Source organism: Cannabis sativa, chromosome 2 (assembly GCF_029168945.1).
Source record: "Cannabis sativa cultivar Pink pepper isolate KNU-18-1 chromosome 2, ASM2916894v1, whole genome shotgun sequence".
NCBI lineage: Eukaryota > Viridiplantae > Streptophyta > Magnoliopsida > Rosales > Cannabaceae > Cannabis > Cannabis sativa.
In genome coordinates this window covers 34,598,779-34,670,867 of record NC_083602.1, presented here as the reverse complement: position 1 = coordinate 34,670,867, position 72,089 = coordinate 34,598,779, and the positions used below count along the sequence as shown (strand labels likewise).

General features: G+C 36.3%; 2 protein-coding genes, 2 long non-coding RNA genes and 1 other non-coding gene across 5 annotated transcripts; all 5 read left to right on the top strand.

The window, feature by feature from the left end:
• The first annotated feature begins 39,992 nt into the window (after positions 1–39,992).
• On the top strand, positions 39,993–40,850 carry LOC133034945 (uncharacterized). The gene is made up of 3 exons (XR_009686246.1): positions 39,993–40,088; positions 40,179–40,237; positions 40,609–40,850. It is a non-coding gene; the product is annotated as an uncharacterized LOC133034945 (long non-coding RNA).
• A 1,300-nt stretch (positions 40,851–42,150) lies between these two features.
• On the top strand, positions 42,151–44,150 carry LOC133034943 (uncharacterized). Its single transcript, XM_061110504.1, has 3 exons — positions 42,151–43,112; positions 43,201–43,306; positions 43,386–44,150. Exons 1-3 carry the CDS (start codon positions 42,247–42,249, stop codon positions 44,028–44,030), a joined length of 1,617 nt encoding a protein of 538 aa, XP_060966487.1. The 5' UTR covers positions 42,151–42,246; the 3' UTR covers positions 44,031–44,150.
• An 864-nt stretch (positions 44,151–45,014) lies between these two features.
• LOC133033963 (uncharacterized) lies at positions 45,015–46,692 on the top strand. Its single transcript, XM_061109005.1, has 4 exons — positions 45,015–45,604; positions 45,688–45,975; positions 46,059–46,390; positions 46,464–46,692. Exons 1-4 carry the CDS (start codon positions 45,167–45,169, stop codon positions 46,645–46,647), a joined length of 1,242 nt encoding a protein of 413 aa, XP_060964988.1. The 5' UTR covers positions 45,015–45,166; the 3' UTR covers positions 46,648–46,692.
• Positions 46,693–46,789: 97 nt separating this feature from the next.
• On the top strand, positions 46,790–47,841 carry LOC133034944 (uncharacterized). The gene is made up of 2 exons (XR_009686245.1): positions 46,790–47,422; positions 47,597–47,841. It is a non-coding gene; the product is annotated as an uncharacterized LOC133034944 (long non-coding RNA).
• Positions 47,842–48,062: 221 nt separating this feature from the next.
• LOC133035315 (small nucleolar RNA ACA64) lies at positions 48,063–48,198 on the top strand. Its single transcript, XR_009686586.1, has one exon. It is a non-coding gene; the product is annotated as a small nucleolar RNA ACA64 (small nucleolar RNA).
• The last annotated feature ends 23,891 nt before the right edge of the window (positions 48,199–72,089 follow it).

Here is a 72,089-nt window from a genome sequence, read left to right as displayed (position 1 = left end):
CATAATAATTACAAGTTTCATTTTTATATACACGAATAATATAATTATATTATTCTGCAAAACATATACACTCTTCAGGAGTCACTATTATGTTTATCAAACTTTATATTTCTTCAGGAATCACTATCATCAATTCAATGATTTGTATAATTTAAAAGATACATGACAACTTCATCATGTTATTATAATGGTCAAATAGATATAACCATAATATATCATTCATTTTTCCTGGTATCTTTCTAACAAGTCGTCTAGTTTATTAATAGACTATTCATTAGTCTAATTATCATGACTTGATATATTATATATTTAAATGTACAACCAGTACATATAATAAGTTATTTCTTATTACTTTCATAACTAGATAAAAGTTATACATCTAAGTACATACAAATATATTTTACTACTCCAAGCAGCAATTGTATGTAAGATTTCTTCAGGAAGCTTTTTAAATAATCATTTTGTGATTCTTTATCACTTTGATTATATTAGATCACTAATAAATATTAGTAAGTTATATATTCACTTTTGGGAATATGCAAACTGAATTAAATAGTAACTAGATATATACATATCTTGTACCAACAATAGTTTAAAACTATTGATTTCAAGAAATAATAAAATATGTATATATTAATTTGCTTTTGGCATTATCAATATATGTAAAATCTATATTCTTTTAAATAAAATTTCATGTCTATTCATTCTCTTCAGGGAATGATATTTAAATATTCTAAATGTACAATAAATTTGTACAATTCACATTCTATTCAATAATCAAATATACTTTTATCTTGATTATAAGTGTGTCCGTACTACAGGTACGCGACTACTATTATTCAATTCCACACATGATATATAGATTTCATGCAATTTGATTGTGTGTGGTATTTCACCTTTTGGTTGTTTCCTCTTCCTTCTAGAAATATTTGAGTAGTAAATAATGCAATCGATTATCTAAAATCATTACATTCACTTCGGGGAATGACGTTGAACAAGTAGAACATTATTATAAATTTCTTAAAAATTTATTACTTGTTCATCCGTAAAAATATAAGAAATTATTCAGAAATTTCTTTTACGATATTTCAAAGATTATATGAATACAGTTTTTGCATAATCTCCAAGATGTATGCAAAATTTGATCTTTAATGTATGTCACATGCAATAATTTCTAATATAAATATCGCAAGTAATAACAATGTATAATAACATGACTAATTTATAGAATACGAACAATCTTTAAAAGTAATTGAATTCAATTCGTATCATTCCCTGAATGATGAACAATAAATACATACCTCATGTATTTAAATAACATTAGTCATGCTCATTGTTATTTTTATACTTTGATGTTTCAATGCAATTTCTTAACATTCTTTTTGGGTATTCAAAACCCACTATAAAATTGCATCAATAATAATCATTTTTAACGATCCTTTAGTTGTATTCACATAAATATAATAATTTTTTTTCGACAAATATAAAACATTTACTTCAGGAAATGTTTGTCAAAATATATATCCATATTAGATTACTTTTCATTGTCCTCAAAGAATACAATAACATGTATATAAATATGTATTCATCTCTTTCATTATATATCCATCAACTATATAATGAATATTATGTTTGCATAATATTCAGGATATATGCAAGATTTTATTGAGGATGCATAACAATCAGGATATATGCAATATTTTATCGAGGATGCATAATCTTAAGGATATATGCAATATTTTATCGAGGATGCATAATCTTTAGGATATATGCAATATTTTATCGAGGATACATAATCTTCTGGATATATGTATAATTTATATAGATTTTCTATATCATATCATAGGCACAGATATATTGTAAATATTATGAATGATAAGAACATAATATATATACATATGAAATCAATAATAAATATATAAAAACATATACATACATAAATAATATATAGATATATAGATAAAAAGAAAAAGGAAACTAAATGATTCTTGAAATTGTTTCAGTGAGATGAGTATATATATAAATATATATTTAGTGTATTTTGACTTTGAAACAATTCAAGAACTTTAACAAGATACTTACATTGGGACTTGGGCAGAGACTCATGCTTGAAGCTTGGGCAGAGACTCGTGCTGATAACGTATTATAAAATATATAAAGTAGATAAGAAGAAAGAAGAAGAAGATGAAGAGAGAAAGAGAAAGTGAATATTTCTTAGTTGTTTATTCCAATGGGGTGAACCCCTATTTATACAAATACAAGAGTCAAATATTAAAAAACTAAGAAAAAGGGAAACTAAGAAAAAAAGAATGTTGATTACAATTAATGGTAATAAATAAAAGATTTGGACATCCATATAATTATTAATATTTATAACAATAGTCTAATTTTAGAAATATAATTGATTAGCTAAAATCAATTAATTGAGTCTGCAAACAGTATTATCTCAACTAGTGAGGGGACCATGGGCCTATATAACTGAGCTTTCAATAAGTAGATCTAGAATTCACCAAGTAAATTCTCTAACTTATTAATTCTGCCTTGTGCCACTATAGATTTGGAATTGAATAGCAGTCTCAATTATATAGAACGCTCTATATGTACAACAATATAGATACGTTATGATTATCCATTGCTACAATCCTAATAGCCAAAGATCCTCTATAGATAATCCACATTGAATAGGGACAAATTTACCGTTCTATGCTTCAATGTATTTTATCATTTAAACACTTTAGCTACCTATAAATGATATTTCAGTAAAGTAATATAATTTCTGAAATGAGATCTCAATCATTTATCTCTATTGTGCCAAGCTCGAAGGAAATCATCGTTTCACTTCTAAAGAATTATAGAAGTAATAGATTCCATATCTATGATCAGTGCTCCCACTAAATTGAACTACCATGTTCTTAAGATGTAAGTATTGGGCCTATTCAATTGGTCAGCTTTAACAAAAAACTCTAAGAACATAAATAACACAGTTGAGATCAAACCTAACCATATCAAGATTAAGATCTACTCACCTAATATCAACTAAGTGATATTGACTTAGATAGATATAACAATAAGTTTATGATATCTTATCAAATGTCAATATCATCTAGTCCGATGTATACTCCATACATCCAATCCTAGCATACTTTTCCAATGTCGTGGAAAGGACATAACATCCAAGGTGTAAGTAACCTTTATCGCTGATTATCTTGTCAATATAAATCCAGTGTACAAAGTGTTATCCCATTTTTCGTATTATGACCTAGCAGTACATACTTGTGACATGTGTCAGTTATTCTATAAACACTACAACAAATTTTATATTTACCGACAAATCCAATACCGGTGAGCCCGCCCCTAATAATGGGATTAATACTGGTTAACCAGATATGAGCCTAACAGTGACAAAACTAGCATAGAAAAACTAAAAACAGTAAAGAAAAAAGTATGAACACAAAGGAGTTTTTGCGTGGTTTTGTAGTTAAAAATTCTGCATATTCCACAAGTTAATCTTATTAGATTTCTGATATTGCTCAAGGCCTATTCTCTTATGAATTTTCGTCCCTTTTTCAGTCTATCTTGCCTTTATTTATAGTCACATAGTAGGCAGTTAATTACAGAGTTGACTGATATGTTTACAACAATTATCCCCTGAAATTATGGGGTCTAGTTTCATATCACATAAATTAAATGCGGTTATGATTGGAATATCACACAGCTGTGATTAGTCTGCTTTTACTGGGTCAAAATAAACGTGTATTAAATATGTTGCAAACTTTATCGTTTTGGGATGTCTCGCTGGGAATAGAGCAACAGTAACCTTGATAGTGAGCTGGAGCTTTTCCAATTTCTTTCCAAGGTTGAAAATGTAAATCTCATCACTTTTACTCTGGAAACAGAACACCCTATCTGACAATCTCAGTTTTTGGTGACGAGGTGATCTTTAACTGTGAAGATCATTTGAATGTCAGCCTTTATCTGAAAGAACTGGCTCATCGGAGCTGTGAATCTCATTGAAAGGTGAAGATATCATGAGCATGTCTTCCTATGGCGAGGTGGACGCCTCGCTATAACTTTCTTTGGTTCATCCGTCTATTATACTTAGTTTGTATAATGTACATTATACGCTAAGTGTCTTCACAGTTATTATATCTCATCCACGTAACAAGATTAGTGCCTCGTCCACCTGAAGTTACATGGTTTCTTGTTGATGCACAAGGCAATAGTTTGTATATCTTTATCTCGCATAAGACTATCCAGTCAGTAAATATACTCTGTCAATTATGCTTTAAACAAGTTATTCCACCTCAAATGTAATTATAATTACCTGCCTTGGTTCATTTTCTTGTTAGCTTGACACGTGTATTCCTCTGATGTGTTAGCAAAATCTCGGGTATGACAATTGCCCCTTAAAAAGTTCTTGTTGATAAAAAGTGCTTTTTAATGATTACAAAGAGTATATTTGTCATAATTCATTTTGAAAAAACGCATGTCCTCTGATTTCAGCGGTGTTGTAGTTTTGAGGTACATCAACATTAAATGACCATCTTTTGCACTTCCATTTCAAATCCTGTTTGTAGGATCAAGCATCTCTCTAATCCAACGAAACTGATTTGGAGAGTATAAAATAAGAAAAAGAAACCACCTTTGTATTATTTCTTCCATTTTAGGAATTTTGGAAAACTTTTAAGCTCCATTGCTGAAACACCAACACCGAGTTTGCTTGAGAATTTGCATGCCATCTCTGTCCTTGAAATTTTTTCTGCTAGTTTCCTCCGACTTCACAATCTCAAAGAGACTCTCACTGTATTCAAAGATTCACAGGTCGAAGAGCTGTCTATCGCCCCAAACCCTAACTTCAAACATTAAGTAGCTTTTTTTTTTCTTGATATCTTACATGCTTGTTACGTTGCATTTCTCGGTTTAATTACTGCATCATTTGTTTGTATCATTTCCATCTCATTTGGTTTTAGTAATTTTTAAGGTTGAACTGTATGTGGGTCAACATTAGCGTTCATGCAATACGTAAGTTTTTTTTAGAATCTTCAACTCACCACTTCAGATTTTATAAAATTCTTTCCTTGGACTAGGATTGCTTTCTTCTTGCAGCAATGTCACAATCTGGTTCGGAAATTTATCCTCTAGAAGATTTAGATCTTGAATTTCCTACAGAATCACTCCTCCCTTACAAACCCAACCCTTGAAAACCCACATCTAAATTAGAGTTAAACGATGCTAGGGTTAGGGAACATTTAGTGAGACCCTATTAGGACGATAATGCTAGTCACCACAAGCACTTCTTGCAAGAAATCATCGAAGGCAAATGTTGTTTCGTACGAGATGCAGCTTGTCCAGAACCTCCCAGTGTGTCCTTTATTCCTTTGGCTAAGCCTTTATTTTTACCCAAAGTCACGATTGCTTTTGAACCAGGTGACTTGGACTTTGTAATAATGTCTCCCAAGCCACATACATCAAAGACTCCCCAGGATCCTAGCATCACGTTTGAGGCAGAGTTAATAGAATCGAAGGTGTGAACTATCTCAGGCTACACAGGTGATATACTGAGGACCTGTGGAATCAAACTTGGGCAAGTATGCCAAGTTAGGTCAGTACGAGCTGGTGAGTTTGGTTGTTACCCCCCTACGCGCATTACAGTTGAGACCCTTGAGGGAGCCAGTGGTGAGACCAGTACCAGTAGCTCGATTGGCATAGGTGCTTAGAGTCTTGAACACATTAGTGCAGAGGCCATAATTCCCCTCCGTGACTTATTCAAGGATTACATAAACCACTTCGGGCTTGCACCATTCCAACTAAATCCCGTCTCCTACAGAATCCATGCCAGTTTGATGGTCTTGTATAAAATTCTGGAGTGGGAGTGCCCTACGGCTGTGGAAATCGAGTATGTTTACTCTATTAAGGCTATTCCAGCGAGGAAGAATGTCGCAGGGGGTTTCTATTATCTTGGTACTCACTCTAGTGAGCCTAAAATTATTGTAGACTTGCCAAACAAAATATCTTTCAAAGATAACTTCTTTTGGACAACTGGCCTCTCCTCAATCAGCACAACCACCTTCCGCAAAATTTGTAAGTGATTGTTTTCATTAGGCTCGGTTAGATTAATCCTTATCTTTTCATTCTAAGTTTTTTGACTAAGGTTTTGTTTTTTACAGCCCTTTTGAAAAGACTCGTCCTTACTCCCGAGATGGTCAACTGACACAGGCTCTTGCTGACTCTTCACCACGGCCTTAGGTGGTGCGACTTACTTCTAAACGAGGCCAATCTGAGATATGCTGACCTCCTTACTGACAAATAGTTTACTTATGAATATAAATCTCCCAAGTATTCTTCTTAGCAGTAGGTTCCCATTCCAGAGGGGGATAAGGCTTGGGATCGCGTGACTCGGGCACAAAACCTTCAAAACACTTTCCCTCGGGAAGCCGGTGAAGGAGCATCCCGAGGTAATCAATGTGGTTGGTCACCGACAATACTTAGGGCTGAACGTAACACATTAATTACTTTTCGAGATAGCCGCCTTAATTTTTATATTAGGAATTCCCTTCTCGTAGACCGAATTTCTCATAGGTTTGATAGTTGGTACCCTAGATTTCACGTCGAGATTAACTATAACGAGTTGTATGATGGTATAGCCGAGCAATATGGCACCGTGATAGATAGGGCAAGTCATGTAGATGCAAGCTAGGATTTAGAACCAATCGACCCATTTAATATATTCAAGATTACAGCTTGTAGGAATTTTAGTTGATACTACGGTCTTTTTACCTCCTCTTCTAGTGATATCTCGCCTTCTAGTTGTTTTGGTAAATTTCATAAGTAGAAGATTACACTCCACACTTCCCTTTCATTGGTCTTTAAATAATTTTAACACTTTATTTTGCCTCGCAGACATGCATTTTGAGGATGTTATGCACCGGAAAGGGAAGAAAAGGGGAACCAACTCAGGGCTTCCTACAGATACTGAGGTGGAGCCTTCTAAAAGTCAAAAGAAAACCACTGCCCACAAAAAGAAGAAAGTGTTTGAGCCTATTGACCTCGAGGTCTCTGAAACTGCGACCCATGAACAGACTACTCCTCCTCCAGTTGATCCCAACACCAAAGCACCTCCTCTTGATACAACTCATGCCTCTGCCTCCTCGAGCCAGGCCATTGAAACATTGTCTGCTGCAACAAGGAAGGCTGGTTCAGAATTTGCCAAAGTGTTTGGAACTGCCTGCTAGCACTAACTCAAGGCTCTCCTTCCCTACGATTGGGATCTAATCAATCTTGGGAGTTCAGAAGAGATGCTTTCGAGGAACTTGCATTATGCCCTCATGGTAAATTTTTTGTATTAATCCATATTATTTTTTCTTTCTTCTTACTGCCTGTTTCTTAAATTCATTTGCTTGTAATTATCCAGACTTCTTTCCTCTCTTTTTCCTCCCATCGGTGATCCTGGAGCGGCTCAAATACCTGGAAGGCGAGGTCCAAAAGTCACTAGCCCAATGTGAGGTCGTGATTAAACAAGGGAATGATGCTCAGCAGGAAATCACCCGTCTCAAACAGGAAGCCGAGAGGTCAAAGAAAAGCCTTGAAGATGTCAAGAAGGCCACAAAGACCAAGACTGATGAATGCAATGAACATCAGAAGATTCTCATGGGGAAAGAGGCCGAAACCACGGAGCAATGCAACTAGGTGAGCCTTCGTACCGTTTATCGAGCCTTGATGGCGAATCCAAATATGGACACAAGCCTGTTTGGGGAGGATGAAGAGGAAACTTTGGCTTATTGTGAAAAGGCCAGCAAGGAGGAGGAAGAGGCCGAGGCAACAGAAGAAGAAGATCCATCCAAGTCTACCACAATGTAGGCTTGGTTTTTATTTATCTTTTTTTGTAAGGAAATGGCCTTAGAGCTGAGAGAATGGTATACCCCTTGTGGTTCTTTTTGTAAAGACAAATTTGCAAAGTTGGATGGCCAGCTTTGCTTTTTATTTTATCCTTTAATGCCTTGTACTTATATGTTTGAACTTTGACATGTACTTGTTTACTTGGTTTTATCCACAATTTAAATAATCATATTTTGATCATACCCAAAGTATTTTAGGGGTTTCCATTGCACATAAATCCCTTTGAAATTAAGTAGTTAATTGCCTACTTTTCGCGTGAGCAGTTTATCATCTGCCATGCACTCAATTTGCTAGCAGTCATTGATTTTGCGTCGCAATAATCGGTGGTAATTGATTTCAAGCAAACTTGAATATATTTTTAATGACCTTGTCACTTTGTATATATTTTTATTGCTTACATGAGTAGTTAGTCTTCTACCCACGCGTTAGGTTTAAGTACCTTTTTCAAGGCACATTGTTGTCTCGTTTAATACTTTCCTTTAGTGTGAGTCGTTAGTATTCAGCTTTACACGCGAGTTATGAGTTAGATCTCATTTATAACTTTTGATTTTCCTTTCTGGTTAGATAGGTTTTTAATCAAAAAATTATAATTGTTTGATCCCTTTCTCGTCAAAACAGTTTGATCAAGAAGTTATAATAATTCGACCCATCTCTCATCAAAAGGTTTGGTGAGAAGTTATAACGGTTTGACCCCTTTCTCATCAAAAAGGCTTGGTCGAAAACCTTTTAAAAAATTTTAAAATTTTTTAAAGTGGCGGGTTTGCATTATACCATATATTTCCAAATAAATTCGGTTAATCATACACATATGCCCCTGAAGTAATTTTAAAGGGTCACACTTTATAATTACTTGTCAAAAGAAATGATTAAATGTATTCATGACTGAAGTATAAATTATTACATCAGTGATGTTATTTACAATCATTAATTTATTATCGATTTAATCACGTATGAGCTTTCCTAGTTCTATTGCTTATTTTATCAATCTTCTAGAAGCATCTGGTTTTAATAAAGTGGATTTTAATATTTAGGGTCAATCCCTATCATATTCCCACAGGGGTTTTGATGCTCAGGGTCAATCACTGCCATATCCCCACAGCTCCAAGTGAACTAATCTTGGTTATTTGTTGTTCTGCTCCAACCGCCATTGGTCGACGACTGGCCTTTCTGTGACGCAGCTCTATACGACAGCTTGCGAGCTGGTATTTGATTACTTCGAATACTTTTACGTAATTGCTTGACAAGACTAATTGCCCCTTGTCAAACTTTTCTTGCAATATATTATCCTCCTGAGATAACCGAGGTATCCTTTCCTCCTACAAAGGAAGGTTATGGTCCCTGCCCCCTTTGGTTACTAGGTAAATCGGGCTGGTCGTGGATGTCCTGCCCCTTTATAAATTGCTAGAAGTGTCCTTGCGCTATGAGGCCTTCTATCTCATCTTTCAACTGACGACACTCTTTCGTTGTATGCCCAATATCTCCATGGTATTGACATCGTCTAGTTGGGTCCCTTTTACGTCTCGCGTGTTTCATGGGCTTTGTTTTATTGAAAGCGACCTTTTGTTCATGCGCAAGTTAGATACTCTGCCGAGTTTCATTAAGCTCGGTATAGATAGTATAAATGGGTACGTACTTGTCGTGTTTCTTATCACTAGACGACCTCTTTGAGTCGTCTTTCCTCTGTGACCCTGAAGCTTTCGACTCAAATTCTTCAACAGAATCAGATCCTGATTGCTTTCTTGGCTCCACGACTTGATGTCTCCTGAACGTATTCTCCAACTCGGCTATTCACAATGGATTGAATCCCCTTGCTTTGGACCAAGTTTTTGGCGAAGATCAGGTTTTTTCTGGTTCAAGCCTTCTCGTAGGTCTGATTGGCCATGATGGGTGGCGGATCTTTTTCCACCCATAGATCGTATTCTGCTTTCTTGATCATCGTTGCGATCAGTATTCTGTCCTCCTCGCATTAATCGACTATGAGTTATCGTGCGCCTTGTGGTAATACTCGCCTGTTCACGCCCTGCTCTTCTCCTTTGGGTTTGATTCGTCTCGTTCCCTCTATTGAGATTTGTGAGAGCTCCTTTCCTATGGGCTTGGAAAGAATGTTGGCGATCCCCTAACAATGATGCATGTACCCTAGGTTGTGTCCCAAGATTTGCCTTATTCCTACGGAGAATTTCTTGTTCCCTGGTTCCTGGTTGATCATATGGCATCTCGCCTTCAAGGTATCCCCCAGTTTTCCCAGGTTGTCTTTCCTGAGCATTCTAAGGGTTCCTTTGGGCTACCTCCTGCCCCCTGGTTTGCAAGTCTCGAGGTTTGCCTCGTGGTTCTCTTTCTCCAAGGTTAGGTTGATTTTGGGAGCTATTCCCTTATGCCGCCCTAGCTGTAGCTACCTCATGCTTTAATTCAGCATTACGACGATTTGCTTCCTCCAATCGATCCTTGAGATGGCAGTTTTCTAATTCGACGATTTGTATGTACTTTGTTGGATCATAGGCGTCGTCCTCATCAACTAGATTGGGAAGAGATCGGCCAATTCTCATTTGAGGCCCTTCAAGTTTGGTTCCCAGATTTTGTGTTTTTATTGAACATGTAGGATGTTCAAATGATAAGTCGATAGTTCCCTGGGGACTCATTGGCTATTTTCAAGGACAATGAGGGGTTTCTCTGTGAGGATTATTTTCTTCGTTGTCAAACATAAAGAAAATTATTATCTTATTTATTTTTTTAATGTCAGGAGGATTTTTTCTAAGCTTTTTCATGAAGGCTCTCAATGAAATCACCAAACTATTAGCGCAGATTTTCGTTAACCAGATATGAGCCTAACAGTGACAAACTTCCACAGAAAATCTAAAAACTGTAAATAAAAATTTATGAAAACAAAGGTTTTTTTACGGGCTTTTGCAGTTAAAATTCTACATAGTCCACGAGTCAATTTTATTAGATTTCTGATATTCTTCTACGGTCTTTTCTCTTATGAATTTTTTGTCCCTTTTTCAGTCTATCTTGCCTCTATTTATAATCACATAGTAGGCAGTTAATTACTTAGTTGACTGATATCTTTACAACGATTATCCCTGAAATCGTTGGGTTTTCTTACATATCACGTAAAATAAAATACGGTTATTATTTGAATATCACATAGCTGTGATTAGTCCGCTTTTATTGGATCAAAATAAACGTGTATTAAAGACGTTGCAAACTGTGTCATTTTGGGATGTCTCGCTGGGAATAGAGTAGCGGTAACCTTGATAGCGACCTTGTGTTGTTCCTATTTCTTTCCAAGGTTGATAATGTAAATCTCATCGCTTTTACTTTAGATACATAACACCCTATCTAACAATCAAAATTTTTTGTGATAAGGGGATCTTTAACTGTCAATATCATTTGAATGTCAGCCATTATCTGAAAGAACTGGGTCGTCAAAGTTGTGAATCTCATTGAAAGGTGAAGATACCGTTGGCATGTCTTCCTATGGTGAGGTGGACGCCTTGCTATCACTTGCTTTTGTTAATCCATCTATTATACTTAGTTTGTATATTGTATATTATGCGCTAAGTGTCTTCACATTCATTATATATAATCCACGTAACGAGGTTAGTGCCTTGTCTTATACACCTAAAGTTACATGGTTGCTCGTTGATGCACAAGGCAACAATTTATATATCTTTATCTCCCATAAGACTACTGAGCTTGTCAAGTTGTAAATATATTCTCTCAATTATGCTTTTAACGAGTTATTCCACCTCAAATGTAATTATAATTACGTGCCTTGGTTCATATTCTTCCCAGCTTGATACGTGTTTCCTCTATTGTGTTAGCTGAATCTCGGGTATAACAATAATAATTTTAAGAAATGAATAAATATAAACTAGAATAGCGACGGGCTTAGGTTAATACCAGCGGATAGCTGGCCACTATTATTGAAGGGGTAATAAGCGCGGGAAAACTCCTGCTTTCTGCATTTAAAAGCTATTAGTGGCGGACCAATACTTGCAGGGGTCTGTTGCTAATATTGTTAATACCGTCGGGGCCCCGCCGGTAATAAATTTTCTATAAATAAGAGGAACAAATAGGTTCCCCCATTTTTTCCCTTCTCCAGTTTTTTCATTTTTCATTTTTCTTCCTTTTCACTACCGATTTACCACCATTCACCACCGATTCACCACCATTTTGCACCGATATTCAACACCGCGTCTCTTCTAACCAGTTAGTTTTTTTTTAGTATATTATTCTCTTTTTTAATATAAATTAATCTAATATTTGATTTTTTATATTTCTATGTGTGTGTGTGTGCTAATTTAAAGTTGTAATATATTTTAATTTTTGTTCATATTTTAAAAGTTAGAGAAATAATTTTTTGTGGTCTTTAAATCATATATTTCGTTTATAGTTTTTTATATACACTTTAATATAAACTATATAGATATTTTTATAAATAATATATATAAATTTTTATATATATAATATAAATAAATTTTTTGTTTATATATATAATATTCTATTTATATATTATAATATATAATATTATATATAATTTTTATTCTTATATATCTATGTTATCCTAATTTTAGCACTCTCACATGGCATCCCACAATGGTGACACGTGGAATCAACTTCACATATCTATTCGCAAGAGATATACCGAATAGAACACCACAAATATTTGCACGGATGAAGCCTTCTCAAACGGGCAGTGGACAGCCCAGCTACATGCTAACACTTAGCAATTTCAACACTTGCATCGTGAATCACAGAAGAAATCCCTATAATTTTGGGGTCATATCACAGGGATATGACAAGCTGTCCAAATCCCTTGATCAGTGTATTCTGTATTTAATGTATAATCTTGCCAATTATATTTATTGTAAACAGAAGGGAAACTTTTTCCTCAAAGCTTATAGCCCTATAAATAGTGATATATTCTCACTGGGCAAAGGGTCGAAAAAATTATCTAAGAATACATATTGAGAAACATCGTTGTAAGAGCTCTATGAAAAGGAATCATTACATTCTTTGTTCTTAAGTCAATAAAAATTAAGGGGAGTAGGCTACTACCGCACTACTTGGGGTGGAACCTCTATAAAAACTTTGTGTCTTTATCTATTTCAACATATTGCATCTATATTATACTACTTGTCACTTACAATTAAGACTCACTGTCGTTGGCCAAAAGCGAGGTCAACATTTTGGTGCTTTCATTAAGAGGGTGAAATCAAGCTCGCTCTTTACTTCAAATCTAATCATAAACGCAAGGGTGGTACAGAATCGTAGAGGCGTAGTTGATCCAGCAAATCTACTGGCAGGGGATCCTACACTGCAGAATCCAGGGAATGCTAGGGTTCCACCAACTACGAATCCTGAACAACCGTCAACTTTAGGTCAAGGAGTGACGACTCCTTTGAGTGGAATCGCGCCTGGTGTGCAAGAGATTGGAAATACCAGTTCCGCAGCCAATTAGGACATTCCCAACACTGAAGTTCTGCCCGCAACAAATGTTCGAACAACCATTAGAGATGACAGCGAGATCGAGAACCTCCGCGCTGCTCTTGGAGTCATGCAAGGTCATACCAACACCTTCCATCATGATTAGGAGGAACTCCGTGCTGCGGTGAATCTCGCATTTTAAAAGCAAAGGCATTTGTTCGCTGAATGGAGGGATAAAGAGATGGAAACGTTGAGGGCTCAGCAAACAACCATTGATGACTGAACAAGAAAAGCCACCTTGCTGGTATGAAGGGCCTATCAGGCTACCAATCAGCAGCCTGGAACCATTATCCTCCTGGGCGAGTCAGACGAAGATCCAGCTGTGAACAATTCTCAAACCCTGAGTGGTCAGCCGCTCATCCCCAGTTGTTGGTTTCAGCTGTGAGCCATGGGGTAGGTGGACAGACCTTGTCTAGTAATTCGTCAGGAGAAGTTATACCTCATAACTCTACCCAAGTTAATGGTTCCGGCAAACTAATCAGTCAAACCAACTAGTCACTGAGACAACTTGGTGTATCCATATTTAATAGATTGGGAATGCCTCATGATCTTAGAGATTATCTAAACAGAAGGAGAGGGCTAGACGAGTAGCATGTCGCACCAATCGTTCAGCTCGGAGCCTGTGTTCAAAATCCTGTTCAAAGAGATGCTGACGTGACTCTTGTCGGCCAGGTGGCTGAGCAAGTTAATCCAGCTGTGCAGCCACACTTGGATGAACTAAAAAATATGTTCCAAGGCTTGGCCAGTCAGAAGAACAATGACCTCGAGTTGGACCGAGCACGTGGATCCCCTTTCTCCCCAGAGATCAATATCCTAGAGTTGCCTCACAAGCTTAAGATGCTAACCAGGAAGATGTATACTGGGAAGGAAGATCCCCTATCACATCTCAAGTATTTTTAACTGCAAATGGACCTACAAGGAGTACAAGGAGATGTATGTTGCAGGGTTTTTCCTGCCACCCTCTCAAAACCCGCCCAACAGTGTTATTTCAAGTTGACACCCGGAAGGTTCAACTCATGGAAGGCATTGTCCTTGGAATTCCACGCACAATTCTCCTCCTCTCGTCAACTCCCGTTGCACTTAGAAGACCTAGTTGAAGTGAAGCAACGACCAGGAGTTCCTCTCCGAGCTTACATCAGTAGATTCATGACAGAGGCAACGAAGGTTGCACGATTGACCGAAGACGGGAAATTGTCCGCGATACTGGGGGCATCGAAGTTCTCGGAGAACTTTGGAAGGATATCAAAAGAGATTGACAGGTAGATTCTATGAGTGATTTCCTTGACCGTGTAGATTGCTTCATCAAGCTTGAAGAGGCCATTCAGCGACCAGAAGTCGAGCGTAAACCTGGAAAGCCAAAACCTCCCTCTACTGGAACATCCGTCCAGCTACATCAGTACCCAAGCAGTTCAAGCTCGGGTGGTTAATGGTCCAACAACAACAACAGACAAGGCAATAGGAAAAAGGGAAAGTTCGCTGACAAAACTGAACAGGCCCCCATGGAAAATCAAACCAAGTTTACTGCTTTTTCTGTCCAAACACAAGATTTAGAGATTATCTACATGGCTACTCAGTTATAAGCTCCGTACAAGAAGCCCGCACCCATTGAAAAGGATGTAAGCAAGAGAGACATGACCAAGTTTTGTCGTTTTCATGGGGATTATGGCCATGACACAAACGAATGCAATAATCTAAAGCGGGAAATTGAATTTTTGATAAGAAAGAATAATCTGCACATGCAAAAATATGTCAAGGTCGATAAAAATCAAAGGGCCGATAACAATCAAGATTTACTACCACCATCAGTAGATGGACATTTACAAGTTATTATTGGAGGTCTGCACATAGTTGGAGATTCAGGCAAAGCCCGAGAAAGGTATGCCTGAACATTACAGCCCAAGCAAGAAGAAGTGGTTCTAGCGTCGAAGAAAGAAAGCCAAAAATACCCCGTGTATTGGAACCCACCATAACATTTAACGATGCAGATGCTGTCAAGATTAATTTCCCGCACAACAACTCGTTGGCCGTTGAAGTCCAAATAGCCAATAAGATGGTGGCCCGAACCATGATATATAATGGAGCCTCTACAAATATCTTTTTCATGACACCGTATGAAAAGATGGGGCTCCAACTCAAAGACTTGACTCCATATCTCTAGCTCGTGTATGGTTTCACCGGCCAGAGTGTTGAACCTCTAGGGAAAATTTGCCTACAACTAACTGTTAGGCAAGCTCCGAAGAGCATAACTATAATGGCACAATTTTTAATATTAGACGTTCCATTAGCATTTAATGTCATGTTAGGCTGACCATCTTTATATGACCTAAAAGTTGTTACGTCGATATTTCATTAATGCTATATGTTCCAAACAAAGAATAGGGTGGGGTGCCTGAGAGGAAATCAGCAAGTTGCTCGTGAATGTTACAACCTTGCCCTAACTAACGCTAAAAAGGAAGTATCCTCTAGCCAGAGTTCGGTCAAGGGAAAAAACATTGCCAAATATGGAACCGCCCAAGGCGGGGACGAAGATGTGGATCCCCGACTTGGGGAGCCAAATACCAACGTTGGTCTAGTGGAAGAACTAGAAGAAATCAAAATCGATCCAAATGTTCCGACCAGAAAGCTTAAAATTGGAAAATTTTTGTTGCTCGAAGTAAAATCAGCATTGATAAAATTTCTTAGAGCAGACCTAGACATTTTTGCATGGTCACATGAGGACATGGTCAGAATCGATCCTTCTATAATTCTACATGTCTTGAATATTGACCCAAATTTTTGGCCTATTCAACAAAAATGAAGACTGTTGAACAAGGAGCGAGCCCTAGCGCTAAAAGAAGAGGTAGAGAAGCTACGTAATAATAATTTCATAATTGAAGCTTTCTACCCAGCATGGGTTGCTAATCCCGTAATGGTACCCAAGCCGAATAAGAAATTACAAGTATGTATTGATTTCACCGACCTCAACAAGGCATGCCCAAAAGACTGTTTTCCACTTCCAAGAATAGATCAGCTTGTGGACGCAACAATAAGGCACGAAATTTTTAGCTTCATGGATGCCTACTCGGAGTATAATAAAATCAAGATACATCCCCCCGACCAAGGACATACAAGTTTCCGAATAGATATGGGTCTGTATTGCTATAAGGTCATGCCATTTGGTCTCAAAAACGCTGGAGCTACAAACCAAAGATTGGTAAACAACATGTTTAAAGACCAGATCGGACAGAGCATGGAAGTGTAAGTGGATGACATGCTCATCAAATCTAGGAAGGCTGGGGGCATATAGATGATCTCTAGACAAATGCTTCAAAGACCTCGGGAAGTACAACATGAAACTCAATCCCCTAAAGTGCTCCTTCAGAGTCAGCTCGGGTAAGTTTCTAGGCTTCTTCGTCAATGTCCGAGGAATTGAAGCCAATCTAGAGAAGATTCAAGGCCTCCTGGATATGAAATCGCCAACAAGAACCAAGGAATTTCAAAGTTTGACTGGTCGGATTGCCACACTCAGCAGATTTGTTTCAAAATCAACAGACAAGTGTGTTCCGTTCTCCAACATTCTGCGAGGAAATAAGCAATTTGAGTGGACGCAAGAATGTGAAAAGGCTTTTCAAAAGCTAAAAACCTCTGGACGGAGAAGAACTTGGGATATACCTGGCTGTCACGGAACATGCTGTAAGTGCCATACTGATCAGAGAGGAAAATAATATCCAACACCCGGCGTATTACATCAGTAAAAGACTCATTGAGGCTGAAGGCCGGTATCCATTGATAGAAGAGCTCACTTATTGCCTAATTCTAGACACGAGAGAGCTAAGGCCCTACTTTGAAACTCATCCTGTTCGGGTATACACTGATAAACTGTGACGTCAAATATTGCAAAAACCAGATGCCTCTAGACGATTGCTCAACTGGGCAGTGGAGTTGGGCGAATATGAGATTATCTTTCAACCCCGAACATCGATTAATTGTTAGGCCTTAATAGATTTTGTAGTGGAATGCATAGGTAAAGAAGAGAGCATTTCCAAAAACAGCCCAGAGCCAGTACAGATACCTCAGTCGAGTAATAGTGAAGACAAGCTGACTTGGAAGCTACATGTGGACGGGTCAACTACAGATCAACTATCTGATGCAGGGATCGTCCTTGTCACACCTAGGGGCAATACCTGCACGCTGCAGTCAAATTTGGATTTAAGGCATCCAATAATGATGCCAAATATGAAACTCTGATTACCAGCCTAAAACTAGCCCGGGAGATGAAGGCCGAACACATTGAGATCTACAGCGATTCACAGCTGGTGGTAAATCATGTATCTGGAGAATACGAGGCTTGAGGGGAAAAGATGATAGCGTATATGAGCAAAATACACGATTTGCTCGCACAATTAAAAAGCTATTGTAATACCCTAGATTTAGGAAATGGATTAGCAAAACCCTAACTAGATAATTATGTATAATTGAGGAAATATAATATTATATAGTTCAATATATGTGAAATTATATGAATTTTATTATGTTCAGACCCCGTTGGTGAGCCAGGGGTATTTTTGTAATTATGACCCGAGAAGGGTAAAATGATGAAATTAATTTAATTACGTGCTTAATAGAACTATATTATTATATAGTATGCCTGTGTTTTCTTTTCAGGTGTGTTCTAACAGGTTAGCGCGGTATAGTCACAACCGGGTATTTCAGGCCGAACCGGGTTCGGGCCTGAAATGCAAATTGGATTGAATTAATTGACATTATATTTGATATTATGAAATCTAAAATTTATTTGGGAATTAATTGAGTGTGAAATGGAAATTTTGCCCTTGAAAATGAATATGTATGTTTTATAGCCCTAAGGGCAAAATGGTCATTTGACCATTATTGAGTTATATTGAATTTAATGGATTTTGAGAGAAAATGAATTGTATTTTCTGGTATTGACTCCCTCTCACCTGACCCCTCTCTCTCTCAAAACCCTATTCCTTTAAAAAATTGATTTTTGGGAAGGAACTTGATTCTTGGTGTGAATTGAAGCTAGCTTTTGAAGAATTAAGCTTGATTATGGCTTAAATTTGAGGTAGTTCTTCTCCTCAGCCCCCTTTAATTATGAATTTATTGTTGAGTTTGGAATTGAAAGCATGTTTTAGGTTTGAGTGTTCTTGATTATTTGATGAATGAATTTATGATTGATTTGGATGAATTGGAAGTCTATTGCATGAAGTTGTTGTGGATTTTATTGTGAAGTTGTGGCTGTGTGTTTTAGGGGATTTTTTAGGTTGAATTCAGGTATTAATTGTATAATTTGTTGCTGGAAATGGATTTAGTAAATTGGGTATAAAGCTCAAGTTTTAGAACTTGACATATTGTGGGTTAAAGCATGATTTTGGTGATTTTGATGCAATCTGATTTTGGAGGTTTTATGTTGGAATTTGATGCATGATTGTGTGTTTTTGATGCTAGCAGCTCTATTTCGTGATTCTTAGAGATATGTATTTTTTGGGTGAGTTTGGGTGAGTTTTCGTACTTATTTTTGAAGCTAGAACTGAGTTTTCTGGGTTTTTAAACCTAGTGCTCGCGACTATCATAGGACTCGCCGCGACCATGATAATGGCAGATTGTTATTTTTTTTAAGTTTTTGTTTTCGCCATAACTTTTGACTCTGGACTCCGTTTGGGACGTTCTTTATACCGTTGGAAAGCTCTTTTCGAGCTCTATGTGATTATTTGTGATTTGGATGCCAATTTTATATTTTTGTGGAAGTGAATTTAGGGATTAACCTTATTTGTGTAAATCCCAATATTGTGACTAGGATTACCGACACCTGGTCAGGAGCACCCAGGGATTTGGAATCTCTACTATTTCGGGACAACAGGTAAGACAGTGATTAGCACGTAGAGTATGCGCAGTGGCACTTATGTTGAGAATGATATGCATGAATGTTTAGTAACCGGGATTAGGGTTATTACCCTAATAGGAATGGTATAATAGCCTAGGGTTATTACCCTAGTGATATATGTGTATAAATGCCATGCCATGTTAATTGAAGTAAGATTTAGGGATTATGAACTCAAGGCATAATCAGGTTGGACTCGGTACACATAACCGAGATGAACCACTTCTAAGGCCTTAATGTAATTAAACGTGTGAGAGCAACACGTGGGTCTACATCACGTAGATTTAATTAGATGTGTGAGCGCAACACATAGGTCTACGGCACGTAGACATAAATGGGCATGTTGATATAATTATCAGGTCTGTGCTATACAGACATATGTGAATGAGCATATTATATTTGTTATGATTTATACTGTCTTGCTGGGCTTCGCTCACGGGTGCTGTACTGTGCAGGAAAGAGTAAGGCATTAGCTGATCAGCCATGAGTTTTAGGAGCAGGACAAAGAAGGTACATGTTCATGCCACTTCAGACCAAGCGGGTTATAGGTCTAACAGTGTTGACTTTTGTATTCTGTTTTGCCGCTTAGGTCGGCTAGTAAGAAAGAGCTTGTAATAAGTTTGTAAATATTTTTGGGATCCCAACTATGTTTGAAAATTTTAAATATATTACAAGTTTATTTTCAGTCTGTTTAATATAAAAGTTTAAATTCTGCGCTATTTAAATTAGTAATCCCGATTAGGGGATTAGGGTTTCATAAGCATTTTTTGGGTAGCGTGCCTAATTATTTAGGGCGTTACAATTTGGTATCAGAGCGCCAAGGTTTTTAAACTTCCTGTAGACCGGCTGAACATGTACATTCATCGTCAGAGATAAGCTCAACTCATGGTTCAGTAAGTATTGAGAGTAAATACTTGACTGTATGTGTGATCATCTGTTTACCGCTTTCCATTTTAGGCAGTATGCAAGCATCTAGAGTATGTATGTGTTATGTGATGCCATGCTATAAATGTTATATGTTTATGTAAATATGTATGAGGTAAATAGATGAGTTAGGTTTTAAGGCAATAAGTGCGTAAGTGTGGTGTTGGTGCTTAACTCGCTAGGGTTGTTGATTACAGGGGTACTAGTAATGGACCCTCTGCAATCATCCAGACCACAGGGCGAGCAAGTAGAGCCTGGGGTTACCCGAACCGATCTACCAGCACCGCCTCCACCTCCACAAAATCCGGGGGATAATGCGGGGGCTGTTAATTCTAATCCTCCTACTCACTAGCAGCAGATGTTTCATGAAATGCGATGTGTCATACTTTGTCAAGAAGGAGAGTTGCAACGTTTGAGGCAACAGGCTGCCCCAGTTAATCAAGGGTTACCACCAGCTCCTGTGCCAGTGGTGGGTAACCAAGGGTATGTTAAGTCGCATCGGGATTCGGTGTTCGAGCGGTTTGTGAAGCTGTAAGCTCCAGTTTTTCTGGGAGGTATTTACATTATTAAGGCTGATTAGTGGATGAGCACGGTTACCCGTATCCTCGATAATATGGGGGTGATGGGAACTGAAATGGTAAATTGTGCGGCCTTTATGTTTCAAGATCATGCCCGCGTCTGGTGGGACATTGTGAATCAAACTCGGGATGTCAGTGTGATGACATGGGATGAGTTTAAGAAACTTTTTGAGGAAAAGTTCTATAATGTGGCTGTAAGGACTTCACACCACGAAGATTTTGTGAAGTTGACTCAAGGGAAAATGTCTGTGGCTGAATATACTCTGGAATTTGGCCGATTATCTAAATTTGCTTGTGATTTGGTGCCTACCGATTTTACCAGAAAACTGAATGCTACAATCAGTCGAGACTTGAAAATTACCACATCCCATGACACTCTGTACAAGAGAGTAGTGGACTTGGCCTTAATTGCTGAGGAGGTCGAGCAGCAAGTGATGAAAGAGCAGGCTGCAAAGGATGCCGCCATGGCATCAAACCCTCCTGCTGGTGGTAATGTCACTAAGGGGATCGACAGTAGCAACCCTGGGCACAAGCGGAAGGCTGAAGCTTCCGGAGCTTCAGGAGGAAATAGGAAGTTTTGGGGAAACAGAGGTGGCCGTCAAGGTCGCGGGTCCTCATTCCGGTCATACCCCGAGTGCCCTAAATGTAAGAAGCATCATCCTGGTGAATGTCGAGCCAAGGCATGTTTTCAGTGTGGCGTGCTGGGCCACTATATCAGGGACTGTCCCCAAGCTAAGAGAGAAGAGCCTAAGAAGGATGCTGCTCAGAACTCGGGGCGACTTTTCACTATAACTCAGGCAGACGCTGATGCTTGTCCGTCAGTTGTGACATGTCAGTTGTCTATTAATGGCTGTTCATATAGTGTGTTATTTGACTCGGGAGCTACTCATTCATATGTATCGAGTAGACTGATAGAAAGTTTACATAAGCCATGTGATATTTATGCTTCAGGGTTCGGAACCCTGTTACCCTCGGGAGACCTGATAGTGTCCACAAGGTGGATTCGGTCTTTATCTTTTTGGATTGACAGTTGTGAGTTGACCGCCAATCTAATTGAGTTACAATTGTCTGATTTTGACATAATCCTGGGAATGGATTTTCTGTCTAAGTATGGAGCGACGATTGATTGCAAACGGAAGATGGTAGTGTTTGAGCCCAATAGTGCTAACCCAGTGGTGTTTGTGGGTAAGGTTCAGGGGGCACGCATACCAAGAATATCATTGTTGAAAGCTAAAGACCTGATCGGTAGAGGTTGTCTAGGGTTCATAGTTATTGCAGTGGACACTAGCCAACCTGTGACATCAGGGCCTGAAAATACGAGATTGGTATGCGAGTTTCTTGATGTCTTTCCAGAAGATTTGTCGGGATTGCCACCTGTTCGAGAAATTGAATTTGTTATTGAACTGCCTCCGGTAGTGGATCCATTATCTAAGGCACCTAACCGAATGGCTCCAGCTGAGTTGAAAGAATTGAAGATACAATTGCAAGAGTTACTGAATCTGGGATTCATTAGACCGAGCTACTCACCTTGGGGAGCTCCGGTTCTATTTGTGAATTAGAAAGACGGAACCCTGCGAATGTGTATTGACTACCGCGAGTTGAATAAGCTTACCATTAAGAACAAGTATCCTTTACCTCGAATTGATGATCTGTTTGATCAACTGAAGGGGAAGACGGTCTTTTCCAAGATCGATCTTCGCTCAGGCTATCATTAGTTGAGAATTCGAGAGGAAGATATCCCGAAAACTGCGTTCCGTACTCGGTATGGACACTATGAATTTCTTGTGATATCTTTTTGACTCACTAATGCCCCGGCGACATTCATGGATTTGATGAACCGGGTGTTTAAAGATTACCTGGATAGGTTCGTGATTGTGTTTATTGACGACATCTTGGTGTACTCTGAGACCGAAGAAGAGCATGAGTTACATCTCAGAGCGGTTTTGTAAAGGTTACAGAATCACAAGCTTTATGCTAAGTTCAAAAAGTGTGAATTCTGGTTATCCCGTGTCTCATCTCTGGTGCACATAGTGGATAAAGATGGGATCATGGTGGATCCAGCCAAAATTGAAGCTGTTCGGGATTTGCCAGCACCGAAGTCAGCTATAGAGGTCAGAAGTTTTCTGGGTTTGGCTGGTTATTATCGTCGGTTCATTGAGGGTTTCTCAAAGAACGCTGTACCCTTAACGGAGCTGACCCGAAAGAACCAGAAGTTTGTTTGGACTGATCGGTGTGAGAAAAGTTTCCTGGAGTTAAAGCAACGCTTGATTACCGCTCCTTTACTAACTCTTCCTTCAGATAAGGAAAAGTTTGTGGTATATTGTGATGCCTCGAGACAGGGTCTTGGCTGTGTGCTTATGCAGGCTGGGAGGGTAATAGCTTATGCTTATCGGCAGTTAAAGGAGTACGAACAGAGGAACCCTACTCACGATTTAGAACTCGCAGCAGTGATATTTGCGCTAAAGATTTGTGGCATTACCTTTATAGCGAGAAATGTGAGATATACACTGATCATAAAAGTCTGAAATACTTCTTTACCCAGAAAGACTTGAATATGAGACAAAGACGTTGGCTAGAATTGGTGAAGGATTATGATTGTGAGATCCTTTATCATCCTGGTAAGGCCAATGTGGTTGCTGAGGCTTTGAGTAGAAAAGGACAGAGTCAGTTGAGTACTATGAAGCAAATCTCCCGACAGTTAGCAAATGAAATGACTCGAGCTCAGATTGAGTTGGTTGTGGGGCAATTGGTTAATATTACTCTGCAATCCAATCTTTTAGAGAGAATTAAAGAAGCACAAAAGCAAGATTCGGAATTGATAAAAACCCAAGCTCGGGTTTCGGCTGGGAAGGCTAATGATTTTTCAGTGGATAAAACGAGAATGTTGAGATTTGGGAATCGAGTTTGTGTGCCTATGGATGAGAACATCAAGAAAGAGATCATGGATGAGTCTCACACGACTCCTTATTCAGTTCATCCAGGGTCGACAAAGATGTACCCAGACCTGAAAGCCATGTTTTGGTGGCCGAGCATGAAGAATGACATCGCTGAGTATGTTGCAAAGTGCCTTACGTGTCAGCAAGTAAAAGCTGAACACCAGCGACCTGCAGGGTTGCTGCAACCGCTGAGAATACCAGAATGGAAATGGGAAGATATAGCTATGGACTTCGTGGTAGGTATGCCTAGAACCACGGGACAGTTTGACTCTGTGTGGGTCATAGTGGACAGGTTTACAAAGTCTGCTCACTTTTTACCTGTTCGGACGAATTTCTCCATTGACCAGTATGCTGAGTTGTATGTTAGAGAAATTGTTCGTCTACATGGTGTCCCAAAGTCCATTGTATCGGATAGAGATCCGAAGTTTACATCAAGATTCTGGGAAAGTTTACATCGAGCTATGGGTACTCAGTTAAAGTTCAGCACAGCTTTTCATCCTCAGACGGATGGGCAATCCGAGAGGACCATTCAAACTTTAGAGGACATGCTACGGGCATGTGTGCTTGACTTTGAGGGATCATGGGTAAAGTACCTTCCCCTGATTGAGTTTTCTTATAATAACAGCTATCAGGCAACAATCGGGATTGCTCCTTACGAACTTTTATATGGAAGAAAATGTAGATCACCTATTCACTTGGATGAAGTGGGTGAAAGAAAGTTCTTGGGACCCGAAGCTGTTAAGAAAACAAGTGAGGCAGTTGATAAGATTAGAGCGCGAATGCTCGCGGCTCAGAGTAGGCAAAAGAGTTATGCCAATCCAAAGGGTCGAGATATTGATTTCCAGGTCTGGGACATGGTATTTCTCCTAATATCTCCGATGAAAGGCATAAAGCGCTTTGGGAAGAAAGGAAAACTTAGCCCAAGGTTCATTGGACCTTTTGAAATCCTTGAGAGGAAAGGGCAAATAGCATACAGGTTGGCTATGCCACCAGCGCTGGCAGCTGTACATAATGTGTTTCATGTTTCAATGCTTCGGAAATATGTCTCAGACTCGTCCCATGTTCTGAGTTATGAAGCATTGGAACTTCAACCAGATTTGTCATATGAGGAACAACCAGTGCAGATACTTGATAGAAGAGAAAAAGTCTTGAGAAGCAAGACTGTGGCACTGGTGAAAGTACTATGGAAGAACAGTAAAGTAGAAGAGGCAACCTGGGAACTCGAGACGGATATGCAGCAGAAATATCCAGAGTTGTTCAGGTAAATTTTGGGACGAAATTTCTATAAGGAGGGGGTAATTGTAATACCCTAGAATAAGGAAATGGATCACCAAAACCCTAACTAGATAATTATGTATAATTGAGGAATTATATTATTATATAGTTCAATATATGTGAAATTATATGAATTTTTTTATTTTAAGACCCCGTTGGTGAGTCAGGAGCATTTTCGTAATTATGACTCGAGAAGGGTAAAATGATGAAATTAATTTAATTACGTGCTTAATAGAACTATATTAGTATATAGTATGCCTGTGTTGTCTTTTCAGGTGTGTTCTGACAGGTTAGCGTGGTATAGTCACAACCGGGTATTTCGGGTCGAACCGGGTTCGTGCCTGAAATGCAAATTGGATTGAATTAATTGGCATTATATTTGATGTTATGAAATCTGAAATTTATTTGGGAATTAATTGAGTGTGAAATTGCAATTTTGCCCTTGAAAATGTATATGTATGTTTTATAGCCCTAAGGGCAAAATTGTCATTTGACTATTATTGAGTTATATTGAATTTAATGGATTTTGAGAGAAAATGAATTGTATTTTGTGGTATTGACTCCCTCTCACCCGACCCCTCTCTCTCTCAAAACCCTCTTCCTTTAAAAAATTGATTTTTGGGAAGGAACTTGATTCTTGGTGTGAATTGAAGCTAGCTTTTGAAGAATTAAGCTTGATTGTGGCTTAAATTTGAGGTAGTTCTTCTCCTCAGCCCCCTTTAATTAGGAATTTGTTGTTGAGTTTGGAATTGAAAGCATGTTTTAGGTTTGAGTGTTCTTGATTATTTGATGAATTAATTTATGATTGATTTGGATGAGTTGGAACTCTATTGCATGAAGTTGTTGTGGATTTTATTGTGAAGTTGTGGCTGTGTGTTTTAGGGGATTTTCTAGGTTGAATTTAGGTATTAATTGGATAATTTGTTGCTGGAAATGGATTGAGTAAATTGGGTATAAAGCTCAAGTTTTAGAACTTGACATGTTGTGGGTTAAAGCATGATTTGGGTGATTTTGATGCAATCTTATTTTGGAGGTTTTATGTTGGAATTTGATGCATGATTGTGTGTTTTTGACCCTCTATTATATGCTAGCAGCTCTATTTCGTGATTCTTAGAGATATGTATGTTTTGGGTGAGTTTGGGTGAGTTTTGGTACTTATTTTCGAAGCTGGAACTGAGTTTTCTGGGTTTTTAAACCCAGTGGTCGCGACTATCATAGGACTGGTCGCGACCATGATAATGGCAGATTGTTATTTTTTTTAAGTTTTTGTTTTTGCCGTAACTTTTTACTCGGGACTCCGCTTGGGACGTTCTTTATACCGTTGGAAAGCTCTTTTCGAGCTCTAGTGATTATCTTTGATTTGGAGGCCAATTTTATATTTTTGTGGAAGTGAATTTAGGGATTAACCCTATTTCTGTAAATCCTGGTATTGTGACTAGGATTACCGGCACCTGGTCAGGAGCACCGAGGGATTTGAAATCTCTACTATTGCGGGACAACGGGTAAGACAATGATTAGCACGTAGAGTATGCGCAATGGCGCTTATGTTGAGAGTGATATGCATGAATGTTTAGTAACCGGGATTAGGGTTATTACCCTAATAGGAACGGTCTAATAGCCTAGGGTTATTACCCTAGTGATATATGTGTATAAATGCCATGCCATGTTAATTGAAATGAGATCTAGGGATTATGCGCTCAAGGCATAATTTGGTTGGACTCGGTACACATAACAAAGATGAACCACTTCTAAGGCCTTAATGTAATTAGACGTGTGAGAGCAACACGTGGGTCTACATCACGTAGATTTAATTAGATGTGTGAGCGCAACACATAGGTCTACGGCACGTAGACATAAATGGGCTTGTTGATATAATGATCAGGTCTGTGCTATACAGACATATGTGAATGAGCATATTATATTTGTTATGATTTATACTGTCTTGCTGGGCTTTGCTCACGGGTGCTCTACTGTGCAGGAAAGGGTAAGGCATTAGTTGATCAGCTATAAGTTTCAGGAGCAGGACGAAGAATGTACATGTTCATGCCACTTCAGACCAAGCGGGTTATGGGTCTAACAGTGTTGACTTTTGTATTCTGTTTTGCCGCTTAGGTCGGCTAGTAAGAAAGAACTTGTAATAAGTTTGTAAATATTTTTGGGATCCCTACTATGTTTGAAAAGTTTAAATATATTACAAGTTTATTTTCAGTCTGTTTAATATAAAAGTTTAAATTCTGCACTATTTTAATTAGTAATCCCGATTAGGGGATTAGGGTTTCATAAACATTTTTTGGGTAGCGTGCCTAATTATTTAGGGCATTACAGCTATGCTCTCAGGCGAATTCCAAAGGAAGAAAACACGGCTGCCAATGCATTAGCTGGACTCGCGAGCAGCAATGTGAATGATAGAGCAAATCTGATTCCTATCTAGTTTCTCGAAGAACCTAGGTACACCAGCACGGAAGAGGTTGAAATGATTAATACATCCCCGAACTGGATGACGCCCATAGCAGCCTACCTCAACACTAGAGAACTCCCAGACAATAGAAATGAAGCTTGAAAAATGAGGAGAAAGGTTGTGCCATACATCATATTAGAGAGAGTTATGTATAGAAGAGGATTTTCCATGCCATTACTTCGGTGTGTCACACAAGAAGAAGCTGCACGACTTTTGTCAGAAGTACATGATGGATTCTGTGGCAACCACGCTACCTGGCAGAGTTTATCTAAGAAAATTCTAAGGCAAGGTTATTTCTGGCCAACAATGATTGAAGATTCCAAGGCCTATGTTTAAAAATGTGATCAATGCTAGAGATTTTCGAAGATACCTCGAGCACCGCCCAACGAACTAACTCAGATGTAAAGTCCTTGGCCTTTAGCCGTTTGGGGAATTGATATGATCGGACAGTTACCCAAAGGGAAAGGCGGAGTACAGTACGCAGTGGTTACAGTTGATTACTTCACCAAGTGGACAGACGCCGAGCCACTTGCAACCATCACGTCCAAAAAAGTGCATGATTCATTGTGAAGAACATAATTTCCCGGTTTGGATTACGGTAGAAGATAGTCTCGCATAATGGCAAACCATTTAACATTCAATCCTTCACTAATTTCTGTGCAAACCATGGGATCACCAAAAGTTTCTCCAAAGTGGCCCATCCCAAAAAAATGGTCAAGTTGAAGCAGTTAATAAGACATTGAAGGACACCCTGAAGAAGAAACTTGAGGACGCTAAAGGAAATTGGCTGGAGGAACTTCTTGATGTTCTATGGTCGTACCACACAACTGAGAAAACAGCAACCGGACAGACTCCATTTTCCATGGCATATGTATATGAAGTTATGCAGCCCATAGAACTCGAACCACCATCCCATAGAAGATTAACATATAACCAAGAGACCAATCATGTACTCCTTGCAGAATCACTTGATGAAATTGAAGAAAAGCAAACCAAAGTAAACTAAAATTTTCATGTACTCAGGTCGGATGACAACCATTGAAAGTAAGATTTTTATTTTCTGCAATTTGTTTTGTTCATGTTAAGCTAAAGATCAAATCAGACCAGCATAATAGCCTTGATGTAAGTTACTTTAGTAACAGACACATTTCCTACCAATAAATGAATAAAGATGTTTATTTAAATTCAAATTGAGTTAAGTTCGTCAGTATGTTATTAATTTACCATCCAGTGCGTACAAAAGGTTTGGTCGAACCAGAAACCCCGAATAGACAAAAAATCACACTTGTAAAAAATAAATAAAAAGTTACCAAGAGTCATAAGTCTGCTTGGTTACTTGGGGGCACCTATACATGTACAAAGCATTTGGTAAAAAACAAAACAAACACAATTGCACGATGATTATAAACAAAGAATGTAATTTATTAAGGATAACAAAAGCATTCAAACCCAGGATTAAAGGCTGCCCAATCATCTAGTTGTTTGAAAAATCAAAAATAGATTCCAAGTTTAGAGACCCCTTTGTCGGTCACCTTGTCTTAAAAAAGGCCTTATGGCCGGACAGATAAAAAAAAGATAGTAATAGGATGCACTTAAATAGATGGAGTCTCAGGCTCCTTGTATGGGTCAACTGAGTTAGAAGGGGCTGGAGGATCATTAGTTTGAGCAGAAGGCACTTCAACACTATGATCAGTGGGAGAGGTGGAAGTTGTCGCCTCGGATTCCTCGTAGGCCGCTGAGCAACACAGTAGTCGAGAAACATGTCTTTGGAATCGCCTAGATAATCAAAGTTTGCCTTGGGATTGGCCTTCTAAAAGTCAGAAAAAATCTCGAGACCAGTTGTCTCTAGGGCATTCACCTTCCCTCCGAGCCTCACAACTTCGGACATCTGTTTCTCGACCTCCAACTTCTGTTTCTCAACATCGGCCCCAAGCTCCTCCTCCTTGACTTTCTTTTCATCCTCCAGCCTACAAAAAAGGATCTAGAGGCCCTCTCTTTCGTGTCAGAGACTGGTCACTTCTTGAGATAAAGAAGCAATATTAGCCTCGAGCTGCTCGGTGGATGGCATGTCCTGCAAATCCTTGGTCAGTTCGACCACTTTGATCTCAGCAGCAAGGAGCTTCTTCTTGACCTCTCCCACCTCTATCTGCACAGCCCCAAGTTGAACCCGGCTTCCTCGGCGTCTTTCTTGGCCAAGTCCACTTTCGTCCACATTGTGCTGCAAATGGCAAGGTTCTTAGTTGGAGCCGACTTAGCTCGGGAATAGGCATAGGCCATCTTCAAACCAATCTGTGCAGAAAAAGACATTAAAATCTAAACTAGTTAAAGAAAAGAACAAAAGGAAAATGTCAGGAAAGGCTTACCCACGAAAGCTCTTTCAGGACTCCTCCCATGACTAGCTCCAGAGACAGGTCGTTGTCTGTCCCAGCCAATTGTTCGTTCACCTCAGGGACCGACCGACTCACATAGTGAGTGAGCATATCTCTACCTCTTTTAGTCTACTGATGCAGTACTAGAGGTGGGGTCGGGGCCTTAATCTGTTCACACCCACTTCTGATCAGCTCAGATCCACCCTTCGCCTGCTCAGGCCTGTCAAAGCTACCTCCTCGGGAATCTTTGGACTTAGTCACTTTTGAGGCAGACGGGTCGACGATAGTTTGTTCCTGAGAAAGGTCAATGACCACTTTAGCTAGTGCCTTCTCCTTGGATGGGGTCTCACCGCGTTTGGACTTTTTAGTCGAAGGGGACAAGCCTGAGCTTCCCCCACTCTCTTCTTCAAGGCCTCAATCATTTTCTTAGACAATAACCAAGAAAGTTAAATGTAAGATGGAGTACTCTGCACGCTGGCAGGAGCATTTGCCCGAACAAGCACGGACGGAACATCGTCATCCGACGAATCTTCCTACTCCTCCAGGATGGCTTTCCCCTTTCCTTCTATAGTGGTGGATGGTCGAGCAGGAAGACCGGGCTCTCTGATCTAGATTGTATGTTCAATAGGCCTTTGCCCAGTCGGGAGAGTCTCCTTCCTTTTGAGCGGCCTCTCCTACTATAAATATTCTACGACTCATCCTCCTCCTCAGAATATTCTTAAGCATATTGTTTGGCTCCAGCTTCTCCCTTTAACTTAGCCTCAAGCTTAAGTTGAATAAGCTCTTTCTCCTGCTCAAAATATTCATGAGCATACTGCTTGGCTCCAGCTCCTCCCTTCAACTTAGCCTCACGCTTCAGTTGAATGAGCTCCTCTTCTTGCTCGGCTCCCTCAGCCCGGCCAGCAGTGGACTTTTTCTTCCTTCCCTTCATAGGCTGAGGTATAAAATTTTTTGGATAAAGTTTGTATTCCACAAAGTTTGCCTCCGAGTTCAACAGAGTGATATTCCGAGCAGCATCCGGTAGTTGGACAATCCTCTGAGCTCTATCCCTAAGAGACAGTGTAAGGGGTGGACGGTAATATATTGGGATGTGTTGAAACCGAGTATAAGTGTTGTCCATGCCTTCCACGAAATAATACTCGTCAACAAAACCCCCGAGCTTGCTAATGACCTTGTCCACAGTGCTCGTCAACCACTTGAAATTTTGCTGAGAGAAGTAGAAGTACCCCGACCTGCTTTGTTTGGGGGTAGACTTCGGGTCAAAGAAGCAACTGACCTCGTGCGGAGACGGCACACCCCATTTATGAACGGCTTAGAGGATGAATATGGCAAATAGATACTTAATGCCCTTGGGAGTAAACTGGGTCGGACAAAAGCGAATGGCAGATAGATACTTAAAACCCACCTTCCTGAAGTACGAGTGCAACGGCAACATTGCCCTTTGCTTAGTGTGGACAGCCGAGCAAGCACATATCCCTTCCGCGGGTTCGTGGCTCGTGGCTCGTTGATTTGGAGAAGGGACGTAACACTCAAGTCCACCCTGGTATCCAGCCTTTTCCAAAGCCCTCATGCGTGCCTCGCTGATCTTGGACAGAGGACTCACCCATCTGGCACCTAAGGCACCTTGCCTCCTGTGAGGAACTGCTTCAGTAAGCTCCACTGTGACGTAGTCTTCCGCTTCAACCAAGACTTAACCCTTGGCAGATATCAGCTCCCCGGCCTCAATATACCCTCCAAAGTTTGGAGGTTTAGTCACTTTTTCCTCCTAGGCCTCTGAGGGGCTGCTAGGACGGACGTCGTCCTGCTCCTCAATTTCCTGGACCTCAATGTCCCCTTCCTAATCTCCGCCCTCCATGACGGGCAGATCTTGTTCTACACATGGTACCGTGGCGAGCTAGGCCACATGATGATCAAATGCGTTGACCTTCCGCATCGTCTGCTTTGTTCGGGCCATCATCCTCTTTCTGGACGGACACTGGTGTGAATGCCGAGCAACGTAAAAGTAGGAACACTTATTGGGATGCCGAAGTTACCCGAACTTGGACAGCCAATAGGAAGAGTGTCAACAACACCTAGCCGGACAATATATGTCTAATTGGACGGGAGATAACACCTCCAACCTTTCTTCAATTCCCAAATGAAGCGGTCGTACCCCTCTCCGGTGATCTGCTCAGAGTAATAATGGTGTTGCACTATGGGTTCTGGAGTAGAAGAATGATCACTACTCACCTCCCAATCTTCAAAGCTCAAATTATAAAGTCTGTCACTCGAAGAGGACGGACTAGCACGAAGACGAGGTTGATCCTCGTACAGAAGTTGAAGCAAATCCTGGTCGATTTGGTGTTTGCTTCCCCAAAACTCACAAGGGGTTCATCTACAAAAGACAACACACAAGATGAGTGTTTGGTCGGGATATTGAACAAAAAATAGGCAAATATGCCGACCAGGCGTAATAAACAAATTAAAGGGATGAAAAAATGTACAAAAACAAGTCAAAACTCAGAAGTTCAAAATTTTTGGGTTTAGGCTTAAATTTCCTGAAGATTCGAATAACCAAGGTGAAAGACGAATAATGTGTGATTAAAGGCAAATGTCGTAAACCGTGAAGCTGTACAGACTATTACAAAGAAAATCACAAAGTTTTGAGCCTAGATTTTCTATCTATCTTCTACAATAAGTTGAGAACACATGTATGAAACTCAGAAATTAAACACGCAAATTAAAAAGAGAAAAAGATTGAAAAAACATACTGTTTGACGCCTAAGTTCAGTCCAGACGAAGCTGCTCGGATGCCTTTGGTGGGAATCTCACGACAAACTTGAAGTAAAAATCTTTTTTGCTCTGAGTTTGTTTGGTAGAGAAATCATTAAAAGTAAAGTTATGAGGAAGACTCAACCTTATTTATAGGCAATGTGTTGAAAAAGGTAATCATTTCAATATGCCTTTAGACGCTTCGATTCCCTCCCAAAAGCAAATATTGGGAAATCAAATGTAATCAAGTGTAAGCGTCAAAACGTGATGAGAAAAACCGGGTTTCAAGACACTAAGTAAGTTAGAGCAATAATTAGTCGAAAACTGAAGAGACGCCTGGTCAGCTTCACATCGAATCATCAACAGATGCACCTAACACGTGTCACCCATTCAAAGTGCAAATGCAGCTCGGATAAAGTCTACACGCAACTTCGAAAGTCCCGTACAGACTTGGAGGGAAAATGTTATCCCAATTTTGGCACTCTGATGTGGCATCCCACAATGGTGACACGTGTAATCAACTTCACATATCTGTTCGCAAGAGATATGCCGAACCAAACACCACATATATTTGCACAGACGAAGCCTTCTCAAGCGGGCAAAGGACAACCCGAGCAGCATGCCAACACTTAGCAGTTTCAACACTTGCATCGTGAATCACAGAAGCAATCCCTATAATTTTGGGATCATATCTCATGGATATGACAAGCTGTCCAAATCCCTTGATCACTGTATTTTATATTTAATGTTTAATCTTGCCAATTATATTTATTGTAAACAGAAGGGAAACTTTTCCCTCAAAGCTTATAGCCCTATAAATAGTTATCTATTCTCACTAGGCAAAGGGTCGAAAAACTTATCTAAGAATATATATTCAGAGATATCATTGTAAGAGCTCTAACAAAGGGAATCATTATATTCTTTGTTCTTAAGTCAATACAAATTAAGGGGAGTTGGCTATTATCGAACTGCTTGACGCCGAACCTTTATAAAAACTCTGTGTCTTTATTTATTTTACCTATTGCATCTATATTATACTACCTGTCGCTTACAATTGAGACTCACTGTCGTTGGCCAAAAGCGAGGTCAACAATCTACATTATATTTTTCTTTTCATATATAAAATAAACAAATATATTATATTTTTTTTGTCGATATATAAAATAAATTTATATACTATTTTTTGTTTATATATATATTTATTTGGTATAAGTAAAATAAATAAATTTTTTGTCTATATATAATATTTTATACGTAATATATTATTTTATAAATTTTTTATCTAAATATATTGAATATAAATTTTTATTTTTTTATGTATATATAATATTTTTTTATTTTATATATATCTTAATTTTTGTGTATATATGATTATATTTGAATTTATTTTGTTGTGTATTAGTGAGAATTTTATTTTATTTATTTAATTTTGTATTTTATTTATGTGTATTTGTGAAATGTATGATTTTATATATATGTTTCTTTGTTGTTTCACTTTTGATGTCTTAAGAATTTTTTGATTGCATTTGATTTAAGTATTTTATTTGTATTTTAAAAGATGATATTATGTTCATTAAATTTATTAACAATAAAAATTTAAAAAATTTAGAAACATGAAAAAATTGACCAAAAAATATAATTTAATATAAATTTTTTGTATGAATATAAATTTTTAATTCTATGAGTTAAATTAAAAAATTAATTTAGATTTATATAAATATTTTGAAATTTTAAATAATAATAATTATAAAAAATTAAGTAATTTATTTTCAATTTTATTCAAAAAAATAATTTCAGTAATTAATTATTTTTAAGTAATTTATAATTAAATTTTTTATATATTTAAATTAAAAAAAAATGAATAAGAAGAATTCTATTTTCTTAAATTTAATTATATCAAGGAAAATAATAAAATTAGTTAAATTAGTAAAACTTTTTATCTTTACTTAATTATAAAAAAAAATAATTTAATTTTTTAAAGTTAAATATAAAAAAAATTTGAATGTATTTAATAATAATTATTTTTATTATTATACTTACAAATTTACCATATATTATTTTCTTATTTTACAAATATAGTTAATATAAAATGGTTTAAAATAATATACAATAATTTTAGTACATCTTTTTTTAAAAGAAAAAAATAATTTTAGTATACTTAAAAAGATACCATATAGTTGTACGTTGAACTATTGAGTCTTAATTAATTAAAAAAAAAAGGTTTTATAATTATAATCGTATATAAAACATGAAATAATATGATCATATATTAAATATGAAATAATAATACTTGCAAATGAAATATAAAACGATAATTTTATTTATAAATAAAAAGATAATAAATAAAATAATTAATAAATTAATCAATAATTTTATTTATAAATAAAATTTTCATAAAATAACATAAAACTTTAATTATTTTATTGCCATAGCTAAAACTCATAAAATTTTGAAACACTTTTAGATGACGATCGATAAGTCTTGGACTGCTTAAAGAAAACGTGATAAAGAATATTGGAAGTGTTTACAGGCTTTTTTGGCGATGGCTTTAGCCTATAAAAATTCTGATGGAAAAATTAGGTGTCTGTGTGTTAGATACTTAAATACCCGATTTGAGGCTTTACATAATGGTTATCAAAAGTGGATTTACCACGGAGAGCAAGAAACAGAAGTTGTACGAAATGAAGTTGTTGAGCAGGTTTTAGATGATGAAGATGACGAGATGATTCTCGTTGTTGAAGATTTTATTCGACCAACAACTAAAGAACTTCAACCTAACCCTGGCTCTTTTTAGTATTATGTTGAGTTATTTGAAGAGATTGAAGCTAAATTGTATCCTGGACGCCATTGGATTTCTTCACTTAACTTGCTAGCAAAGTTATTGCATTTGAAAGTTCGTGGAAAAATTCCTATTAGCGTATTTTATGAGTTATTGAAATTGTTAAATCTTGATTTTCCGACAGGAAATAAAATTCTATCAACGTATTACAAGGCTAAAAAGAGACTAAAAAAATTAGGGTTAGGCTATGAGTCAATTCATGTGTTTGAGCATGATTGTTGCTTATTTTATGAAGAGAATGCAACCAAAGATTCTTGTCCAATTTGTTGAAGTAGTCGATGGATTACTTCAACAAAATCTTGTAATGTCCCCTCTTCAGGCCTCCATTGAGCCATTACACCCACTGGCTCATATACACGAGTTCGTCACTCTGGCTGCTTCCTAGACTGAAGACTGGCCCTACAAACAAACACAAGTGTTTTCAGCGTATTTTGTCCTCACACGCACGATTCCTGGGAAGTTTCCCAGGAGGTCACCCATCCTGAAATTAGCCCAGGTCTAGCACCTTGTTTACATAGGTAGTACCAATCAATTCATTTAAGCCCTCTTCAACTATTTAGTCCCATACCTACACAATCTCAGAATCATAACACCAGATCTTCTCCAAGCGATGTGGGATTGCACAACTTACCCAATATTTCTCCTTACGGATCACAGGACTACTGACTATCACAATCACTCCTCGTTATGCGGTCCGACATCCTCGTCGTTGACACTTCCAGCTGGGACAAGGCTCTGATACCATTTGTAATGTCCCCGTTTCAAGCCTACATTAGGCCCTTACACCAACAAAATAATAGCTCTTATACACGAGTACGCCACTCTAGCTGCTTCTTGGATTGATGACTGACCCTACAAACCAACACGAGTGTTTCCAGCGTGCTTTTTCCTCACTTGCATGCTTCTTCGGAAAACTTCCCAGGAGGTCACCCATCCTGAAATTACCCTAGGTCAAGCACGTTTGACCATGGAGTTCTTTCGTGATGGGCTACTTAAAAACAAGATGCACCTTGGTGATATAGGTAGTACCAATCAATTGATTTAAGGTCTCTTCAACAGTGTAGTCCCATACATACACAGTCTTAGAATCATCACACTTGCACTTCCCTAGGCGATGTGGGATTGCACAACTTACCCGGTATATCCCCTTACGGATCATCGGACTAATGACTATCACAACACTACTACACAAGGCCAAATTCGCGACAGTCCCAAAAACGCTTTTTTTGGGGACCCGTCGCTAAAAAAATTATCTGAGTGTTTAAAACCGTCACCTATATGGTACTATAGGCGACAGTTTTGAACACTCGTAAACAATAGGCGACAGTTAATAAATGTAGAGAAAAAATTAAAAAAAAAATTGATGCACTATTCGCCACGGTTTAGAACCGTCGGGGAAAGTATTCGCCACAGTTTTAAAACGTGGCTCATTCTTTGCCCGACGGTTCAAAACCGTCGGGTATAAGGTTAAATAAAATTATATAATTTTTGCTTTCCCCCATTTTGCCTTATTATTCCCTCCATTTATTTCCATCTATCAGACCCTCACCCACTCACTCACTCCATCTCACTCTCTCGATCTCACTCACTCTATCTCCCTCTCTCGATCTCACTCACTCTATCTCCCTCTCTCGATCTCACTCATCTATCTCCCTCTCTCTCTCTCTAACGGTGACGGAAATCACACCACCGGCGACGCAGCTCCGCCACCCCTCCACTGCCGAGAGCCCCTCCTTCAACCTCAGATCCGATCATCGATTCTGCTTCAGCTCTTGATACTCTGGTATGCTCTCTCTCTCTCTCTCTCTCTCTCTCTCTCTCTCTCTCTCTCTCTCTCTCTCTCTCTCTCTTTCCTTTTTCAAATTTTTACAGAATTAGTTTCAATTTTTTGGCTAAGTTTTCTATTCATGGTTCTTTAGTATAATGTCATCATATTTTTTGGCTAGTTTTCTATTCTAGTTTTCTATATTGTGGTTCTTGCAGTTCAAATCGTGGAGACAACTTGGACCAGGAGACTGAAGAAGAAAATATGTAAACTAATGACTTCATTGTTCTTGTATGTTTGGTGATTTAAAAATAGAAATTTATTATATGTGGAAATATAATAATCTGAACTTACATTAGGTACTAGAAAATGCACAATCCAAAATCTAACTGAACTTTATCTGTTTCAATAATATGTTTTATCTTTCTTTTCTTTTTTTTGAGAAAGGAGGAATGGTTTCTTAATGAATCATTTTCCGATGGTGGTTATAGATTAAGGTTGTCTTTGTTCATATAAAGTATAAAATAAAATAATGATGCTGTAGTGTTCTATGGAACAAACATGATTTTCGTTGTTGGAAACATGAACTATGACCATCAAAGTATGATGGAATTTAAAGTTGGAAAACATCATGCTATTTTTGTCTATTATATCTGGAATTTTCTTTTATGGCTGAAACTCTACACATTTGGCTGTTTAATTTAAGCTTTTATTACAAAGTTGTCCAGACTGAATTTATTGTTAATTTTGTGACCTCTGGCCAAAGTTTGCTATTTATATACATCTTTTTCGATCCATATTCTGAAACGATTTCAGTCTTCTCCCCATCCTAAAACTAAAACAAAGAAAAAGAATCTAATGATTTGAATTCTCATCATTTCCTCAAATGCAGCAGTTCAAAGAGACTACTTTTTCTGATTTTACTTAGGAGTAGTAGGTTCTGTTCTGCAGTTGACTATTTGACAAATAGATGAAACCCAGTTTGTTAATATAAAAATAAAAACTTTTAGTCACTAGAGGATTAATTGCTAAATGCCCAAGTTTAACCAGATATTATTATTATATTTTTAAGAAAAGGCAATAGTAACGAAGAATGGAGAATCCTTTTCTACACTTAATCTATTTCAATCTATGGTTATTTTATATAGATAAAACACATTCACTCACACTAGAACTGTTGCTCATATGAAAACTCCATAGCCACAAACTATTACTTGGAAATTTCAGGGACCATTTAGTGCCTTTTCGTAGGTTTCAACTTGCGATCTAACCATTACTGTTTAGCAGGGTGCGGATTTATAACTATCGGAAAGGAACTGCTCTTGCCATATTGAAGTATCACCATAAGACAGTAAATCGATTTAGACTTTTGGAGATAGAAAATGATTTTATTATATTAATGTACTCATATTTGATTTTTCATTTATTTTGTCTAGTTTATTATTGCTTTAACACTTTCTTAATTATAATACCATATTGAAATCTCATATATGGTTTCATTACATATGTGAATATGTATAGTTTTCCAATCGAAGTACTGCGCATGTAATGGATATTTTTCTATTAAAACCTAATTAGTTGCCATTTAAATTTGATATTGATACATAGCACTATGAAGCAATAACTAGATTAATGGGGAAATTAATATATATATATAAATACTTCTGAGTTTTATAGTTGACAGGTTGCTTAAAATTTGAAGACTGTAGGAGTTTCGATTTTTAGTGGAATATAACTTGAGTTAAGAGTTGAGACTAAAATGAAGATGTTATGTCAACAACAATATAAGAAGATTTTGTTGTTTCTTAATGCATGCTTTCTTTGGCAGGTGCTACATTTGCTTCGAAGATACCTGGGCGAATATGTCCATGGACTCTCAGCAGAAGCTTTAAGAATCAGTGTCTGGCAAGGTTTGCTTTTTATGAGCTTGCTTCACGCGTTTTGCCTTTTCTTTTTTCTTATAGTTCTAGATACTATATTTTTTTTTGTTAATATCATTGCCTTTGGAGACAATCTACTTACTGGACGTGTGAAATATACCTGCAACCTTTTGCGTTGTTACAAACTAAATGCTATGAAAATTTGATTTCCAGAATAATGATATCTCGGCTTCACACTGGATTTCCTTAACCAATTTTTGCTTGTATTACTATTTCACATTAATACAAGAAAGATAATGATATCTTGTCTACGTTTTCCCCAAGAATTTGTACTCTTTTTTTAAAAATATTTTTATTTTTTATTTTTCAATTTTGAACAGGTGATGTGAGTTGAGGCAAAATGTTTGATCTGTTGTTTAGTAGAATACAAAATCAATGCTTGTTTCAATTGTGGCTAAAGTTCTTAAAATTTTAATGGATGAATGACTTATTATTATTATTAATTTTTATTGGCAACAAATATAAATCAAAACTACATCGTTTTTCACCAACTAATTTTGTATAGAAGAAAACAGTACATTATTTTTGTACTAGGAAGATGTTTAAGATAAAATTGATCATCCTCTTGTAATTTTAAGCACAATATATATCTATTTAATATTATTTTCTGTTTGGTTAGGCAGGAGCTTTTGTTGTTTGTTTGTTTGTTACTTTCTGTATTCTGGTTTTTGCCTAAATCGTATACTGTGCGATTTTTATATTTTTCAACTAGAAAGCAAAGCAAATAGCTGTCGTGAGTGACTTATAGCTAACTTTGAAGACTAGTTAGTTTTTACTTTTGATAAAACTCCATATTTATATCATGTAAACACAACACTCTCTTACAGAGATAGTATTTTTACTAATATATATATACACATATATACAGAGATAAAATTACATTGTGTTGTAGCAGAACCTCCATCAAAAGGATTAAGATGAGCAACACGATCAACTAAGATTCTTTCTGCTTCTACTGTATATGAAAGAGGTCCAACAAAAAAAAAAGTGTAAGTAACTCTGATCAATAATAGCTAAAAGAGTTAATAGCCCATGAAAAAGCAAATATTATTGATGCATATTTTAAATTTAATTTTTAGGTATCGAGTGCTTTGTGTTGATTGAAGAGTACACAAGTAGCTAACTTTATCGGAGAAAGGTATAATCACTAAAACTTTAAATTCTTAATTTAGTGGAGTTTTAATATCTTAGATATTCATCCGTAGTGAAGTAGGTTCTGTGAATATACATGTACTGCGGTCGGATGGGTGGATAGTTTTAATATTGTTTTGTTAGTTTTGTATTATTTTGTGTGTTTGTTTTTTGTTTTTTGCATGTTTAAAATTTTTGGGAACGTCCAATTACAGTTGTTATGCTGTCGAAATTTCGGTCGAATTAGGATAAATTTCATTAAAAATACATAAATTTTAGATGAAAAATGTAAGAACTTAGTGAAAATTTATATGTGTGGTGATTAATAAATACACATTCAAACAAATAATTTAATAAAGTTTTTTTTTTCTTTTTTAGAAGTTGCAAAATGGATAGAAATTGGATGAGTGCGAATAGATTATCAGCAGAGTATAAGGAAGGTGTTGACTTTTTTTTGGATTTTTGTCATAAGCACGCAAAAAATCCAAAGTTGATTCTTTGTCCTTGTCTTAAATGTGGTAACATGGAGCGTATGAATACTAGTAAAATAAAGGAGCATTTATTTAGGAACGGAATAGACAAGAGTTATAAGGTTTGGTGTTACCACGGGGAAAATATTAGAGTTCACGGCGAGGAAACATCTAAGTCTAAGAAGGTTAAGAATGTTAACTTGGATTATCAGGATGATCACATTCCAGAAATGATAGGAGATGCACAATTTCAATCAAATGTCGATCCATTGGAATTTCAAAATTTTGTAGAGGATGCTGAGAAACCTATTTACCCTAATTGTAATAGGTTTACTAAATTGTCTACGCTTGTTAGATTATACAATATAGAAGCGAAACATGGGTGGAGTGATAAAAGTTTTACGGATTTACTAGCTTTTCTAGTAGAGTTATTACCTGAAGGTAATGAGATGCCTTTGTCTTTCTACGAGGCAAAGAAGACACTGTCTTCCTTAGGTATGCAATATGAAAAGATACATGCATGTCCTAATGATTGCATTCTATATCGTAAGAGTTTTGTGGATGCAATATCGTGTCCCACGTGCGGTGAGTCTAGGTGGCAAAAGAAAAAGAATTCTGATGAGGTAAAGATTGGTGTCCCTGCAAAGGTATTATGGTACTTACCTCCAATACCTCGTTTGGTTCGATTCTTTTGAAATGTCAATCATGCAAAACATTTGACCTGGCATGCCACCGATAGAAAACTAGATGGTAAGATGAGACATCCAGCTGCCTCCCCTGCTTGGAAAACAATCGATGTTAGGTGGCCTGAATTTGCAAATGAACCTAGGAATATCCGTCTTGGTCTTTCTGCAGATGGAATTAATCCACATACCACCCTTAGTAGTAAGTATAGTTGTTGGCCAGTTTTGCTTGTGATGTATAATTTACCGCCTTGGTTGGTAATGAAGAGAAAGTTCACTATTCTCACATTGTTGATATCTGGCCCTTCACAGCCTGGTAATAATATTGATGTGTATTTAGCTCCTCTAGTTGATGATTTGAGTCAATTATGGTATGAGGGTGTTCCTGCATACGATGCCTTTAGGAATGAAGACTTTAATCTTAAGGCTATATTACTGTGGACCATAAATGATTTTCCAGCTTTTGGAAATCTTTCTGGATACAGTGTGAAAGGGTACAATGCATGCCCGATTTGTGAGGAGAGAACATGTTCTATGTGGTTAAAACACTCGAAGAAAATGAGTTATATGGGACACCGAAAGTTTTTGCCTACAGGACATGTATTTAGGACTTGGAAAAAAGCATTCGATGGTAAGCAAGAATTAGAAATGCCGCCGTCACCTTTGCAAGGAGAATAATTGTTAGAAAAGTTGAATAAAGTTCAATTCCACCTTGGAAAGCGAAAATTGACTTCGAAGAAAAGAAAAGGTCAGCGTGAGATGACGTTGCTGCAAGTGAACATCAGGGGCCATGGAAAAAGAAGTCAATATTTTTTGAGCTCGAATATTGGAAGCATTTGGCGTTGCGTCATAATCTAGACGTGATGCATATTGAGAAGAATGTGTCAGACAGCTTGCTTAATACCTTGTTCAATATTCCCGGGCGGAGTAAAGATGGAATTAAATCTCGCCTAGATTTGAAAGAATTAGGAATACGGGCCAATTTACACCCACAAGTTGTTGGTGGACGTACATTTTTACCACCGGCTTGTCATGCTCTGACTAAAGTAGAAAAACAATCTTTGTGTAGTTCTATCTCCAATGTGAAGGTACCGGAAGGGTACTCCTCAAATGTCTCCGACTGGGTAGATATGAGTAAGTTAATTTTGAATGGTCTGAAATCTCATGATCATCATATATTAATTCAACACATTCTACCAGTGAGTATCCGTTCTGTGTTGCCTAAAAAAGTTCGATATGCAATCACAAGGTTGTGTTTGTTCTTCAAATCTCTTTGTTGTAAAGTGATTGATGTCACAAAGTTAGAGAACCTCGGGTTAGAAATCGTAGAAGTGTTGTGTTATTTGGAGCAATTTTTTCCGCCTTCTTTTTTTGACATAATGGTTCACCTAACAGTGCATTTGGTGAGAGAGGTAAAGTTGTGTGGACCAGTGTACATGAGGTGGATGTACCCATTTGAACGATACATGAAAATCTTAAAGGGTTATGTGAGAAATAGAAGTAGGCCCGAGGGTTGTATTGTTGAATCATACATTGTTGAAGAGACGATTGAATTCTGTTCAGACTACTTGTCAGAGGTTACAACTATTGGCGCTTGTCCTACTCGGGTCAATAGTGAAATAAGTAAAGGGAGTAGGGGTGTTTCTGTTTGCGGTGTAAGTCGAGCTGATCGTGAAGAAGCGCATCGTCTCGTCTTGCAAAATATTGACGAGGTCCAACCATACATTGAGTAAGATTAAATCAACTATTCATACTTAAAACAAATTAATAATATTCAATTGAAACTAAAATCAATCGAATGCTTTATTATGTTGAAGGGAACATTTTAATTGGATTAAGAGTAATAATCCGACTAAGGCAAGGAATCAAAAATGGGTACAAGATGAACATTATCGAAATTTCAGTACATGGTTAAAAAAAAAGGTATTATATATTAACATTATTGTTTTGTTTCATATCTTATATATACACATGTGCTCACTATTTCATTGGTGCATATTAGGTATATGCTGAAAATTGTGAATCCCCAAGCAATGTATCCAACACACTGCTTTGCATATCACGAGGTCCTTCGTGTGATGTACTCAAGTACCAATCGTACTATATAAATAGTACTAAATTTTGTACCAAAGATCGTGATAAATCTAGAAAAACACAAAATAGCGGTGTCATGATAGTTGCTAGAGCTTTCCAAATATCTAGTTCAAAAGATAAAAACCCAATTGAATGTAATATGTCTTTTTACGGTGTAATTCAAGAAATTTGGGAATTAGATTATAGTAGTTTTCAAATTCCTGTTTTTCTTTGTGATTGGGTTAGGAGTGATAATGGGGTTAAAGACGATGAACTTGGATTCAAATTAGTGGACTTGAATCGAATAGGCCACAAGTCTGATAGGTTTGTAATGGCGTCTCAAGCCACTCAGGTGTTTTACATGAGTGACCCATTAGATGCACGCTGGTCAGTTGTCATGACAACGCAAGCAAAAGACTATGCTAACCAAGAGCATAATGGCGATGATCTTATGATAAGTGAGCAAATTCATCAAATCACTCCACCACCTATTGATGTCACCGTTGGGGACGATGTCGTATCATCTCGTGATGATGGGGAGGGGTTATGGGTGAATGAAACTATCAAGCCATGAGTTTTTCAACATGTGTTGGTATTCTTTTTAACATGTATTCTTTTGTGGCTATCAATTTGTATATTATTGTATATTCTAATGTAGATTTTTAAATTTGTGTAGGACTATTTATTATGGAACCAGCACCAAATGGCGTTGATGAGTGGGCTCAATATGAAGAATCATTCATGCCTGAAGAACATAATAATGAAGTTGAAGAACCTAATATTGAAGTTGAAGAACCTAATATTGAAGTTGAAGAACCCCCACCAAAGCAGAAAAATACTAGGGGTAGAACCAAAAGACTAGATATAACAAGACTGGCAAGCGAGGGCAAAAAATTAGAAATTGAGTACAACAACCTCGGACAACAATGGGGAAAAGCAGCAACTGATTTACTTTCCCGGATTGGGGTGTGGGTTCGAATTAACATACCACTTGTGAATAAAAAGTGGCCACAAATTGATAAGGAGCTGAAGAACAGATTATGGAATGATGTTAAGGTAATACTAATACTACTATTCTTGTTTTTTTTTACTATTGATTATGATTTGTATCTATAACTATAATTTCCAAATTTTGCAGGGTAAGTTTGAGCTGGAAGAGGAGGCAAAGAGACGAACAATTCAAAAAGCTGGGGAGAGATGGTGGGATTGGAAAAACACCTTAACAAAAGGTATTTACAAGGTTAAAGATGTGGCTCCACAACTTCTTGAGAAGCCACCGAGATTGTACGAAGACATAATCGATGAGACCGAGTGGACAAAGTTTGTGGCTTCAAGATTAACTAAAGAATGGGGGGTGACGAGAAAGAAGGCCCAAGCTAGCAGGGCAAAAAATATTTACCCCCACCGCTCTGGACGAGGTGGTGCGAGGATGGTGGAGTTACAGATGGAGAAAGAGTTAGGCCACCAATTGGTCAAAATTGATAGAGCCGATTTATGGAAGAGACTTCGCACAAACAGTAAAGGCGAGTTGGAAGGCCCAGCTGTGGAAGTTGCCCAACGCATTGTAAGTTTAAAGTCTAATTGCATTTATATTTTTATGTTTCATAATTTAATTCTAACTCTATTTATTTATTATGTTTGTAGGATGACTTGCGAAAGCAACTCGAAGAGGGAACAATAAGTCTGGAAGGGAAGAATGACATCTTGACCATGGCCCTTGGGACAGATGAACATGGTGGTCGAGTCCGGGGCTTGGGTTATGGTGTCACTCAAACCCAATTTTTCCACACTCCACGCCCTACAAAGAGGAAGAATAAAGATGAGGATAATGAAGCATTGTCAGATATGGATAAGCGACTCCGTGAGACAGAGGAGAGTAATAGACAGCTTAAAGAACAAATGGCTGAACTCCTGCGTATAGTTCGTTCCCAGCATAGTGGTGTTGCGGGTACATCACATGCGTCTGGTTCGGGTGTTGGAGGAGAATCAAACAAACTAGCCCGTGATGATGACATTGTTTCTGCTCCTGAAGCACAACCACAAAGTCCTGTCCATGTCTCTGCTCCACGACAACCGAGTACACTGCATGCTGAGAAGGTAACCGCTCCACCAGCTCCACCGCCACATACCGATGGCATTTCAGAAAAGGTAATCTCAATATTACTTTTTAATTTGTATTGTCAATTTACAAATTATATTGATTCCTTTTTTTTTTTAATTTTGAAATACAGAAATATCCATGTTGGCTGCATGTTCGGTTGGAGCCTAGTGGATTGTCATTGAAAGGTTCTAAGGGATTCATGGTGAAGGAGCAATATTTGAAGAATGGCAAGTTCTCAGTCCAGGGTTCTGATTTCCTCTACAAGGATTATCGTCGGGTTTTCATCGATGAAGTCTATGTAGAAAATGCCCGTCTTCCATGTCCCGTCGTTCAAAATGGATACACCACTGTAGGTCATGCTGTAGGACTTTATGTAGCATGGCTAAAGGACTACATTACGCCAGTTGGAGTAGAGTTGGTATGTTTTAATTAATTCCCTTAACTTAATATGTTTATTGATTAGTTAAAAACTCTAACTTAATTGTTTTGTCTTCCATATAGACGCAACGCCCCAATAACCAAATGCAGAAGAAGCAACCTGTGAGTGGAAAAGGACAAGTATCTGAAGAATTACTTGGTCCTCGAACACAGCCTCAAAAAATACCAGAGAGGCCAAGTAAAAAGGGTCGCTACGTTGCACCAAAAAGGACATCAATAATCAACAACTTTTTTAAGTTACTCAACATGTGGCCAAAAACAACAATAATCCACTTTGAGGCCAGCAAGGATTTATTTGGGGTTGAAAACGACTCGATATGGCTTCCAACAATTGACATCAAGGAATTGTGCCAAATGGGATTTTTAGGAGCCCAACCTATTGCAATCTGGTGCAAGTATGATATCCAATTCTTATTAAACTTGAAAATTTGTTTTGAGAGCTTGTTATTAATTGTGTGTTTTTAACAGGTTTTTGAAGGAACGGTTGCTAGATGTTAATGGATTAAGCAGACTATATGCATTTTTAAATCCTGGGGCCATTGCCTCTGATGCTGGGGATTATAATGCCCGTTCTCGAGCACTGCGCAAACGTATTTTTGAAATTGATAGTCCGGCTAAATGGATTATTGCCCCTATAACAATTAGTAAGTAAATTTAAAATTTATAGTTTCATAATTTATAACTCTACATAATTTATGGTTAATCTAACATGTTTGTTTGTGTAGTAATATGTATCACTGGATGGTTGTACTTATCCAACCAAGTACACATACAAAAGAGCGTACTTGGATTCCAACAATGGATATGTACCAGAAGATTTAAAATACATTGTTAACACGTAAGTTCTATACATGCCTAAAATCTTAAGCAATCTGCTAACTTTATCCTTTTCTTTTGTTGTTGATTAGGACATAGTAACTGCATGTAGACATAGTAAATTTATCAACCAAGTGTTAAGAACCAATGCATATTTATTGTACTTAATATATGTGAAGATTGAATATGAAAAGTTTTGGAAAGAGAGAGTAAGAATGTTTGATTTCTTTTGTGGCTGTTTAATTATATATCGATTCCTCTAGTTATGAATGTGAGACTCATACAATACTCTATTTTTAAATTTGTAAGTAAAGACACATTAAATACCACCAAATTTGTTTTTTTTTTCTTTCTTTTCCTTATATACATATTAAATACAATTATAGGTGTTCTGAATAAGTGTGTGATATTTTATATGCTAATTTCACTTTTTGTGTAGGTCGCTCAACATAGTTAATAAAAGCTTAACTAACCGCAATGATCGTCCCATTGAGTGGATAACTCCGATATGTCCACAACAACCAGACGGGAAGCAATGTGGATATTATGTCATGAAATTTATTGAGAGGTTCATGAACGAAGAAGATCCAATACGCCGAGTGAGAGAAATGGTAAAATTTATCTTCTCGTAGTCATTATATATTACACAATAATACGTAAACATAGTAATTATAGTCTATTGTAAGCTTCTCTTTCACTAATTTTGTGGTAGTTAGCTAGGACTTAGTATAATGTATAAGGTCTTTTACTAATTAATATGTAATTTCTTTCATTTTTTTTTGCAGGGTAAGAGCGATCCGTACTCAAATGACGAGATGAATATTTTGCGTGATCAGTGGATTGAATATGTTCGAGCACAAGCAGTGCGACAAGGGCTTTTACAATGATCAGTTTCTATTTTTGTTTATACTTTATCCTAACTAATTAGTGACAATATACAGTAAAAATTAATTAATGTAGGGAAAATTTTACTATGTAAAACAGGATCTGTTTAACTTTCACTAATGACAATATATATACTTTATCCTAATTATTTTTTTCTTTTTTTTTTTACAATCCAATGACTGGCAAAACCCGTCGTTGAAAAATACGAAATTTATAATAGATTGAAAACATTATATGCCACGGTTTAAATCTGTGCTTAAAACATTATATGCCATGGTTAAAAACAGTGGCCTATAGTATAGGCTATGATTTAAAACTGTGGCTTATACTAAAGGCCACGGTTTTTACCTGTGCCTACAACATTATAGGCCACGGTTTTAAACTGTGGCCTATACTATAGGCCACGGTTAAAAACCGTGGCCTATAGTATAGGCCACAGTTTAAAACCGTCGCCTATAGTGTTTACTATAGGCGACGGTTTTAAACCGTGGCCCATACTATTTTCTCGACAGTTTTCAACCGTCGTTAATTTTACCCAGTTTTCGCGACGCTCGTATAGGCGACGGTTTTATGAACTGTCGGGAATTCTTTGGCCGACAGTGTAAAACCGACGGGAATTTGGGATTTTTTTAGTAGTGCAATCACTCCCCCTTATGGGTCTGACGTCCTCATCGACTACACTTCCGGCTAGGTTAAGGCTCTGATACTATTTGTAATGTCCCCGCATCAAGCCTACATTAGGCCCTTACACCCACAGAATAATAGCTCTTATACACGAGTACGGCACTCAGGCTGCTTTCGCGATTATTGACTGACCCTATAGACCAACACGAGGTTTCCTGCGTGCTTTGTCCTCACTTGCATGCTTCCTAGCAAAACTTCCCAGGAGGTCACCTATCCTGAAATTACCCAGGTCAAGCACACTTAACCGTGTTGATATAGGTAGTACTAATACATTCATTTAAGCCCTCTTTAACTGTGTAGTCCCATACCTACACAGTCTGAGAATCATTCCACTTAACCTTCCGAGGCCGTGTGGGATTGCACACTTTACCCGGTATTTCTCCTTACGGATCACGAGAGTACTGACTGTCACAATCACTCCCCCTTACGGGGTCCGAGGTCTTCGTCAACCACACTTCCAACTAGGTCAAGGATCTTATACAATTTGTAACGTCCCTGCTTCAAGCCTTCATTGAGCCCTTACCCCCCCCCCCCTAAATTATGGCTCTTATACACGAGTTCATCACTCTGGCTACTTCCTGGACTGAAGACTGACCCTACAAACCAACACTAGTGTTTTCAGCGTACTTTTTCCTCACGCGCACGCTTCTTGGTGGGTGTCTTGACCCCGCTATGCAACTAAACAATTTGATATCTCGGTGCTCATTTTAAGGATAAAATACATTGAAGGTGTAACGGTAATTTAGTTCATATTCAATGTAGATCATCTATTAGAGGGTCATTGATCCAATTAGGATTATAACAATGGATAATTAATAGTGTATCTATATCGTGGAACATATAGAGCGTTCTATATGACCAAGAGTGCAATTCAAAGTTTTAAGTGTGGATTCAATAAGGAATTAATAAGTTAGGGAATTTACTTGGTAAATTCGGTTCGACTTATTGGAAGCTTGGTTATATAGGCCCATGGTCCCCATACTAGTTGAGACCATACTGCTTGTAAGACTCAGTTAATTGATTTTAATTAATCAATTATAATTCTTACGTTAGACTATGTCTAGTTTATGAATTTTCACTAAGAAATGGCGAAATTGTAAGAAAAGAGATTCTAGGTTTTATTTGTTAATTAAGAGACTTTATATATCTAATTAGTAAATATATTAAATGACAATATTATTTAATAATTAATTTTTAGTTATTAAATAATTAGAATTGGCATTTAAATGGTTGAATTTAAAAGTTGGCGTTTTTGAGAAAATGAGATGCAGAAATGATAAAACAGCAAAATTGCATAAGTGAGGCCCATTGTAACGTCCAGGCCAACAAGGACGCCACGTGTGTGCAATTTAATAAAATACTGATATTTATATAATATGTAATTATACTAAAAACTGTTTAACAAAAGATAAGTAATATGGGCTACGCGGTCCCCCTGTTTTCAAAATATTCACAAACTGGTTTCAAAGTATTTTACAACATAAACTTTATATTTCCAAAATACAATCAAAATAGAGCATCTTGTTTACTCGGTCGTGCCGGTGCGGCTGGTATGTACATTGCTGCTGCGACCACAAACTCATGGTTGCTCAACTTTAGCCTTCCCTTTACTGCACCATAAAGCACCCGTGAGTCACAGAGACTCAGCAAGAAAGTGATCAAAACAATAACTGAAAGAAAATGATTATCAACTTAATCTCATGCAATCATGTTTACTCACTATACAATATAATAACATTCCTTTAAACATTACACATTCTTGGTACTTAATAAAGTACCCCTTTTTACCACTCGTCACTTACGAGCTGAATATGTCACTATCGTTGCCCGATAAAGCAAACGATAAGTAAGAAACCTAACCGCGGTTTCAAGAGTAATTACTCATAACGGTAATAACCGTTTCCAACCCTAGGTCATAACCTAGTCTTAATAAATATTTAATCAAAATCTTGATAATAATCAAGGCCACTTCCATTCAACCATTAATCTTTAACCACATACGGTGCTTACCACTTTTCTTACCTCGGTCCAGAAATCAAGAGTACGGGCTGACCTGAGTGGAAAAACAAGCTAGGCAATCCCGGTCCTATGTCACGACAATTAAAACTCAAATGAATACCTTAACTTGATATTTCCCAAATTAAAACCCTAATTTAAAACCGATTAGACTTAGCCTTAACCAACTTTAAAATAACTCAAATAACTCAAAAACATTCAAAGGAAGGTACTAGGTTGAACCCGAGCCAAAACAAGGTTCGGATAAAACCCGAGAAATTTTTCCCCTGCTGTAATTGGTCGACCGGTTCTGGTACACCAGAACCAACCGGTTGACCGGTTGCTGTCAGACCAAAAAAATTCTGGGTTTTCTTCCCCAGCTCGAACCAAAACCATTATAGACCTAAATTGCATTTCCAGAACAGTTCAATATACCAAATACAACATATTCAACACATCATTTAATCACAATTCACCATTTAACTCAAAATCACCATCTAATTTGAAAATTTGCACCAAACATCACTTTCAACACGAATTCAATTAAACAGCCCTTAACCTCACTCAATTTTCATTCGAACAAGTTCCAATTTAACCCTAAGAACCTACCTTACCCTCAGTTTATACCCCAGCTCAGAATTCATTGAAACTTCCACGAAAACCTAAACTAAACTCAAGAAAACAAATAAAGAATAGTGTAGAAAGATCATACCTTCACTTAGCTAACTTCTAGTGCTAAGATTAGCTCAAGAATGGTTGAAATAAAATGAAATCCACTTGGTTCTCAGCTGCTTCTAGGTTTCGGCACAAGGAGAAGAAAGAGAAGCTTAAGGTTTGCAAATTTTGATTTTTTCTTGTCTTGGAAGAAAGCTTTTTAAATAGGGTTTTTTTTTTTTTTAAATAATAGGCAGCTAAAAAAGAAAAGTCAAGCACCATGAATTTACCCCTCTTCCATAATAATTTTTTTTTTAAAAAAAAACCCTAAGGGCATTTTGGTAATTTTACTAATTCCCCAATCCGACATTCTAGTAAAATTCTAACTTAATCTGGAATATTCTCAAAATAATTCTTTCATTAATGTCGTGACATTACTAACAACATCGCTAAATTTCCACAATTGCCAGGCCCGAAAATAAAGTATTTCATTAAATAATTTCTCAACAATTTACCTAAGTAAGATGATAATCCTACTTTGTTTCCCAAGTAATTACATATTTAATAAAATGTGTCCATTTAAATATTATTTATTTTCTGGGATATTACAACTATCCCCCACTTATAGGAATTTCGTCCTCGAAATTTACCTGAAAAGCTCGGGATACAACTCCCGCATCTTCGACTCTAACTCCCAAGTCGCTTCTTCAACTTTGATGTTCCGCCACAGCACTTTAACTAGCAGAATAGTCTTGTTCCGCATGACCTTTTCTTTCCTGTCTAAGATCTGTACTGGTTGTTCTTCATATGACAGGTCGGTTTGAAGCTCAATGTCTTCATAACTTAAGATATGAGTTGTATCAGATACATATTTCCGAAGCATCGAGACATGAAACACGTTATGAACCCCAGATAAAGCAGGAGGTAGAGCCAACCGATCAGCTACCTGACCTACTTTCTCAAGAATCTCAAATGGACCAATAAATCTGGGACTCAACTTTCCTTTCTTCCCGAACCTTCGAATTCCTTTCATTGGGGATACCCGAAGAAAAACAAAATCTCCAACTTGGAATTCAACATCTCTACGCTTTGGATCTGCTTAGCTTTTCTGTCTACTTTTGGAAGCAAGCATACGAGCTCGAATCTTTTCAATAGCCTCGCTCGTTCTTTGGACAGCTTCAGGTACAAGGTACCTACGTTCACCAGCCTCATCCCAATGAATAGATGATCGACATTTCCTTCCATAAAGCATCTTATACGGAGCCATGCCAATGGTACTCTGATAACTATTGTTATAAGAAAACTCAATCAAAGGTAGGTACTTGTTCCAAGAACCTTGAAAATCCGTTACACATGCCCTCAACATATCCTCAAGTATCTGGATAGTCCTTTCAGACATCGTATATCGATCCACTATCACCCAAATAGAATCATAATACCTTACTGTTCTTGTCAATCCCACTACAAAATCCATGGTGATGTCTTCCCATTTCCATTCGGGAATCTTTAAAGGTTGAAGCAAACCTGCCGGCCTTTGATGTTCTGCTTTAATTTGTTGACAGGTTAAGCATCTTGACACGTATTCAACAATATTCCTCTTCATACCCGGCCACCAATATAAAGCATTCACATCATGATACATCTTGGTTGTTCCCGGGTGTAAGGAATACAGTGTAGTATGTGATTCATCAAGAATCTCCTGTCTAATTTCTTTGTCAACCGGTACACAGATCCTGTCCTTGAATCGCAACAGCCCATCAGATAAACATGAAAAGTCTTTTGCCAATCCTGCCTCTAACTTCTCCTTATGCTCCCGTAGCTCAAGATCGCCTTGTTGCGCTACTCTAATCCTTTCCAATAGATCACACTGTATGCTGATATTGGCAAGTTTTCCAATTACAAATTCAATTCCCGCTTTCTTCATATCCTCAGCCAGCTTTGCTGAGATTTCCTTTAGTTCACAAACTTGCCCTGGTCCTTTCCGACTTAGAGCATCCGCTACAACATTTGCTTTACCAGGGTGGTAGAGAATCTCGCAGTCATAATCTTTGACCAGTTCTAACCATCGTCGTTGCCTCATATTTAAATCATTCTGAGTGAAAAAGTACTTGAGGCTTTTGTGATCTGTATAAATTTCACACTTCTCACAGTACAGATAGTGACGCCAAACTTTTAGTGCAAAGACAACTGCTGCCAATTCAATATCATGGGTAGGATACCGATGTTTAGATTCCTTCAATTGCCTGGATGCATAAGCAATCACTTTCCCTGACTGCATAAGAACACAACCTAACTCTTGTTTGGATGCATCACAATAAATCACAAACTTTTCATCATTCTTTGGTAAGGTTAGAACAGGAGCGGTAATCAACCTTTGCTTCAATTCCTGGAAACTACCTTCACACTTGTCAGTCCAAACAAACCTACAATTCTTTCGGGTCAATTTAGTTAAAGGCGTAGAAATCTTGGCAAAGCCCTCAACAAATCTTCGATAATACCCTGATAACTCTAGGAAACTTCTAACTTCGGTTGCTAACTTAGGTCGAGGCGAGTCACGTACTGCTTCGATCTTTACTGGGTCCACTAAAATACCATCTTTACTCTGTTGGAAATTATTTTACCAGGATCTTAGATCTACTCACAAGTATGTTGATTAATAGCCTAAATTTGAACTTTCTAAAACGATGAAATAAACACATATAAAGTTTAGGAAACCTTACATTGGGTGCAGCGGAATATACTGACTCCTTTCGTTTAGATATTTAGCCCTTGATTCCTTTCTCTAGCACAGCATTATCAATATCTGAACCTGGATCTCTTTCTCTGATTCTTTGGTGCTGAAACTCCTTCTTGCTGAAAGTCTTTCTTCACGATCTTCCTCACTATGATTGAGGTATCACTTGCTGTGTGTGGGCACTACTCTAACACTAAGAATTTCAAAATTGAAGAGGAAGAGGAAAGAGAAGCAAGGTGGCGGCTAAACATAGGGGGAGAGAGAGAGAGGCTCAGTTTTTCTAAATGAAAAGTCAGAAGAAAAGTGTCTATTTCCTGAAGCCTTCACTATCTATTTATAGCATTCCACTAGGGTTAGGTTTGAATTATTTGGAATTAAAATAATGAAAATATATCAGTTTAAATTCCCTACAAAAGTGGCCGGCCATGCATAGTGGATTTGGGCCTCACTTTTTGAAATTTTGTAGTTTTATCTTTTCTGCATCTGATTTTCTCAAAAACGCCAATTTTCTAATTCAACCATTTAAATGCCAATTCTAACTATTTAATAACTATAAATAATTATTAAATAATATTGTCATTTATCATATTTATTAATTGAACCATACAAAGTATCATAATTAACAAATATGCCCCTAAAACTCTTTCTTTACAATTTCGCCCTTACTTAGTGAAAAATTCACAAATAGACATAGTCTAATTTGAGAATTATAATTGATTAATCAAAACCAATTATATGAGTCTTACAAGCAATATTATCTCAACTAGTGCGGGGACCATGGGTCTATATAACCGAGCTTCCAATAAGCAGATTAAGAATTTATAACCTAAATTCAGTGACTTATTAACTCTTCATTGAATTCACGCATAGAACTGAGAATTGCACTCTCAGTATATATAATGCTCTATATGTTCCACCATATAGACACATCATTAGTTATCCATTGTTATAATCCTAATTTGATCAATGATCCTCTATATGAATGATCTACACTGTAAAGGAATTAGATTACCGTTACACCCTACAATGTATTTAATCCTTAAAACACTTAACCCTGTATAAATGATATTTTAGCTTATGTGAAATGAGATCTCCACCATTTATTTTCCTTTGGTCAAGCTCGAAGGAGATCATCCTTTACTTACTATTCGCCAAATAGAAGCTATAGATTCCATGTTTGTGTTAGCGCTCCCACTCAATTGCACTACCGTGTTCCCAAAATGTACGTATCACCCTGACCTAAAAGTAGGCTTAACTAACAAATCAAAGAACACGAATAGCCTCTTGAGATTGAGCCTAATCATAACAGGATTAAGATCATTTGATCTAGGATCAACTAGGCGATATTGACTTGAATAGATATTACGTTAAGTTTTATAAATCTAAGTCAAAGTTCAATATCGGTCCCTTGCGATGCATACTCCATGCATCCAACCTGAGCTTTACTTTAACCAATACTCTGGAAAGAACATAGCATTTCTCTAAATGCAAGTAAACTCTGTTGTAGATTATCATATCAGTAAAACTATGTGTGTGATAAATCTAGGAAACTTTATTCACATAGTCATGTTTACTTCCAATGTGTTGACAGCACAATAAATAGGATCAAGTATGTGAAAAGGGTTTCAGATGAATTCATACATTATGTACATATAATCATGAAATAAATCATGTGAACCATTCAACATTAAATGTTATTTCTGATCTATATTAATAAGTAAATCTGATTATATTGAAATGAGTTTTATTTAGGGCATAAAACCCAACAAACTCCCACTTGCACTAATATAAAACAAAATGTGCATTTCAAATAATCTCAACACCTTGATATACAAATCAAGTGTAGTAGTAGTAAACTCCTCGTAATAGGATCTGACAGGTTGATTTAACCACAACCTTTTCTCCACCATTACTCTTCCTTAATCACAAAATCATTGATAATGTGAAATTCCTCTCTATATGTCTACTCTCTTGGGATACTGGATTCTATACTTTTGGCAACTACTTTTGGTTAATAGGGAAGTAACACTAGTAGTTTATGCAATTTGGAATGGTGCCAAAAATGTATAGAACTTTCCTTAGACTGAATAAGTACCTTTCCTGTAACTTTAACATTCAGTCCCTTCGTGGTAGACCTAGAGACTTCAGATAGGTTTTTACACTTCTCCAAAATCACTATTCCACCCCCAGAGTAATCACCATCTTATCAGAAAGATTTTCTAGCACAAAGGCAAATTTCGAAATCTGATGTGGTGTAGTCTAAGAGTTTTAAACACACCCTTATAGACTAACATATAGTTCCTCTTCTTAATCTTAAGATTTAATTGATTGTCTTCCAATGTTCTTCTCCTGGATTAATCTGATACCTACTCATTACTCCCACTCAACAGTAGGGGTCTGGTCTAAGGCATACAAAAAAGGGTATCTAAGACCCCTCACTGTTGATTTAAGAAATTCTTTGATGGCTTTATCTTTTCTAGAATAGTTGAGACTTTTCCTTAGATAAATAAAATCTATGTCTAAGAAGTTGGGAAGCTTCTATAGATTGCCATTAGAAAGAAAATGCTTCAGCATCTTACTAAAGTAAGTTGCTTGCATTAGAGTAAGTAATTACCAGGTATACCACAAGCCATACGTTTAGATAAACTCAAACCTATAATACTAGGAACAAGAAGTTTTGTTAAGTCCATTGAATAGACTTATAAATGAAAATTTGATTTTATGTCCTTGTATTAGAAAACTTTAGGTTATTCCATGTGAATGGATTAAACCATAGTTCTATTGGCTTTCTTCTTAGTTTCTTATCTTGACAATCCATTACATGTTTAAACTCACAATGAATTTTAATCACTAGTGTCTTCCAAATCATAAGTAGGCGAGTTCCTAGAAACTCTCCCACTACGACAAGGTACCGTGAATTATGTCTAAGAAAACTAAATGGTATTAATCTCTTCGGTTGTGACAAGACAACAGAGGCAGTGGGATCATCATGTGTCAAATAAGATGATAGAACACTTTTGGAATAGCTACTTTGTTTTCAGACTTAGTCATTTTCTTAGAAAAGTAGTATTTGTTTAAACAAACACTTTCTTATCTATTGACGATGGGATGGTCCACCTAATCACTTGGAATAGCTAACAAACAATGGTTAACAGTTCTAGCTTTTCTTAAGATTTTGATTAGGTCATCCATGAATCTAGTAATGATTTACAACCATTACCTCATTCTGAAATTGTATTACCATAAAAGGTATTAGACAACGACTAGTAACTAATCATCAACATGCAACTCGAAATTTGTGGGGAGGTAAGTTTGGATATAATTTGGATATAATTCAAAAATTAATTAAATGATCTTTGAACTGCATATCTAATAATTATTTCTCCACCCCTATCAGTTCGCAAGATCTTTAACCACTTACCTGAATAGTTTTTCACCATTGCTAGAAATTAATGAAATTTTTCAAACATTTCAAATTTCTTTGCTTAAGGTGTAATCTAGAGTGATCGTTTTAAGAATACAACGAAAAACTCATATCCACCCCTGAATGTACATCCATCTGCGAATGAGATGAACTACTTTCAATGGATATAGGCATATTAACTCTTTGAAAAGATTGATCTTGTCAAAACCACTATGATCAAGATACAAATGCCATAGATTAATAAAAAGGTGGTAGTGTCTTCTGATGACTTAGGTTTAGTTACATCAAAGAATTCTTAGAATAGTGCAAGTGGATCCTGGTCACAGAATACCTAACTCATATTCCATACAGTTTGAATCCATTAATAGAAGATGGATATTAAACACTTGAGAAAGTGTAACTGTATTGTATTCTGGAATTAGAAATATAAGAAAATTTCTGTTTGGAATCTAAAATTAAAGTCAAAGACTTAAATTTATACCAAATATAATGAGTAATTCTATCTTGGACCACCACTACTAATTTAACTCTAAGTCTGATTTGCCCATACAAGTAGGAGATTTCTAAGATTGAGGATTTATATCAATTGGGAATAGAATTTTGGGATTATAATCATATGCGTCATTTAATTTCTTAAGAGAAAATATAGAATGACATGAAATGATTTATAGACCATTCATCCAATGATATGTTATTGAGCTAATTCGAAATGAATAAGCTAAGAGGAATTAGGATAATTTCGTTGTTTAAATAAGAATCCAACGATGCTTTGATTAGCGAAAGTCAAAGTAATCTTATTTATATAATCTTCTTGTTTCATATCGTAAAAATACTAGTCTAAGGTGTCATCAATTGATGAACAGCTAGATGTTGCATATACAATATTTATCTTTCGAGATCTAACACTATTATGTATGTGTAATGGTGAAAATCCCCTCGGGATTTATCTCATTAGATAAACAAACCAAGTTAGACCAACAATGAAGATTCAAAATTATACTACAACTTAATAACAGAAAATAACATGGTTCAATATAAATTCATACACAATTCAGAAATTATTAAACATATAGCAAGTAGGAATGACAAGTGAAAATACTAAAACATACAATCCTAAATAATTTCCAAGGTTTTCAACAAACTGATATCAGTGTCCTGTTTAGGCGAGAGTCAAAGCTACCATTCATTGAATAGAGTTGTCAGCTCATCTAAAATGTTAAACATTCTAGCAACCTTTAATTCGATCAAGATTGGAATTCAACATTGTCCCGTTTAGGCGAGAGTCAAGGCGATTCTATCTTATGAGCTTCCACCATTATTTCGCAATTTGCAAGTCAACTATGGTCGCCACCATTAGGGTGATCCATACCATATAAAACACTTACAAACTACTTATCTTTGGAGATTAAACGGTGCAAAATTGCTAATGAACGTTCCTCCATTAGGGAGGATTACTCACTAAAACAATCGCGATGTAAAACCAACAATGGAGATCGAATATCTTAATAATAAAGCTCATTATTTAAAGAGAGTTGTATTTTCTTTGATTCTTTTTATTTAATCTATTTATTTTGAATATATATTTATTTAATTAAAATTTCCAATTTAGAATGAAAAATTCTAAATATAAATTTTAATTTAATATTTATAAATTTTACGTAGATGGATATGAAAACAACATGAAATATTTCCATCTTAGTAATAATTTCCAACAAATATTTAGAAAAATATTCAATTTAAGTTGTTACAAAATTAATTTAAATTAATTTACAACTTAAATTTAATTTTCTATAAATATATATTGCATTTCGAAAAATTAAAGTATTCAAGGATACAATCTTCGAAAATGCATGTTAAAATAAAAAATAAATCCTGGAAAAATTATTCTAATTTAATTTTGGCCCCAAATTAATTAATAAAATTAATTTACAACAAAAAATATAATTTTCCTATTTAATTAAATATATATAAGAAAAATTTCAAATATTTAAGTATGATGATGAAAATTAACTTAAATATTTATTTTCTATTACTAAATACACTAGAAAAATACTTCAAGCGAAAATATCACCTATCTAGATTTTCCTTTGACTAGTTAATTAAATTTCTAATAAAATATATTTTACTTCATTTATTTTAATTAATCATGAAAAAATCATTGATTTAAGTTGGTCCAAAATTAAAATAAATAATTTACAACCTTAATCTATTTTTCAAATAAAATTCGAAATTCTAGCATTTAAGAAATGCAATTTCGAAATATGATTAATAAAATAAAAAATATATATTTTGAAAATTATTTAAATTTAAGTTGACAAAAATAAATTTCAACTTAAAATAATTAATAATTTAATTAAGTGTCATGAAAAAGAAATATTTAAGTATCATGATGAACATCAACTTAGATATTAAATTTTCAATTTAATTAAATGTATTAAATTCAAGAAATAAATAATTAAGTGTAGAGAAGGCTTAATTATTAATTTCTAGTTTAATACTAGGAAAAATATACTTAAAATAAATTTTACCAAAATTAATTATTTAAATAATTAATTTCACAATGTATAATATTTTCCTGTTTTAATATTAGAAATAATAAGTAATCTAGAAATAGCTATCTAGAAAATATCTTATTTGACTAAGTATCTCTTCCACAAAATTAAAAAAATATCTAATTTAAGTTGTATTAGAAAAAATCTACAACTTAAATATTTTTTAAATTTAAATAATTAAATATCAAAAATGAAGTTGTAACTACTTAATTTGAAATTATTCCATTTTAAGTTAATATTCGAAAAGATGTCAACTTAAAAAAAAAATATCTAAAGAATCTTAATAACCAATTCCTAAAATTCCTCAACTTAATTTTTAAATTTTAAATACAAATTTAAGTTGATTAGTTAGAGATCACTAAATATCCACTTAAATAGGAATATTTAATGAAAATTTTAAATTAAGCTTTAGAAAGAATCTAGATGGTTATAATTCTATATTTAATTAAATACAAGAAAATACATATAGTTTAGCTTAGAATAAAATTCTTTAAACTATGATTTTCTTAAATTAATTTCAAAATAAATGAAACTAATTATGTTGTTAATCAATTTTATTAGGTTAAACTAATTTAATTAACCTAGTACAATTATTCAAATCAGGCAAATGGGCCTTCACAATTGGGGTGGTTCATGTGAGGGGGTGTTGGGTTCAGTATGTCGTACCCACTACTATGGCTCCCAACTCTCACACAAGGCCCAAAAGAGAGGAATTTAACCTTAAAATGAACAACTGTTATGAATTGAATAGGCCCAAAAACTAAATGGGCCTAAATAAAATCTATCAAGAACTATGACATTTTATTTAGCAACAACAACCTATATGCATCTATAATGAAATTAAACACATAGGCTCACATAGGCACACTTTGGATGGGTCCTATCATGTTGCTAGGTCATACACAGATGAAAGAAGATTGTAAATATACCTGTTACAACTTATTTACTTGACCAAGGGAGTAATCAGATCATTAGATCTGGCAAAAAGTTAACCATGGCTATTTGCAATCAAGCAACAATAGGTTTTGAAAACTTACAAACAAGCTAAAACACATACTCATGCAACAAGGTTAGCTGGATAGTTGGATGTAGGATTTATTTAATTTTAAATAAATAATTTCGAAAAAATAATTAAATAAATAAAAAAAATTATTTTCGAACAATTAAAAAAAATTAAAAAATTTCGAAATTTAAAAAAAAATATATTTAAAATTAAACCTACAATTTTGAAAAAATTAGGTTTCAACCAACCTAAATATCATTTCAAAATTTGCTAACTACTTTTAAAAATTTAATGTTATTTTATAAATAAAAATTAAATAAAAAATTAAAAAAGATAAATGAATATCTTTTTCAGATTTTAAATGTAATTTAAATAAATAAGATAACCAAATTTAAAAGTTAGCAAAATATCTTATATCTATTTAAAATTACATGATTATAGTTATCTTATTTTAAATTTAAATAAGGTCAAATTATTTAAAAAAAAGATTTAATTTAAAAAATTTGATATCTCACCTTAAATTTAAAAATAAGATAAGATATAATCAAATTTAAAAATAAGATAGATAATTAAGCAAAAAAGATAGATATTTACTATTTTTCAAATTCAAATTACAGTAATATCATGAATTAAATTTAAAAATATTAATTAATTTAATTAGGATAATTAGAATTGAATTAGGAATAGTAAATGTATAAATACAGAACTACACAAAAAATCGGAAGTTAAATCCATGAAAAAGCATGAAAAATCGAAGAAAAACAAAAAAATTGCGAGCTGTACGGACGATATGCTGTGCATACCCATCCGCGCGCGCAAGTGGGTTTGTTGGGCGGAAATCTCGGCGTTGGTGCCCTGCTGCTCAACCCTGATTTTTTCGAAACTTCAAAAAATCGTAACTAATTCAAATTAAATCGAAATTGAGTTCTGTAAAAAAGTAACTTGCTTAATTGTTTTTATACTATCCCATAAAAATAATTCCACAAACAGATATTCAATTATTTTTCACGAAAATTCACAAATATCAATCAATCATCAATAACACTCAATACAACATGATACCATCCAAAACATCAAACAATCGTTTTAAAGTCCAAATTTCTTGCAAGCAAATCAAGTACCATGGCTCTGAGGCCAGTTGTTCGAAATTATTTTACCAGGATCTTAGATCTACTCACAAGTATGTTGATTAATATCCTAAATATGAACTTTTTAAAACGTTGAAATAAACACATATAAAGTTTAGGAAACCTTACATTGGGTGCAGCGGAATATAATGACTCCTTCCGTTCAGATATCTAGCCCTTGATTCCTTTCTGTAGCAGAGCATTATCAATATGTGAACCTGGATCTCTTTCTCTGATTCTTTAGTGCTAAAACTCCTTCTTGCTGAAAGTTTTTCTTCACGATCTTCCTCACTATGATTGAGGTATCACTTGCTGTGTGTGGGCACTACTCTAACACTAAGAATTTCGAAATTGAAGAGGAAGCAGAAAGAGAAGCAAGGTGGCAGCTAAAGATAGGGAGAGAGAGAGAGGCTCAGTTTTTCTGATTGAAAACTCAGAAGAAAAGTGTGTATTTCCTGAAGCCTTCACTATCTATTTATAGCATTCCACTAGGGTTAGGTTTGAATTATTTGGCGTTAAAATAATGAAAATATCAGTTTAAATTCCCTACAAAAGTTGCCGGCCATGCATGGTGGATTTGGGCCTCAATTTTTGCAATTTTGCAGTTTTATCATTTCTGCATCTGATTTTCTCAAAAACGCTAATTTTCTAATTCAACCATTTAAATGCCAATTCTAACTGTTTAATAACTATAAATAATTACTAAATAATATTATCATTTATCATATTTATTAATTGAACCATACAAAGTATCATAATTAACAAATATGCCCCTAAAACTCTTTCTTTACAATTTCGCCCTTACTTAGTGAAAAATTCACAAATAGACATAGTCTAAATTGAGAATTATAATTGATTAATCAAAACCAATTATATGAGTTTTACAAGAAATATTATCGCAACTAGTGCGGGGACCATGGGTCTATATAACCGAGCTTCCAATAAGGAGATCAAGAATTTATAACCTAAATTCACTGACTTATTAATTCTTCGTTGAATCCACGCATAGAACATAGAATTGCACTCTCAGTATATAGAATGCTCTATATGTTCCACCATATAGACACATCATTATTTATCCATTGTTATAATCCTAATTTGATCAATGATCCTCTATATGAATGATCTACACTGTAAAGGGATTAGATTACCGTTACACCCTACAATGTATTTAATCCTTAAAACACTTAACCCTGTATAAATGATATTTGAGCTTATGTGAAATGAGATCTCCACCATTTATTTTCGTTTGGTCAAGCTCGAAGGAGATCATCCTTTACTTACTATTCGCCAGATAGAAGCTATAGATTCCATGTTTATGTTAGCGTTCCCACTCAATTGCACTACCGTGTTCCCAAAATGTACGCATCAACCTGAACTAAAAGTAGGCTTAACTAACTAATTAAAGAAGACGAATAGCTTCTTGAGATTGAGCCGAATCATAACAGGATTAAGATCATTTGAGCTAGGATCAACTAGGCGATATTTACTTGAATAGATAGTACGGTAAGTTTAATAAATCTAAGTCAAAGTTCAATATCGGTCCCTTCCGATGCATAGTCCATGGATCCAACTTGAGCTTTACTTTAACCAATGCTCTGGAAAGAACATATAATTTCTCCAAATGCAAGTAAACTCTGTTGTAGATTATCATATCAGTAAAACCCTGTGTCTGATAAATCTAGGAAACTTTATTCACATAGTCATGTTTGTTGGAATTTATTTTACCAGGATCTTAGATCTACTCACAAGTATGTTTATTAACATCCTAAATATGAACTTTCTAAAACGATAAATTAAACACATATAAAGTTTAAGAAACCTTACATTGGGTGCAGCGGAATATAATGACTCCTTCCGTTCAGATATCTAGCCCTTGATTCCTTTCGTAGCCAAAGCATTATCAATATCCGAACCCGGATCTCTTCTCCGAATCTTTGATGCCGAAACCTCTTGTCGATGATCTTTCTTCACGATCTTCCTCACTATGATTGAGGTATCACTTGATGTGTGTGGGCACTACTCATACACTAAGGATTTCGAAATTATCAAGGAAGAAGAGAGAGAGTGGTCAGCTAAAGATAGGGAGAGAGAAGGCTCAGTTTTTTCTGAATAGAAAAAGTCAGAAGAAAAGTGTAATTTTTCTGAAGCCTTCACTATCTATTTATAGCATTCCACTAGGGTTAGATTTGAATTATATGGCATTAAAATAATGAAAAAATCAATTTAAAAAAGCTACAAAGGTGGTCGGCCATACACTTAATGGATTGGGCCTTGGGCTTTGCAATTTTGCAATTTTAACACCTTTTGTATCTGATTTTCTCAAAAATGCCAATTTCCTAATTCAATCATTTAAATGCCAATTCTAACTATTTAATAACTATAAATAATTATTAAATAATATTGTCATTTATCATATTTATTAATTGAACCATACAAAGTATCATAATTAACAAATATGCCCTTATAAACTCTTTCTTTACAATTTCGCCCTTACTTAGTGAAAATTTCACAAATAGACATAGTCTAATTTGAGAATTATGATTGATTAATCAAAACCAATTACATGAGTCTTACAAGCAATATTATCTCAACTAGTGGGGGAACCATGGGTCTATATAACCGAGCTTCCAATAAGTAGATCAAGAATTTAGCACTAAAATTCACTAACTTATTAATTCTTCGTTGAATCCACGCATAGAACTTAGAATTGCACTCTCAAGATATAGAATGCTCTATATGTTCCACCATATAGACACATCATTAGTTATCCATTGTTATAATCCTAATGTGATCAATTATCCTCTATATGAATGATCTACACTGTAAAGGGATTAAATTACCGTTACACCCTACAATGTATTTATTCCTTAAAACACTTGACCCCGTATAAATGATATTTCAAATAATGTGAAATGAGTACTCCACCATTTATGTTCGTTTGGTCAAGCTCGAAGGAGATCATCCTTTGCTTACTATTCGCCGTATAGAAGCTATAGATTCCATGTTTATGATAGCGCTCCCACTCAATTGCACTACCGTGTTCCCAAAATGTACGTATCACCCTGACCTAAAAGTAGGCTTAACTAACAAATCAAAGAACACGAATAGCCTTTCAAGATTGAGCCTAATCATATCAGATTAAGATCATTCGATCTAGGATCAACTAGGCGATATTGACTTGAATAGATATTACGGTAAGTTTAATAAATCTAAGTCAAAGTTCAATATCGGTCCCTTCCGATGCATACTCCATGCATCCAACCTGAGTTTTACTTTAACCAATGCTCTCGGAAAGAACATAGCACTTCTCCAAATGCAAGTAAACTCGTTGTAGATTATCATATCAAGAAACCCTATGTCCGATAAATCTAGGAAACTTTATTCACATAGTCATGTTTACTTTCCAATGTGTTGACCCGCACAATAAACAAAGATCAAGTATGTGAAAAGGGTTTCAGATGAATTTATACATTATGTACATATAATCATGAAATAAATCATGTGAACCATGCAACATTAAATGTTATTTCTGATCTATATTAATAAGTAAATCTGATTATATTGAAATGAGTTTTTATTTAGTGGCATAAAACCCAACAAACTCCCACTTGCACTAATATAAAACAAAAAGTGCGTTTCAAATAATCTCAACACCTTGATATACAAATCAAGTGTAGTAGTAGTAAACTCCTCGTAATAGGATCTGAAAGGTTGAATTAACCACAACCTTTTCTCCACCATTACTCTTCCTTTAATCACAAAATCATTGATAATGTGAAATTCCTCTCTATATGTCTACTCTCTTGGGATACTGGATTCTATACCTTTGGCAACTACTTTTGGTTAATCAGGAAATTAACACTAGTAGTTTAAGGCAATTTGGAATGGTGCCAAAGATGTATAGAACTTTCCTTAGACTGAATAAGTAACTTTCCTGCAGCTTTAACATTCAGTCTATCTCTGGTAGACCTAGAGACTTCAGATAGGTTTTTACACTTCTCCAAAATCACTATTCCACCCCAGAGTAATCACCATCTTATCAGAAATATTTACTAGCACATAGGCAAATTTCGAAATCTGATATGGTGTAGTCTAAGAGTTTTAAACACACCCTTATAGACTAACATATAGTTCCTCTTCTCTATCTTAGGATTTACTTGATTGTCTTCCAATGTTCTTCTCCCCGGATTAATCTGATACCTACTCATTACTCCCACTCAACAGCAGATGTCTGGTCTAAGGCATACAAAAGCATATCTAAGACCTCTCACTGTTGATGTAAGAAATTTTTTCATGGCTTTATCTTTTCTGGAATAGTTGAGACTTTTCCTTAGATAAATAAAATCTATGCCTAAGAAGTTGTGAAGCTTCTATAGATTGCCATTAGAAAGAAAATGCTTCAGCATCTTACTAAAGTTGCTTGCATTAGAGTAAGTAATTACCAGGTATACCACAAGCCATAGGTTTAGATAAACTCAAACCTATAATACTAGGAACAGGAAGTTTTGTTCAGTCCATTGAATGGACTTATAAACGAAAATTTCCTTTTATGTCCTTGTAATAGAAAACTTTAGGTTATTCCATGTGAATGGATTAAACCATAGTTCTATTGGCTTTCTTCTTAGTTTCTTATCTTGACAATCCATTACTTGTTTAAACTCACAATGGATTTTAATCACTAGTGTCTCCCAAGTCATAAGAAGGTGAGTTCCTAGAAACTCTCCCACTACGACAAGGTACCGCGAATTATGTCGAAGAAAACTAAATGGTATTAACCTCTTTGGTTGTGACAAGACAACAGAGGCAGTGGGATCATCGTATGTCATATAAGATGATAGAACACTTTTGGAATCAAGAATTAAGTATCTCCTTTATTTGCTACTTGTTTTTCAGACTTAGTCATTTTCTTAGAAAAGTAGTATTTGTTTGAACAAACACTTTCTTATCTATTGACAATGGGATGGTCCACCCCTAATCACTTAGAAAAGCTAACAAACCATGGTTAATGCTCTAGCCTTTCTTAAGATTTTGATTAGGTCATCCATGAATCTAGTAATGATTTACATTAAGTATACAACCATTACATCATTCTGAAATTGTATTACCATAGAAGGATTTAGGCAACGACTAGTAACTAATCATCAATATGCAACTCAAAATTTCTGGGGAGGTAAGTTTGGATATAATTCAAAAATCAATTTAATGATCTTTGAACTGCATATCTACTAACTATTTCTCCACCCCTATCAGTTCGCAAGATCTTTAACCACTTACCTTAATGGTTTTAACCATTGCTAGAAATTTATGAAATTTTTCAAACATTTCAAATTTCTTTGCATAAGGTATAATCTAGAGTTATCGTTTTAAGAATACAACGAAAAACTTATATCCACCCCTGAATGTACATTCATCTGCGAATGAGATGAACTACTTTCAGTGGATAGAGGCATATTAACTCTTTGCAGAGATTGATCTTGTCAAATCCACTATGAACAAGATACAAATGCCATAGATTAAGAAAAAATGTGGTAGTGTCTATGATGACATAGGTTTAGTTACATCAAAGAGTTCTTAGAATACTGCAAGTGGATCCTGGTCACAGAATACCTAACTCATATTCCATACAGTTTTAATCCATTAATAGAAGATGGATATTAAACACTTGAGAAAGTGTAACTGTATTGTATTCTGGAATTAGAAATATAAGAAAATTTCTATTTGGAATCTAAAATTAAAGTCAAAGACTTAAATTTATACCAAATATTATGAGTAATTCTATCTTGGACCACCACTACTGATACAAACTCTAAGTCAGATTTGCCCATACAAGTAGGAGATTTCTAAGATTGAGGATTTATATCAATTGGGAATAGAATTTCGGGGTTATAATCATATGCGTCATTTAATTTCTTAAGAGAAAATATAATGACATGAAATGATTCATAGACCATTCATCCAATGATATATTTGAAAGCTAATTCGAAATGAATAAGCTAAGAGGAATTAGGATAATTTCGTTTAAAATAAGAATCCAACGATGCTTCGATTAGCGAAAGTCAAAGTAATCTTATTTATATAATCTTCTTGTTTTATATCGTAAAAATACTAGTCTAAGGTGTCATCAATTGATGAACAGCTAGATGTCGCATATACAATATTTATCTTTCGAGATCTAACACTATTATGTATGTCTAATGGTGAAAATTCACTAGGGATTTATCTCATTAGATAAACAAGCCAAGTTAGACCAACAATGAAGATTCGAAATTAAACTACAACTTAATAACAGAAAATAACATGGTTCAATATAAATTCATACACAATTCAGAAATTATAAGCATATAGCAAGTAGGAATGACAAGTGAAAATACTAAAACTTACAATCCTAAATAATTTCTAAGGTTTTCAACAAACTGATATCAGTGTCCCGTTTAGGCGAGAGTCAAAGCTACCATTCATTGAATAGAGTTGTCAGCTCGTCTAAAATGTTAAACATTCTAGCAACCTTTTATTCGATCAAGATTGGAATTCAGCGTTGTCCCGTTTAGGCGAGAGTCAAGGCAATTCTATCTTATGAGCTTCCACCATTGTTTCATAATTTGCAAGTCAAGTATGGTCGCCACCATTAGGGTGATCCATACCATACAAAACACTTACAAACTACTTATCATGCGAGGTTAAACGGTGCGAAATTGCTAATGAACGTTCCTCCATTAGGGAGGATTACTCACTAAAACAAACGCGGTGTAAAACCCACAATGGAGATCGAATGTCTCTATAATAAATGTAACACCCTAACTAATTTAGGCGTATTACGTGATTTTTAAACGTACTGTGCAGCTCGTTGCTAATCAACGAGGTTTATGGAAAAACGTGATTAATTAAAATTTTTGCTTTTTCATTAACTTATAAACCATTTTGCAAAAAGTCACGGGATCCCGATTTATAAAATATTTACAAACGTTTTCACTGTTCAACTTTTACATCAAAATAAAGTCGTCTAACGACAATTACAAAATCTCAGCCGTGCTGTCCCGAGGATCGTACGCTCCAGGCCTAACCGCCCCGACATGTACAATCCCATAAGCTCGCTCACGGTCCATCAGCAACTGCCTTGCCTTTACCTACACATGCAACGTAAATCGGTGAGCCTACGTACCCCGTAAGAAAAGCATAATAATATCATACATAAAACTGACTGCCGTGTCCAACACGATACTGAGTCCCGCTACTGCCATGTCCAACATGGTACTGAGCACTACTGCCATGTCCAACATGGTACTGAGTTTTGAACGTTCGTGGACTCGCACTATTGACAAGTATCCTCCCGATCGGCCGAACTCGGTCATACTCCGCCGTGGTCATACTCCAGCCTCGTACCGACGGGATAGGTCAATAAGCACCGAACCACCAACCAAAGGTCAGCCCGACGGCCGAACCTGGCCATACTCCGCCGTCTGGTCATACTCCACTCGTACCGACGTGATGGGGAGTTGGGTGGTTCGAAGCCTAAATACATATCTAATGTAAACTAACAGGCTTCCTACATGCACGCTAAACATGTAAACTACATATGCATACTGTTATACTAATCTTACTCCGGATTCCGATTTCAGTGTGCCAACCCGATCGGAATCAAGCCGAACGGACATCGGCTCCTAAACCATAAAAACCACAACGCTATAAGTGACACGCTAAATCACTTCCCGGGACTAAAACTCGAAACTAAAAGTTTCCCTATCGATAAAAAGCATGGCAATACCCCTAAAACCCAAAAACGAGGAAAACTCTGTTCGAAAAATCCCCCATCCGAAGTCCGCTGCCCAACCGAATTCCGTTCGGGAAAATTCAGACCCCATCCGGAATTCCGATGCTCAACCGGAATTCCGGTCCTCGCAGAAAGAAGCAAAAATTCACATATCTTGACCAATTCGAACCCAATTGATCCCAAACTTTCCGTACCTCCTCAATAGGTCCCAAATAACAAAACCAAAGCACCAAACCTACCCAAACCTCATACACGAAATTCACCATTAAAGCACAAGCTTTGAGTTTCAAACTCAAGCTTGAGCAAAACCAACTAACTAAGCAATCCACTAGCTTATTTCACCTTAAACTAGCATAGATATACCTCGCAAACTAACAAAAACACCCAAAGAATTATACAGAAACAAAACATGCATTTTCTCACAAAAATCATCAATTTTCACATATAAATTAAAAGCTTGAACAATCCTAACTAACAAGCATTCAAACAACTCAATCATCATCAAAATAATCATACTTGAACCCTAGAAAAATAACAAAACCACAAGAAGAACAAATACTCAAAACTCAAGCATGCATCATCATTTTTCACATAGTTTTTCAAGAAATTAAAGGAGGAGAGACAAGAACCAACCTAGCTTGAGATGAACCCTAAGAGATGATGAACAACTAGCCAAAATCCAAAGAGAAATCCCCTCCTTGCTGCTCAAGGTTTGGCCGAAAGAGAGAGAGAGAGTTGTGTGTGTGTTTTTTTGAAATTTTCTTTAAAATTGCCTAAGTGTTGAAAATGTGAGTAAAAGAGAATAAAAGCCATATATCACATTTATTTCAGCCAAATAATCACATAAATAATTATTTATTTTCCAATTAATAAATCATACAAAACAAAACACTAATGGGGCAAAAAGACCATTTTGCCCCTCCACCATAAAATCACATAATTCATACTAAAGGGGTATTTTTGGGACATTCTAAATTCCCGGCCATTCCCGACATTCCCAATGTCTAAACCCGTCCCCAAAATACTAACATACTAAGTTGTGATTTCTACTGAGCCAAACGCCGCGTTCCAAAATACCGGACACCGGAAATGCGAAATATAAAGACTACTGATGACATAATCATGCATATCTGAATTCCATAAATATTAATGATAAATTATTTAAATAGCTATAAATAATTTCCTGATTAACATAAATAACTGCTAATTTCCAAATTAACTAAGCGGGCTTTACAACTATTCCCCCCTTAAAAGGATTTCGTCCCCGAAATCTAACCTGAATAACTCTGGATATTGAGCTCGCATATCTGATTCTAGCCCCAGTGGCTTCTTCCACCTTTATCGTTTCTCCAGAGAACCTTGACCAACGCTATGGTCTTATTCCGAAGGACTTTATCCTTTCTATCCAGATCCGCACCGGGCCGTTCCTCATAGGACATATCCGATCGAAGCCGAAGGCCTCTCATAACCGAGTATATGAGAGGGGTCTGAAACGTATTTTCTCAACATTGAGACATGAAATACGTTGTGCACCGCTCGATAAAGTTTCGGAGGCAATGCTAACCGATATGCCACTTGACCTATCTTCTCGAGAATCTCGAAAGGTCCCGTAAATCTAGGGCATAACTTGCCTCTTTTCCCGAAACGTTTAATCCCCTTCATCTGAGATACTCGCAAAAACACATGGTCCCCTTACTCGAACTCAACATCTCGACGTTTCGGACCGCGTAACTCTTCGTCCGCTCCGGGGAGGCAAGCATTCGGCTTTAATCTTCTCTATTGCCTCATTGGTCCGCTGAACTGACTCCGGACCTAGGTATTTCCTCTCCTCGTCTCATCCCAAAGGATAGGGATCCGCACTTCCTACCGTACAACAACCTTCATGTGGTGCCATCCCTATCGTACTCCGATAATCGTTGTTGTATGAAAACTCTATTAATCCCGTAGGTATTTATTCCATGAACCCTCAAAGTCCATAACACGTGCTCTCAACATGTCCTCCAATATCCGAATTGTCCTTTCGGACCGACCATCCGTCCGAGGATGGAATGTCAGTACCGAATTTTAGCTTTGTACCCATTGCCCGTTGCAAACTTTGCCAAAATTTGGAGGTGAATTTCGATCCCCGTCCGAAACTATAGACTTCGTACCCCGTGAAGTCTCACTATCTCCCTGACGTATAACTCTGCCAACTGATCCACTGTAAACGTTGTTCTAACCGCAAAATGAGCAGATTTCGTAAATCGATCCACCACTACCTGCATGGAGTCATACATACCAGTGGTCCTAGGTAACCCGACCACAAAATCCATCGTAATGTCCTCCCATTTCCACTGCAGGGTTAGAGGCCGCAACAACCCCGCCGGGTCTCCGATGTTCGCCTTGATTCGTCGACACGTGAGGCATCTCGAAACGAATTCTACCAAATTCTTCTTCATACCGCTCCACT

Coding starts and splice junctions, on each gene's coding strand:
- LOC133034943 (XM_061110504.1), top strand. CDS start 42,247: ATGCATATTGAGAAGAATGTGTCAGACAGCTTGCTTAATACCTTGTTC. Junction 43,113..43,200: donor GAGGTCCAACCATACATTGA/GTAAGATTAAAT, acceptor ATTATGTTGAAG/GGAACATTTTAATTGGATTA. Junction 43,307..43,385: donor GTACATGGTTAAAAAAAAAG/GTATTATATATT, acceptor GGTGCATATTAG/GTATATGCTGAAAATTGTGA.
- LOC133033963 (XM_061109005.1), top strand. CDS start 45,167: ATGGCCCTTGGGACAGATGAACATGGTGGTCGAGTCCGGGGCTTGGGT. Junction 45,605..45,687: donor CCGATGGCATTTCAGAAAAG/GTAATCTCAATA, acceptor TTTGAAATACAG/AAATATCCATGTTGGCTGCA. Junction 45,976..46,058: donor CGCCAGTTGGAGTAGAGTTG/GTATGTTTTAAT, acceptor TCTTCCATATAG/ACGCAACGCCCCAATAACCA.